The 57462-nt window shown below is 37.7% G+C and overlaps 3 protein-coding genes across 4 annotated transcripts in view; 2 read left to right on the plus strand and 1 right to left on the minus strand.

The window, feature by feature from the left end:
• LOC129263906 (uncharacterized) overlaps nt 1-8564 on the plus strand; it is a 17438-nt gene extending 8874 nt beyond the window's left edge. For both annotated transcript variants that reach the window (XM_054901823.2, XM_064100717.1), the window contains exons 3-8: nt 217-378; nt 1453-1665; nt 2174-2584; nt 4210-4515; nt 4755-5696; nt 6129-8564. In XM_054901823.2, coding sequence (XP_054757798.2) covers nt 217-378; nt 1453-1665; nt 2174-2584; nt 4210-4515; nt 4755-5696; nt 6129-6386 — 2292 coding nt within the window. In that variant the 3' untranslated portion in view covers nt 6387-8564. The remainder of the gene's footprint in view (nt 1-216; nt 379-1452; nt 1666-2173; nt 2585-4209; nt 4516-4754; nt 5697-6128) is intronic.
• Nucleotides 8565-16944: 8380 nt separating this feature from the next.
• LOC129263555 (transcription factor RFX4-like) lies at nt 16945-35425 on the minus strand. The gene is made up of 6 exons (XM_064100629.1): nt 35402-35425; nt 34788-34935; nt 25176-25270; nt 19857-19974; nt 18642-18761; nt 16945-17225 (listed from the first exon to the last, which is right to left on the minus strand). Exons 1-6 carry the CDS (start codon nt 35423-35425, stop codon nt 16945-16947), a joined length of 786 nt encoding a protein of 261 aa, XP_063956699.1.
• A 13602-nt stretch (nt 35426-49027) lies between these two features.
• Nucleotides 49028-52041, plus strand: LOC129263048 (uncharacterized). The gene is made up of 2 exons (XM_054900982.2): nt 49028-49216; nt 50714-52041. Exons 1-2 carry the CDS (start codon nt 49051-49053, stop codon nt 51235-51237), a joined length of 690 nt encoding a protein of 229 aa, XP_054756957.2. The 5' UTR covers nt 49028-49050; the 3' UTR covers nt 51238-52041.
• The last annotated feature ends 5421 nt before the right edge of the window (nt 52042-57462 follow it).

Genomic DNA, 57462 nt, shown 5'->3' on the forward strand with positions numbered 1-57462 from the left:
TAGTCTTGATACAAATGTAAAGCCTACAATAATAAATGTATACCGGTACTAATTAGTGTTTAATTTACTATTAAAATGCCCCAACTTCATGGAAAGACCTATGTACTTGTAGATTTTACTATCTCCACTTCTTGAGGAGCACTCCAGCAAGAGTTCAACATACTACAATGATACATGTACTGTATGTACTTAATCGTTTTTTTCCCCCACTCTTAGACTCAGTGTGTGAACGCTATATATGGCTGCCCAGTGGAGATCCAAAGACGTCATATATGTCGCCATCTGGAGGTGTGTCCAGCCAGTGTGGTTAATTGTACTATGGAATGGAATAGGTGGCCTGTTTACGCAAGCGAAAGACAGCCCCAACAACCGCTACAGGTACGTCCATGCCGCTTGCTAAATTTTATTGTATTCCGGAAGCAATGGTTTTAATAGAATCTGGCCCATATTTGAAGTCACGATTAGTTAAATGCCTGGTCCCACTGGCCGACAGACACAAAACGTATTCATAACAGCTACAGCGGACAAGCAAAATTTTGGGGTGGCTCCATCTGTTTTCATCCACTCCAGACAATGAACAATGAAATCACAGTGGACGGATGCTTGATGGATCTAAAGAGTGCATGAAACACGTATGCAAAGAGTACCCAACGGATACATAAAGTTTTCCAACGGATGGCAATATTCTTTTCCGTTTTGCATCCTCTCTGCATCCATAAGTGCAGTGGGACTGGCCTTTAACCATGGTCTAAAAATCAGTACAAAAATTATAAGAACGCAAACCGGAGTTAAGGACCCAGGCCTTTATCACTACAAGTAGCCCATTGTTTTATATCCTGTTGCCATGCCATCCATCGAATGAAGAGTTTTTTTTTATTTTCTTTTTTAAGTTTGTGATATCATATGTGAGCAGCTTAATGGAACATGGTAAATTAAAATATTTTTCTTAAAAATACATGTACTTTATGTACTTTATTTTTTTTCCTTTTTTTTATTTTTAATAAAATGATATTCTATAAAAATTTACATCACACAATACGTATATATAGAGGAGCTGTTCTTCTGTGATAACTCTGTCCATTCTCTCATACTCTGACGGATTTTATCAAAACTTCAAAATTTTTCTCTTATTATTATTTTTTTATTAAAAATCAACCTGCAGACATTACATGCTCTGCTTTTTATGCAGGTTCCTTCATATTTCACTTTATTTACTGCCATTATCTTTTGTATTTTGTATTTTGTATGTAATAAAATGTTTTTCTGTATTATGTTATTATTTTGTTATCTTGTGAAGTATGAAAATAAATTCAATTCAATTCAACTTATTATTAGGGGGAACTTCCCCATTAGACATATAACCTTTCTGTTATGTCAGTGAAGTCAGGCATGTTGGGTAATGGTGTAGAATACCAATATCTATATGTATTTCCCCATTATACCCCTTTACAGGTAGTACCTGATAACTACAATCAGCTGGACATAGCTCTGGCGCTTCGGGATCAACGCATGTTGACAAAGTCTATGAAGGCATCAAAACGCACCCGTCAGATCCTAACCAACGCCCTCAATCGTCGTCATCCTGCGGTGCCCCTGTCGGCGCAGCACACGAACGACGTTCCAGATTCGGAAGAGGAGCAGAGGGAGCTTGTCAATTTACTTCAGGTTAATACTTCTTTAAATATAAAATGCTGGTTATGATAGCAATTTCAAAATGAGTTACAACAGGATCCAATATAATCACCACACAATTCAGGGGAACAGTTTCGAACGTGGGGGTTGGGGTGGGCTGGACATAGAAGAAATCACAATCAGGTGATTTTGTATGGTTTTAGAAAACCAAAGGCCAGTTCTGCGGTCCTTTCAGTTGTGCCAAATGATTCTTTTAGAAAATTTTCATTTGCTGAGCAATGAGGAAACCAAGCATGGCAAATTCCAAAGTCTCCTGGGATTGAAGCACCTAGTTATGAAATTATTTTTTTTTTTTGGGTCATGCCATGGATTCTTATATTATGTACTCAAAAGAGAATTTATAAAAAAGAAAATATTTGATATTTCAAGATCTCTATGAAAGTCAACAGTCCTGATGCATTGTATTGCATAAAGTACACAAGACTTCCAGAGATGTTTCACATCTTTATGTATTTTTTAAAATTCGTTTTCAAATATTCAGGTTATGCAGGATGAGAAGGAAGCAGCCGATCGGCAGAGAGCTCGGACCCCGCCCGGTCTGCAACGCAGCATATGCAACGAGCTTTACCGAAAAAATCACGAAAGCAACGGCACCGTTGCTGAACCTACCTCCCAGGAGCCTTTGCCTCTCCCCAAAGACCCCTTCATCCATTGCTCCCACTGCGCCCGGCGCAGGGAACGGCTTGACCGCGTCATCGCTTCCAAAGCGGCCATCCATGATCCGTACAATTATGATTTGGATGAAGAAGACGATCCCTCGGTGGGCGATTACGCTATGACACCCCTACCTGAGCACCAGAATGGATTCATCCACGAGGGGGATGGGTGCCCCAATGGACTGGACCATCGTGAAGGGAGGGAGGATGGGGTATTTCATGAGGGACCACCTGAGGTAAATATGACCAGCTCAATGTCTTGTTAATATTCTCATTTCACATCATGAAGTGGTATATATATAAATGTGTATCACATTAAAAAGAATTATTTCCCTACTATAAATGTACAAGGGTATTCTAAAATAAATGATTGGTCAGTTATTGCTCACAAGAAAAAAAAAAGTGTTTTTTTTTCCAAAGGAATGGTCAATTTTATAGTTTGAAAACTGTTCAAAATTCTTGCGAAGTCACAGAGGCACACAGATGTAATAGCACATAATGGCACATAATTTAGATTCCACTGGGCATGATGGGTGACAAATTTGGTCCAGAATGGGAATGTGGGGGCGTCATCTATTGGTTTTTTATTGGTCTTTCAATCTGAAGGACGTGGGTTCGATCCCAAGCCATGGCATAATATTTTTCTTCAGCAAGAAATTTACCCACATTGTGCTGCACTCAAGCCAGGTGAGATTAACGGGTACCTGCAGGAAGTAATTCCTCAAAAAGCTGTGAGCACCGGAATCGGTAGACTAGCTTAGCCGGGGTAATATATCGGCTTGAGCCCCTAACAAGGTGGATACTGTACGTGCCCAATATGAATCCTATATTATTATTATTATTAATGTTGGACCAACTACAATTACAATAAACAAGAACTATAACACCATATAATACCATCTCCTAGTAGACCAAGTGAATATAATCTTGATGGGTATTTTGTGGGGCATGTTGCATAAAGAGTTGCTTTGAGCCCTAAAATGGCCGGGGGGGGGTTGAATCAACCCCCCCCCTCAACATTTTCTGCGATCATTCCGCCGTGCGAAATTTTTTGACCGCGCCACTCGCAGAGTTTATACTTTTAAGTCTCGCGCATCTTTTGAGACCAAATTTACGACGCCCGGGTACGCGATTCTGAAATTACGCAACATTTTGTAAGTGCATGTCAGACCAAAAATTGTTCCGAAACGTGATTTTGTGTACAAAGTCAATGCAAATTGAGTTTTCTCATCTTATTCATAAAGATATGATAATTTTTACTTTAAACTGATGAAAGCAATTGATTTTAGCATAATTATGCTTCAATAAGGTTGTGCAATAAATCTGGTGAAAAAAACAAAGAAAAACAAAAGGTTGAAAAACAAAGAAATACATAAGAAATTCATAAAACAATAAAATACATAAGAAATTGATTTCCAAACCAAAGTTTTTTTCAATTGCCATTGTTAAGAATGCTACAAAGAATATTTTTACCAAAAATTAGCATTCTAGGAGCTTTATTTAGTGAATTAGAGCAAAAAGTATGATTTATGCATAAATTAGTATAATTAATTCATATGAAATAAAATCTCATTATTTTGGAAAATTTTTGCGGCGCTCGCGCGATCGGCGGCCGAGATCTCAGGGGGGGGGGTTGAATCAACCCCCCTGGCCACAGAACAGCCAAAAAAGCCCGGCCTAGTTAGGGTTAAACTCAGGTCGAAGTTATCAAGCGCAAGTTCCGCTTTACTTTGCTTGAGATTGAAGTTGCGTGTGATTTTTAGAGTCTGGTTTGATCGCAACTCTTTCTACAGCAGACCCATTGTGATGCTACTGTATGCCCCACCCCTCATTGCAATTTGATTGTTGAATAATTTTTTAGGCGGACAGACCGTCGTCGCTGAACTCCACATTCTCCAGCGAAGAATCCGAGGTCCAGACGCCAGCTGTCTTCGTCACCCAGTCCACCACCGGTGACGTCTCCGCAGCGCCAACCAGAGGCCATTCAAAGCCAATCATCATCCAGCCGCCAGCGCTGTCATCATCAACGAACAAGATTCACAGGTTGTCTTCATCGTCAAACGGGTCACTAGATAGCAAACAGTCGTTGAGTCTTGATCTCTCATTGGAGTCTATTACTCGATACCAAGCCAAACCAGATTCCATGTACACATTCTTGTGTGCACAGGTATGTTGTTTGATAAGAAATAGAGAGAACTTAACTGCTCCATGTTTACCATACAGTAACTTGTAGTGTTGATGATCAAGACTGGTGAATTACTGGAAAAAACAGTAGATAAGAAGGAACCCAATGAAGTCCACATATATTTATGTTTCATGGAGTGTGATCTATGTACATGTACTCCCCCTTTGCTACCTATCAATCTTAAAGATAATGAAACACTAAATTTTCTCTGGTATTTCTAGGAATTCCGTCGGGATGAGTATCCTTACCACTTCCAGAATGTCCACAGTGATATCCACGGCGGGTTGAACGGTTGGATGGAGCAACGGTGTCCGCTAGCCCCCTATGGCTGCACCTACTCACAACGGCGTCTCTACCCAGGAACTCAAGGAGCTCACATCATCCACAGCGAGAATCTGGAAAGCTTTGGTCTGTGCCTTGAAGAATCCCAGCGTGAGAAACCGGAGGTCTCAGGAAGTTGCGCCGATACCAGCCTATCTGGAAATCCTGATGGCCGGACTGGTGACGGAGACGCCCAGGAAGGTGAGGATCAAGGAGAACACTACAAATATCCTAAGCTTGATGCAGATGCAGCTTCAAAGTCATCAGAATGTACAGATATGGGTTCTGAACATGGTGATGATAAAAGGACAAACTGCGATGCTCATAAAGCTGATAGCAATAATGATAGCCTTCACAAAAACAGTACAAAATCTAAGTGCAATGCCTTCCAAGATGGGATCAATGCCAAACCAAAGGATGTTTCAATGGAAAGTGAGCTCTGTGTTGACCGAGGATCAAGTGTAGAGTATGTCTCTGATGTATCAAGTATGGACCAAAGCGATGATACAGATAGAGGAACTTCCCATGAGGTCAAAGGTGGGCAACGGGATAAGAGCAGTACTGAGGACTCCTCACAAGAAGCATTAGAGGTCGATATGACGTCCGACAGTAAGGTTAATAATACAGAGTCAGTGTCGAAGGACATGGGAACTGACTATCTCAGCCAACTGCCGTTTGAACTGCTGCGTTACTTGTTAAGGTTCTTGGACTGTTTTACAATCAACCACCTTGCAATGGCTTCGAAGCTCTTGAGACAGGTCTGCTGTAGTCTTCTTGAGGAACGTGGGATGGTGGTCCTGCAATGGGAGAAGCATAAAGGACACTGGGACACAACCATGAAGGTAAGCTGATCTGTCACTCTTGACAATACATTGTAGCTTCCCATTTTCAGAAATCAATGTTCAGGTGAGACTTGTATTCTGGCAAGGCCAACAAAAATCTGTCATTCTTATTGGCATAAAGATAGATAATCCAAGAAAACATTGATATTTAAATTATTATGCTTTAGCGGTTATTTCCTTGACTTGAAACGAAGAAAAATCAAGTCAGCTTTAAGATTGAGTTGTAGTGCATTGCGATTGAAGCAAAAGTTCATTGACTTTCCCCAAGACTCCTTGCTTAACCTGATATGCTCTTCTTTATATTTTTTTCCTTGGAAGCATGTGTCAAAGAAACCTGTCCATCAAGACCACCTTGTAAGATTGCTTTTCTTTGCTCCCTCGAGTGCACTTTATGTAGGTTTCACTGTACTTTGTCTTGTCCATTTTGTCCAGGTGTGGCACTTTAGCACGGCCTTCACTCCGGTCAAGTCCTGGGGCTTCCAAGACAACCCTCCCATCGCTGAGCACCTCAAACGATGTCCTTACAATGTCCGCAACACAGCCACTCAACCAGTCAGGGTCATGGGTCATGATGTGCCAAAGATCAAGCTGGAATCTGCCAACGATCCCCAGAGACAGAGGGAAGCCGAGGCTGTCCAGGCCTGGCGACCTCGACACAGGAGGCTTCTGGATCATGATGACGGTTGGTAATACTTGTGATTGGTCTTCTGTGTCTTGGGTCAAGCTTGCATTGTCATTGACCTGGAGAGAGAGTGGGAGGAGTAAGTTGGTCAGGCCTGGCGACCTCCACACAGGAGGCTTCTGGATCATGATGACGATTGATAATACTTGTGATTTGTCTACTATGTCTTAGGTCAAGGTTGCCTTGGCCAATCACCCTGAGAGAGATGCTGTGTCAGTCAGGCAACCTTTGTGCAGAGGACTGTTCATTGTGATGATACTTGTCATTGATCTCCTGTTTCATGGGGCAAACTTGCCTTGGTCGATGACCCTGAGAGAGTGAAATGTACATAGTTGGTCAAGGCACAGCAATCTATTTACAAAAGGCTGATCATGAAGATGATTGATAATACTTTTGATTGGCCTTCTGTTCATGGATTAAGTCTACATTGTCCAATGACCCTGAGAGAGAGAGAAGCCGAGTTGATCGAGGCCCAACAATCTATGTACAAAAGACTGATCATAACGATGATTGGTAATACTTCTGACTGACCTCCTGTCTCATGGGTGTAGCTTACGTTGGTCAATGACCCTAAGAGAGGGAGAGGCGCTATGTTGGTCAAGGAGCAGGGACCTATGTGCAGAAGACTGATCATGTTGACGCTTTCAAAACCTTGTGACTGGTCAATGATCTCTCATTCGATCATCATGATAGGTAACGTTCTCAGTGCTATTCTTGTCAACTCATCTTCTCTCTATATTAGGGTGCCATAGCTGGTTAGGATAATGTTCTTCTTACAACTTCAATTCGGCAACTCTTATCTCAAATTATAATGATATCCTTGTACTACTCCTCATGTAATCTTGTTCAAATTTTCAACAATAATAGTGGTTATTTCAATGATGTAAATGTATCTAGACAACAGAGGTGTTCTAATGGATCATGAAAATTAATCATGATCATTTTATCAAATTGGCAACTCCTTTCTGATATTGAATTGTGTTATTGATAATACTCCTAATATCATGCACACTTTGAAAATTGGCAATGCTAAGAGTGACACTTTAAAAATTGGCAATGCTAAGAGTGACTTGTGTACATGTTTTTCACACATTTGATAAGCAGAGATGCACACACTAACAGATCACTTAAATTAATCATCATCATTTTTTTATTAAACTGGCAACTCCTATGTCAAATTGAATTGTGATCTTTGTAATACAGGTACTCCTAATGTTCATGCCCTGCTTTGATATTGGCAACGCTAGATAGGAATACGTGAGATATAGAGACACAGGTGCAGGACACCAAAATTCTAAATTAAAAAATTGATTCAATGTACGTGTAGTTGATTGTAGCAGTGAAGCGAAAGTGGATGATCTGCCAATTTGAAGAATGAGAAATGATCAAAAAAGGATTTAAATGATGAAATGTCCAAATTTAGTGACATTATTTTACAATTGAATACTGTGGCTGACCTTGTCATAATATCCTGGGTTTTTTTTGTGTTTTTTTGTTATTATGAGCACAGAAAAATTACAGTGCCATGTCAAGTATTAAATCTGTGAATTTACTGTGCATTAATGAATGGATTTTGCATCTGAAATGAAAGATAAATGAAAGTAGTTGCAGTAAACACTGATTTCACGAGAAAGTCTGTAAAACCAGGCTTAATTGTCACTATATCATCGAGGATCTAGATCTGGTACAGTTACATAAACTGAACTTTGTGAAATCTTGAAATTTACGCTGAAAAATGTTCACACTGAAGATCACCAACACAGATAAGCGCACATGGGACAGTGTATTGACGTGTATTAACGCTTGACCCGAATCCCGTGCTTATTTGCTAATTTCTCAGCAATTACACAATTTCTTCTAGAATCCTTTGGCACATATTTTTTATTCATACAAACAGACACTTTGGTGGTCATTTCATTGGATTCTGTACGAACTCGTTTTGATATCGTTACCACAACTGGCATTTATCTTTAACATGTATTTGGGTGATGTTTCCCCTTTGGCAACAAATCTTCCACGTCTAGGGGTTCCTAAAACAAAGCATAGCTCTCATCGTAGAACATTTTTTTAACGATTGATTGCATTGACTGCAATGTCAGACCTGCCAACCAGTATGTTTTTGGCATATTTAGTACGTTTTTGCAACCAAAATACGGCAGTACGTTTTTTCTTTAAGAAATACGTTTAAAAAAAAAAAAAAAAAATTGTAATTTATTGAGAAAATCATCTCTATATGTCTCTATTTCATAAAAATTACACAAATATGGTTATTAGATCAATGTAATTTCAGGTAACTTGGTTTTTTTTTCAATCATTTTGTTAAAACCAGGGTGAGATATGTATGTTTAAATGTTGTTTTTTTTTCATCTGCAAGAGCACTGCACATTTTAGCTTGCATGCAGCTCGTGCGCCGCGATGAGCGAGTGCGCCACGCATTTTATTATGAAATACACTTTTTTGGGGAAAAAAACACTTTTTTTCATCACAGAATACAATTTCTCATTCCCAGAAGTTGGCAGGTCTGCAATGTGTAATTATTCAAGAAAATCAAGCGTACGATGAATTGCTAACCTTTGTGTTACGGGGTCCTGGTCCGCACTAGTAAGCCTGCACTTAATATTTAGGGAGATCAGTCACGCCCAGCACTTGTTTATTTTTTTCCTGTTTTTATTTTCAGAACCATATCATTTTGAGCACCGTAATTTCTTTTCTTTTTAATGAACTTCAGAAATAGACGGATTTACTGGTGTTGTGGAGCGTTGTGGCCCAGTGGATTAGTCTCCGGACTTTGAAACAGAGGGTTGTGGGTTCGAATCCCAGCCATGGCGTAATTCCTTCGGCAAGAAATTTATCCACATTGTGCTGCACTCAACCCAGGTGAGGTGAATGGGTACCTGGCAGGAATTTATTCCTTGAAATGCGTGTGCGCTGTAATCTTAGTAATTACGGCTGCCAAGCTACAGCTGGGGTAATAATATCCAAGTCCTTTGGAAGCGCATAGAGACATTATTCATAATCGTGATATGCGCTATACAAGAACTGTTTATTATTATTATTATTATTATCATGCACTCTTTATTCCAAATCGATCAACGTACTGTAAACTACCATTACTGCAAATAGTTTATTTGTTTAATATCTAATTTAATATGGACTTCCATCTTCCAAATAATAATTTGTAATATTTTGCTGCTCAAATAATTCATTTTAAAGCAATAATGAGCTATATTATGATGGCTTCCGAGTGTTAAATATGTTTCAATTATTTTTTTTTAAAGCTGTGTCATTTTATTAGTTCGCAAGGCAATGCTACGATGGTTATAAAAGAGTAAAGGTTTGGGTTGGTTGTGTGTAATAGTCATCTCTCTCTCTTTCTCCTGCTCTCTCTATCTCTTTCCCCTTCTCCCTCCCACTATATATTTCTCTGTCTGTCTGTCTCTCTCTCTCCTTCTCTCTCCAACTATCTTAGCATCTATCAATCATGTAGGGACAGTGATTTTCCGTTTAACCGGTAAATAAAACGGTTCTTATACTTTTCATGTAAAAATTCATGGAATTCACCTTTGCAAAATGGAATTCGCGTTTTTGCTGTGTACATTTTCAGTGACAAAACGGAATTTCCATTTTTAGATCGAGTTGAAACAGAATTACAGATGTTCAGAAACGGAAAAGACCATTTTTTGAAACGGAAAATCAGTGTCTCTATTTATGTTTTCTTTGTTAGGTATTGGTTCTTTAGCATGTATTTTAATTGTGAACATTATTACCTAGATCTTGCCAGAGATTTGTGTGATTTCTTTGAGTGTCTTAGAATGATGAGAATGTTGTATTTTTTTCAGTGCTTCCTGTGTTATATCAATATACATGTATTTAACGCGTGTTTATAGAGTGTTTATAGAGTGTCTTTGCTATTTACGTGTAGGATCTTATTTTCTTTCATTATAGCTTTGTTTCTTGTCTTATCTTGAGCAAAAGATACACTGCATGTTAGAAGATGGGTGGACGTGTGGCCCATTCATAAAAACATTCTGTCCAAACTAGAAAAACAGTGGTGTTGAAAATACACCTGCAGTGTATACATAGTACCGCAATAAGAATTTTACACCCGATGTCGAATTTGAGGTGTTAAATGTAGTTCTACCCCGGAGTTCAACACCCAACAGTGTTATAACATATTCTGTTTGTTATGTAGACACTACGGTGTACATGTATTTGGTGTAATAACACCAGAGGGTGCATTCCTCTTATAACACAGATAAATGTTGTTTTAAGCACTGTAGTTCTTACAGTGTATGCACTATAAAATATGGGTGTCAAAATTTGACACCAGACTGCAAAAACAAACATGTTGATTTAACACCAGCCAGGTATCTATTTCGGTCCACACCAGAAAAGGGTTGAAACAACACCAGGTGAGTTAAGAATCATACTGATATTGGTTTAACACTAATTGGTGTTGCTTAAATGCCAAATTGGTGTTAGCCTAAAGCCAAACCGGTGTTATTTCAACACCTCTCTGGTTTGGACCGATATAAATACCAGGCTGGTGTTAAATTAACACCAGTGTTTTTGCAGTGGACTTGGTGTCCCTAGAGGGCCACACGCTGAGGTGTTAAAATTGAACAAGCACCAAAAAAAATTTACATCCAGTCTACTTCCTACCCATGGTTAATGAGTGCATCCTTTGTTTGTTATGATAATTAATTATAAATTTGTTGATTTTCTTTGTGCCTATGTATTTTGGCAATAGATATGTCATATGGATTGTTACTGCATGCAGCGTTGCATAGCAATATTCATGTTTGGCTGTGTGGAATTACATCTCAATTTTTCATCCATTCCATCATATACTGGGTAGAGGGAATGCTACTCCCAGATATCCAGACCATTTTGCTAAAAAACATATAACATTATGGAACATGAAATCAGTGAAAATTGAACTTTAGCAAAAGTTCGACAAAAATATCAATATTGTTTATCAGTTTTAATTTTGTGTTGTCACATTGTAAGCAGCACCCTCATATGCAATATCACAGTTAACAGAAGTATACCATGCATTTATCGCATACATTCGTAATTCCGAAACTTCGTTATTCGGAAGGTTCGGTAATTCCGAAGGTTTGTATTTCCGAAAACGAAATAAGGTTCGTTGTTCCGAAGATTTGTTAATCCGAAAACGAAATGAGGTTTGTAATTCCGATGGTTCGTTAATCCGATAACGAAATGAGGTTCGTAATTCCGAAGGTTCGTTAATCCGAAAACGAAATGATTAACGAACCTTATTTCGTTTTCGGACTAACGAACCTTCGGAACAACGAACCTTATTTCGTTTTCGGATTAACGAATCTTCGGAACAACGAACCTTATTTCGTTTTCGGATTTACGAACCTTCGGAACATTGAACCTTATTTCGTTTTCGGATTATCGAACCTTCGAAAAAACGAACCTTCGGAATAACGCCACAAATGTTCGGATTAACGAACCCTTTTACGTTTTCGGATTAACGAACATCGAGGTATAGGCAATTTACGTGTTTCGGAATTACGAAACTTCGGAATAAAGAACCTTCGGAATTACGAACCTTCGGAATTACGAAGTGTAACCGCATTTATAGCTTCCCATAATTTTAGCTCTGAGTTAGACCATGGTCTATGAACGCTAAACCTGAGTTCAGAATACGGGCCCTCGAGGTTAACTTTTATTCATTACAAGTTTCAGAGAATGTTTTCCCCATGTAACACTAACAAAATACATATAATGCATCTTTTATTTAAACAAAAATGATTTAATTGAAAATATGTCAACAAAACTGAGCATGACAATAATTTCTAATCTTGTAATAATTATGGGGAAAATCATTGATTTGGGTAATGGGAAATTGGTGTTCAATGTTTATCAAAATTCAAAGGTATATATAGCCAATCTTATTGCATAGTCCAATCTACATATACCTACATGCAGAACTTACACAATTCAGTGTAACATTATCTGTCATTTTTTTTTCTGATTATTTCTGTAGATTATTATAAAGTAGCTGTGCAATATAAAATGTTTTATACTTGCTAGAAATACTGCACCATTTATTATATACATGTAAGCGAAAGAAAGCAAGAGAAAGAAAATTAATTTGAAATAATTTTTCAGTATTACCCCATATGTTATAAACTATACGCCACAAATCTCTGCAGACTATTGACTTGTAGTAAAATTTTCTGAGAGATTAAGGGTACTGTTATTATTTACAAAACATTTCAAATATCCTAAAATCATCATGTTTATGCACCATTGGGGAGTTTTATTCTTAAATCTATTGTATTGTAAAATCTTTTAGTATTTATTAGATTCATTTAATTTCATAATTTCATAAAATACGAAGCAAGTATATGCAATAAATTATTTATGTACTTACGTTTCATTTCTTCTAAAATAATGTTCTGTTTTAAAAATAACAAACAAAGAAATAAATGACCGATTGTAATTCAAAATTCTCACCACCTTTCAGTCAATAGTATCTCTTTCCATATGAAATCTTACTAAGCAAGACGAATTGCGAGAGCAATCAATGGCTCCTCCGGGAGCAGAACATTCTAACTTGGAACAAGTGTTTATATTGACACAACTGGACCTTTAGATTATACATGTTTTGCTTATTTTGTTCAAATAATTCAAACTCATGTGTGTGTATAATTCAACATTTCAAATGCTTTTCCTTATTCATAAATAAGCAGAAGCAATTATACATACATTGGTAAAAAAATCAGACTTCAAGTCAAAGTGTAGTGCTTCTTGGTTTAAGGAAAACTGAAAATTCATTAATGTTTTGTATTATTTTGTATTCACTTGAATGATAATAAACATGTTCTGTCTTGTATGGAAGACAAACAACATTGTATTCGGACAGGTACTTATGGCAGGCCATTCATGCCATTGTTTGACTCTCAAAATAGGCTGATCTCACATACTTTGTACCTATGGCAGGCCATGCATACCACAGTTTTCCTTTGTAGTTGATCTCATCGGATGCAGTGGAAGTTGTTTCAGCAACAATTGTCGTTTGGCAAATTGTTCAGGGCCCCATCTTACAAAGAGTTGTGATTGATCCGATCAATTGCAACTATGGAAAGCCAGCAACATCAGCATGTAAAATACAAGTTTGTTCAAAGTATTTTCTAGAAATGACGTATATTCATACATTCACTGTTTTATTGACAATTCAGTGTGCTTCTCTTTATCTTCAAAGGACATTATGCTAATATCCTAAAGAAAAATTATGACATTGATGGATTTCCATATTGCTGAGATTAATCAGATCAATCGTTACTCTTTGTACGACAGGGCCTAGGTGTGTGGCTTGTACTGTCAGTGGTGCTGCCAAACATACTGATTTTGTCTTTTTTCTGATAAAGAATCTGACAGAGGTATGTTTTATCTGCTGGTTTCATAGTAACTGTGCCTCTCAGCCAATCAAAATCAAATTTTGCGACTTGTCCGACAAAAGACGCTGTTGAAAGGTTAAACGCTCTCCAGATTACAATTCTGAATCTTGCTATGGAAGGCCATGCATGCCAATATTTGCACTCGCAAATGTTTTACAGAGGGATTTTCAGGTGGTCTGAATTCCAAGTAGCACCTAACTATAGCAAGCTATGCAGTTGTTACTTGTAAGGTATGAGAAAATTATGATTAGAAATTTACAATTCTACCCATTGTTAGAACGTTGTTTTGGAAAATATTTTAATTTGAATGTTTTGGATTTAAAGAAAAGCGTATAATTCCTATTCATATTTATAAATAAATTTGATGTGTATTTCGATTTGAAGATTTGTGGCCACTAGGCATAAATGTTCGCTTATCTTTTTTGTGTCTTGATAAGACCGATCAATGGCGTGGATGGCCTGTCATAGTAAGATGTCATATCGGATGATCTTGGGGATTTTTTAAGACCCCCTAGTTTGTAAAATCTCATTCAGAAATGGGGCTCTAAATTGTTACAAAAAACCTCTGCATTCTAGTTTTCATATGAACTACAACAAGGTATGAAGACAGTACACACATATAATGAAGGAAGCATGTATTCAGTTCTCTATTTAAAACGAAACCAGTTGGGCCTACACGTTGTTGAAATAGCCGCCTTCATATAGTGATATTTGAAATGCTGTTGAATTAATTGATAACATTAGGGTGTATTTTTCATGTCTTATCTCACAGATGTGTATCGATGCAATTGACATACTGTAGTTTGTGTGGCATGTATGTAATATGTGACTAATTTATTTCAGATTTTATTAAATTCTGAAGAAAAAAACACACAGAAAGCCTATCATGTTTGTTCTTTAAAATGAATCTTTAAACTTCATTTAATCACATGCACACTCTGGAAACAGTTTACCCAATATTGGGTAAATAAGGAACATGCATGTTAGGAAAAATAAAACCTAATATTGTGTAAAATTTACCTAATGTTTCGTTGAAAAATTATGCATAAAACATGCATTTTGCCGCAATATGGGACAAAATCTTACCCAACAAACATGCATGTTCCCTTTTTACACAATTTGGGGTAAATTTTTACTCAATATTTTTAGAGTGCACGTTAAAAAACTTTTTTTTTCTCTTGTTTAATTCAGAGCCATGCATGACTATCGCTCGTCGAGTTTTGTAAAGCTTCCAATGAAATATGGACCGGGTATCCTTTTCAGGTCAGATATGGAATATCAGATGTAATCCTATCCACTGGTAGTTAAAGGGATGGTCCGGGCTGAAAATATTTATATCTTAATACATAGAGTAGAATTCACTGAGCAAAATGCCGAAAATTTCATCAAAATCGGATAACAAATGATAAAGTTATTGAAGTTTAAAGTTTAGCAATATTTTGTGAAAACAGTCGTAATGAATATTCATTAGTTGGGCTGATGATGTCACATCCCCACTTTCCGTTTTCTTATGTTATTACACAAAATCATAATTTTTTCATTATTCTATATTTGTGTGAATAATATGTCTCCCTTATAATGAAATAAGTTGCAGCAATAAATATCTAATGCACTAAATCAGTTGTCAATCAAATTTTTTAGTTTTTGGAGGAAAAAAAAAAAATAAACCTTATTTCATATAATAAAATACAAAAGAACAAGTGGAGATGTGACATCATCAGTCCACCTAATGAATATTCATGACGACTGTTCTCACAAAATATTGCTAAACTTTAAAATTCAATAACTTTGTTATTTGTTATCCGATTTTGATGAAATTTTCGGCATTTTGCTCAGTGAATTCTACTCTATTTATTAAGCTATAAATACTTTCAGCCCGGACCATCCCTTTAACATTCGACCCTCTGATTTCATCTTCATTTTTTATGATTTTTAACACACCAGTCTAAGGGAAATGATTGACGTGGGTGAAACCAAAATTCCCGCCAATCGGTAATATGTTATCAGATTTAGTAAGATTGTTTTCGTTCAAAATAGGAAAATACAAGTATTTATACCTATCTAGGCCGAGGGTGCCTTGAAGCCCCCCCCCCCCCCTCCCTCAACGATTCGCGCAATGTTTTCGCCCTGCGAATTTTTTTGATCGCGCCGCTCGCTGACTTTTACTTTCAAGTCTTGCGCAGCTTTTGAGACAATTTTTGACACCCTGGTATGCGGTTCCAAAATTTCGCAACATTTGTAAGTGCATGTCAGACCAAAAATTGTTTAAAAACGTGATTTCGTGTAAAAACTCAATGCAAATTGTGTTTTCAACCAAGAATCATAAATGCATGATTATTTTTAGTTTTGCTGGTCTAAATTGATTTGTTTTATACTGCTTATGGTCTCAAAAGAGTCCCCAACAAATTTCATAGAGAAAACAATTAAATACGAAATATCCAAAAACATAAAAATACATAGGAAATTTCAAAAAACAATATAATACATAAGAAATTGATCTGATAGCGCTATTTTTTCGCCACACCTGCTAAGAACACCACAAAGAGATTCTTTACCAAAAAATTTGGAGCTTTTTTTAGGAATTTAGAGGAAAAAGTATGATTATATATGCATACTAATTATGCATAAAATAGCATAATCACTAAATAGCAGTTTGCGTGAGATAAATTACTATACAATTTTGTAGATTATGTCCAGGACAACCTGCGTGCCAATTTTTGGCGCAATCAATGGCCGAGATCTCAAGGGGGGCTGGGACCCCCCCCCCCCCCCCCCCCCCGCCCCCGCCAGATTAACTCCCAATATACCCCGGCCTAGATAGGGTTAAAGCAAAAATAACATTGTTAAAAAAGTATGTGCATATGTTGGCAAGTAATCCATAGGCCTGTTACTGGGCTAACATGATTACACAAGCGCCCAGTTGAATACTTTCGTAGGTCTAGTTTGTTTTTACAAATTTACCTCATTCAATTGACCTTTATTAAAAACACATTATTATTCTGAAGTGGACAACATTTTTAATGAAAATATTATTGATTATTATATAATAAATCGCAAAGATTTACTTGACCATGTTGGCACACGAAAATATTTTCAATTTTTTTACAGGGGTTTTCAGGAAAAACCATCTCTAAAATGAAGTCTCGAGCAACCTATGAGTGAAATGCGCATGCGTAAGCGAGGTATTTTCGTTCTTCCACGTAGCGTGGCCTAGATGGTGGCCGCCCACGTGATTTTCCACTCTCGACCAATCAGGAACGGTTTTGAATTGAGGAGCGTTGTTGGATAAATGCTCGTATCGGGCGTTCTCATTGGACCGTGCTTCGTATGAATGTTTGGGCGTGTTATGACAAATTAAACCTCTTTCTGTCCTCTCCTGCGATGGTTCTTCAAATCTGTTGAAAGTTTCATCTGTTGTATATAAAAAGCACATGCATAAACAGGATAATGATAAGAACAAAAACAATAATGATAATCATAAATAGTAATAGTAATAAATAATACTAATGATACTATTAACGATCATGATATATATTCTCATTAGCCAAGAGTATACCCTTCAGTTCTTATCATACATGTTAACCGTTTTCCTAGCGGGGCCTGCATAACATCATTGTTATACTCTTCCCCGTTTTAATATGCCAAAGATCATGAACATCATTTACTAACAAATAAGACCGAGTGGAATAATGGATATTTGATGGGATCGGCTCAGCAGCCTAACTGGAAAGTAGACAAGAAAAAATAATGGGCTAAATGGTAATTAAACAAAACGGTTAACAGACTTAATGTTTGTAGACGAACTCCTAAGATGAAATCAAACTGAAATAATATTAACTTATAAAAAAATGTATATTTTTAAGGGTGTTTTTTAATGTTCTACTTTCCATTATGCGCTTTTATTTAATTGGAATTAAAAAGAAGAAGAAGACGAGGAGGAAGAATGATAATTATGTCCTTTGTTTTACTTATGATAAATATCAAACATTGTACCTTCCTCAATTTATATTGTTTGTATAAGTTTTATTTGCAATATCATTGTAATTATTTACCTCCATTTTATTTTGTTCTGTGAAAATGAATTAAACAAAATATGAAATTTGAATTTGAAGAAGAGTGAAGTTGATGATGATGATGTATTGAGTATTTAATCGTGCATAATACATATACATATAGATAAGCATGATTGTGCCAGATGCACTTCTTTTAGGGGAAAACACACATAAACAGAATAAATACAAATTAAAAAAAACATGAAATGAGAGAGTAAGTAAAGAGTGTTTGGCACTGAGTATATAACTGTATGTACGTCACTCATTAATTTCAGAGATTATAGAGATTTTTTCAACTTAAATCCTAAACGAGTTTAGAAAAGTTGGTGGCAGTAGACCATGCGGCAAGCCAGTTCGTAGTTCCTTTCTGCGCATGATCAAAAGATTCTACGCATGATCAGAGGAAGGTCATTTGTACTAAAGTGACATGGTGGTTTAAAATCTAATGAGATAAGCACCAACTTTGATGTCTTGATTATTCATATATTCTTTTGAATTGTGGTTTTCATTTACATCCACAAAAAACATGTGCAACATGCTCTGATATGCATTCAAAGTAGGTATGCAACAAATACCTTCATAAAGTGTTCATTGGTGTGCTATTCTAGTCACCTGGTCTATTCAATTTCTTTATCCTGCTATGTAAGGCAAGCTTACGTAAAATCTTGCTTTGAAATCTGCCTATCATAATGAAAGAAATGAAAGGTCATTTGACCAAAATTGTCCATGAGTAACTACGAACTGGTCTATTACAATTTAACGTAAGGATATCTACCTTGGCAACAGTCTTCACGTAGCGTTGCAAGTGTAGCATTCATCCTGGCTTCAAACTGGATGAGATCAGTCTTGTGGAGAAGATACTGCTCTAACATCAGATGAAGGATATGGAACGAGCCTAAAAACAAACCCAAAAAAAAAATCTCGTTTCATTGTACTCTCTTTGATTCTTGCCCCTCCCCTCACCTCCCCCATCATCATCTCTCTCTCTCTCTCTCTCTCTCTCTCCTTCACACTCTCTCTCTCCCACTCCTTATGTTTCTTTCTCTACCCTATTATCATCTTTCGTTTTCTTTCTAACTTTTCCTTCTCTTGACTCTCATCCCCTCCCCTCTCTTTCAGTGTAAACTAAGTGTTTACATGATCGAGGATGGGAATCTATTTACATATGTAAATTACGTGTGAGGGTGTGGAATAGCTAAATTGTGGGTTTGTAGGGGTGTGTGTGGGTGTTTGTATTTTTGATGTGTGTGGAATATATTTTGAACGTTGGTCCACGCACGGGTATATATTTATCATCTATACACACTTATTACGAAATACTCCATTCCAATTTCATTTATATTTTTTTTCATCTCATAATCAGTGTGTCATTGGTTTCACCACATAATGATATTAATGTTTATTTCTCAATTTAGGGGCGGAACGGCAATAGTTTTTTATTTCTTTTTTTGGGGGGGAGAAATGTTAATATTTTTTGGTTTCAAATGAAAAATCGAAAAACATGTCGTTTTTTTTCGTTGCAACCATGCAATGTCTCCCTTTTGACTTTTTGTTTCGCGGCTTTTCTAAGCTTCATCTATTATTTATCAACCCCCCTTTGTCTAAATAATTATGCATCGTCTGCCAAAGATTCTAGATTGATATAACTATGCCATAAATTTGTCTCACATCAAGTCGTGACTGTGTTGATTAGGATATCCAAAGTTTCCTCAACTTAGATAAATGCATCACTACACAAAATAATACTAATAGTGAAAATGTCTCCTTTGTTATTTTTATCTGACATTAGGCTCCTTTTCAAATATTCCATTATAAATCTTGTCTAAAGAAATAAAACCAGGTATACATAATTATTTTTCATAGACGATTGATAAAAAAAAATGTACTCAATCTTTTCTTCTATATTTAGAATTATTTCAAATAGTTACAACGAAAATAATTAATATTAGAATCATTGTTTTATGGGAAATATCAAAATTGAGAAGCCTACCAAAGCTTGGCGCGCTACCAATGGTCAAGTCCCGGATGACCTTTGACGTGAATGTTGACCAGGTCAGCAAGAACTTCCGGGTCGAGTCGATTATTTTCTCAGGATGATTTTTGGTGGGCTGGACATGGAAAGAAAATGATGAAACTGATTGACAAAACGGCGAATTGTAAGGTTACATGACATTCGCTCCGGCGACAATTGCTGTGATGGAAAATCCAAATTACCGCCCTTTCACACGGTAAAAAAAAAATCGTAATTTGAATGATGATTCCAGTGAAAATAAGGCTAATGACGAATGTTTAGCGAGTGTGAAACCAAAATAGAACATGATTAGAATCACGAACGCTAATCATAGTCACGATTACAATGGAAATATTACAACTGAAAATAGTAGGGGGGCACAGCAATATCAAATGCCCCCTCTACTATTTTGGGTCTTTTATGATGGTAAGAAATACATAATTGAAAATCGAAATAAAGCATGTATTTTAGGACAAGATGACCTTACTTTTGGGATAACTTTTTTTTTTTTCCTTGTCAAATTTATTTTCGTCGAAATGACCTTAATTTTGGGGTGATAACCTTTTTTTTTTTGGCTTGTCAAATTTTCCAGCCCCTTGTCCCCCCTACCTTTTGGGAAAGATTTCTGCCCCTTTTTCTGAACCAAAATCTCTATTACAACCGTAAGTCTAAATACATCGGGATTTTGTCCAATGTATGACCCATTGCATGATCGAGATGTAAGCGTGCAGTCTTTATAAAAATTGTTTAGAAAAACAAATAAATATTGTAGGTGGTGGAACCGTTTCTCGCTTGTGGGCCAATTTACATTTCCTCATCGGATGATTCTTGGTTGGCTGGATATAAAATGAAAGTGTAAACTGGCAAATCGGTGATTTGAAATACATCCGGATTTTTCCACTATATGATTAAGATGTAGGCCTATTGGAATTTTCTCCCTGTTTTTATTTATTTTGATTTATTCATTTTTTTAAATCTAGAAACTGGGTAACTATATGTTAGTTCAAAACATTTCTTTCCACAACCGCCCGGTATTTTCTAATATGAGCTCTATATAGATACACATCACAGACTCTCAGTGTAGTGGCAATATCTGGGAACCGTTCATACAGATTTGCAACTATACAGACGCAGTTCAAAATTGAAATGCAACTACTTGCGCTTGATCACGTGTTGTAATTAAGCCCATGGCATTTCTGAAATAGGCCAGTGACATTTAAAACTGTCGAATCTCCATTTTACAGCATTCACCATCTCAACAAAAACGGTTACAGGGCACACACCCAGTGGCGTACCGTGGGTCACGGCATTGGGGGGGCACCAGCAAAAATTTTGAGTCACTAAGTGAGCGCGCGAAGCGCGCCCAGTTGCCAGGTATACCTAATAGAGACATTTTAAGGACAGTGCCATTAAACGGATATGTCTCTCACTGGTCAAATAATGCGAGCGCGAAGCGCGAGCTTAAAATATTTAAAATTTTTGATATTTAGACCTAAAAAGGGACATTATAATCAATCTTTTGTAATCATGATATGTACCTGTCTCGCTAAATAATGCGAGCGCGGAGCGCGAGCTGAAATTTTTGTAAATATTGACCCCCAAACAGGAAGATTTTAAGGACTATATTTTAGGAATCCATTAAGTGTATACACATCTCACCATAGTCATCTTATGCGAGTGCCAATAAGCGCTTGCTGATTTTGTTAGAATTACATCTTAACCTGCACATAAAGCACTTGTAATCATTATTAACATATTCAAATCTTGCGAGCGCGAAGCGCGAGCTGAAAATTTGGGAAATTCAGACCTGAAGAGGGGCATTTTAAGGCTTGTTTGTAGAAATTCACGAAGACCATACGTAGTTCACTAACCAAATGATGCGAGCGCGAAGCGCGAGCTGAAAATTTTTGATATTCAGATTAGAAAGAGGGACATTTAAGGACTGATTCTAGGAATTCATGGAGAGCAGACATATTTCACCAATCCACTACTGCGAACGTAAGCACGGAAAGGAAATGTTTTATTTCAAGACCTTAAAATGGGGCAATCACTTTAAGTAGTCATGAAAAAGAAGCATAGGGCCTACTATTGTACATAAAACAATAACTCGAAGTGCGAGGAAATATATTTTGCAGTTTGGTGTATATTGACTTGAAAACGGGAGGTTTTAGTATAACAGGATTATATATCTCGGTAAACAGACAATGCGAGCACCAGGAACAATGAAGACATAGGCCCTGAGCGAATTATGTTTCATAAAGTTATGAAAAAAATGTTTCTTATGTAAATAACATAACATAATTATGATGAACAATTATAATGAACAATAATGTCTTCTTTCCCACTTCGTTTCTCTTCCTTACTCCCTCTTTTTCTCCTTTTCCCCGTGTTTTTTTTTTTTTTTGGTCAGCCGATTGGGGGGGGGGCACGTGCCCCCCCATGCCCCCCCCCCCGTAGTTACGCCACTGCACACACCACTAACTGTTTCCCCATAGACTCATGTGTTAAAAATCGCCAAAAATAAGTCTTAGAAATGACATCATCCACACCTTTATCATTTGGGAATGTATCCAATATCCTTCAAACGCTAAAGATATGAAAAGGTGTTTTTCAATATTTTTTCGCGCTACAGGGGCTCAAACCAAGACTACGTGCAAACTTGGTTGCAGTCACAGTGCTCACTGGGTTTCTTGGGCAACTAATTAAGTTCCCATAAAACCAAGCATTGACAAATTACTGCTCTCCCATGGGATTGAACAGATCCAGTATTAATCCCTCTCTATGCCCATATGAAAAAAAAATGTTCAGATATGCACCGTTGATTTTATATGAATATTTTTCCAACCATTACGTCATTTTACGGGTACGGGTCTAGAGGGGATTCCCGAAATTGCCGGATCCTATTATATAGTGGTGTGCGCCCTACATGGAATTTCCTCCTACGATATTTGCTCCCGTCTCGCAGAGGGCATGTGGGTTTAGAGTTAGGATTGCAATAGCGTTTTTGGTTCAGAATAAAGTATGGATTACTTGGGTTTATTTAGTTTTGGATGTTAGCTAGGTGTCACCTTTGGATTAACGTGTCGATATGGCGGAGAAGATAGTCATGGAACCACAAGAATTTCAGGATAAAATACTTTCACTCTTCTCTTCCAGAAGGGATTCGGGACATTATAGACTCTATCTATATGTACACTGGTTGGGCTCTTGCCCCCCCCCCCCATAAATAACTAAACAAATAGATAAATAAATAAAAAATTTAATAAATAAATACAAAATAAAAAAAATACAACCGAGAAAAACAGGGGAAAAGGAGAGAGAGAAGGGTAAAATATTAATTTTTTTCAGAATATTATGTCAAGATCTATCAAAAAATCGATATTTCTTAATAAGAATGTCGAAATTTTCGCTCGCTTCGCTCGCACTTTTATATTATTTTTTTAAAATACATTTTACGTGATACGCCATATCTCATCCCTTCAAAAATTTTGGCTCATTACGCCACTGAACATGTATCCTGCTAAACTTTTCATCCTTTATACTCGTATTTTCCCTGCCCGTTTCTATCCCTTCTCCTTTTCTTTGCATTGTATTTTTCTTTATATCATATCTGCAGGCGTATTAATTGCGCCACAGGCTTTCCTTACAGACACTTACGCCAACTTATACATTACATTCCTTATGACAAACTGATTTTCTTTGAATTTATGCTGACAAAAATAAAGAAATTACTTTTGTAAAATTGAAAAAATAAGTGTTATTATGAAATGAAAGAAGATTAAAATCATAACATGTCCAAGTTAGAATCCTTCACAGCATGTGTTGAGACGATTGTAGGTCTGCATTGTTCGAAAAATCCGGCCACTAATACTCTTACCGCCCTTCCACACGGTAAAAAAAAATCGTTATTTGAATGATGATTCCAGTGAAAAATAAGGCTAATGACGAATATTTAGCACTTGTGAAACCAAACTAGAACATGATTAGAATCACGAACGCTAACCATAGTCACGATTAAAATAGCAATCATCATTACAATGATGATTCAAGATTCACGTGTGAAAAGGCCCATAGACTGGTCAGTAAGTCATAATTACAGATAATTAGAGAGGATCAGGTGCCATGAGTAAAAATGCACTTCTGAATTGTGTTAAAGTTACTTCTGCAGCTGCGTTGACAGCGCTGATTTCACCAACAGTTAAATCATCACAAATTAACTCATTGACTAACTGAAAATTTGTTTCCAGAAGGTTTTGTACAGGAAACCACCATGTTCCAGTATGCAATGGGTTAATGCATGTCATGTTACATTTTTATCGTACATTTTGGCTTTGATGTGAGAACATTGAGGGGTGTGGATGCGTGTATGTATGTGTGTGTGTGTGTGGGGGGGGGGGACCGGGGGTACTAAAAACCGGGGCAGTCTATCCCTATTTCGTTTCTCAAATGGCTACCAATTACAACAGATGGCGCTATTAAAATAGGTTTGAAATAGCCAAATACTATTAAGCGACTTTTTTAAAAGAGGATTTTCCCCCGAATGTTTTATTTTCCCTTATATGCACTTTTATTTCAATTGGAAATACATATAGGATATACTGTTGTTGTTTTTTATGGGATGCATTTGAACCCCATATGTGTAAGATAATTTTTGTTTCAATTATTTTCTTTACAAATCGAATTCGGTCTAAAGGTGCTTCGGCCCTTTTGGAAATACGCTCTCAATTTATATACACCCCATATATTCCCAGTCACATGTGATCTACTATTGAATTGAATTGAATTCATTTATTTTCTATTAAAAATATGCAAAATCAAGAATAAACAAACAAATATTATAAAGTATAAAAATGAGACATTAGACAAGTGACGTATCATACTTCAAAGAATCCAAATAGTTCGTCTGATATATACATATTTGGAAAATTGATTGCCCGGGCGTCGATTAAACGTTGCACAAAATTTGGTGGAGCGGTTGTAAGCGTTTTACGAGCGGACACGGGATTGCTGGAACGGTGTCGGGCGTTCAAGCAGCGATTCATTGCGGTGATGCACTTTGGTTTGGCGTTCAACGCTTGCGTCACTGCTAGACCAACGCTAAAGCAACAACAGCGTTGCACCACTAAGGCATGCCCATATGTTCAATTTGTTTCCCCCATTTTGTGCGCGGTGACGAGCGTTGTCGATATTCGGCCCCCTCTCCCTACCGTTCAAGGAACGCTCCAACAAAGTTCGGGCGGTGTGACCGAGCCTTACTGGTCCAAAACTTAAGATGGCCCTCAAATCCTGAACTTGTACCTTAATGACGAAAGTTTCTACCACTTTATCCATCCAATCAGTGAAGTGTCCTAGAATGACGTCATCATCCAGCATCTTTTCGAACTCGTCGCATTCTGTATAAAACAAGTATTTATCAGTTTCGTACAACACGCTCTGAATTTATATCATTATTTATAACTATGCAACATTTCTTTGTCTGGCATTTCTGTGGATACAAACGTTTTTTTCAAATAATATCATCTTCTCCTCCCACACCCACGCACTTCCACGCCCACACCTAACCTCACATACACGCACACCCGTAGGCATACAGACACACACACCCTCACACCTATCCTCACATACACGCACACCCGTAGGCATACACACACACACACACCCTCACTCCTATCCTCACATACACGCACACCCGTAGGCATACAAACACACACACCCTCACACCTATCCTCACATACACGCACACCCGTAGGCATACAGACACACACACCCTCACACCTATCCTCGCATACACGCACACCCGTAGGCATACAGACACACACACCCTCACACCTATCCTCACATACACGCACACCCGTAGGCATATAGACACACACACCCTCACACCTATCCTCACATACACGCACACCCGTAGGCATACAGACACACACACCCTCACTCCTATCCTCACATACACGCACACCCGTAGGCATACAGACACACACACCCTCACACCTATCCTCACATACACGCACACACGTAGGCATACACACACACACACCCTCACTCCTATCCTCACATACACGCACACACGTAGGCATACAGACACACACACCCTCACACCTATCCTCACATACACGCACACACGTAGGCATACACACACACACACCCTCACTCCTATCCTCGCATACACGCACACCCGTAGGCATACAGACACACACACCCTCACACCTATCCTCACATACACGCACACCCGTAGGCATATAGACACACACACCCTCACACCTATCCTCGCATACACGCACACCCGTAGGCATACAAACACACACACACCCTCACACCTATCCTCACATACACGCACACCCGTAGGCATACAGACACACACACCCTCACACCTATCCTCGCATACACGCACACCCGTAGGCATACAGACACACACACACCCTCACACCTATCCTCACATACACGCACACCCGTAGGCATACAAACACACACACACCCTCACACCTATCCTCACATACACGCACACCCGTAGGCATACAAACACACACACACCCTCACACCTATCCTCACATACACGCACACCCGTAGGCATACAGACACACACACCCTCACACCTATCCTCACATACACGCACACCCGTAGGCATACAGACACACACACCCTCACACCTATCCTCACATACACGCACACACGTAGGCATACACACACACACACCCTCACTCCTATCCTCACATACACGCACACACGTAGGCATACAGACACACACACCCTCACACCTATCCTCACATACACGCACACACGTAGGCATACACACACACACACCCTCACTCCTATCCTCGCATACACGCACACCCGTAGGCATACAGACACACACACCCTCACACCTATCCTCACATACACGCACACCCGTAGGCATAGAGACACACACACCCTCACACCTATCCTCGCATACACGCACACCCGTAGGCATACAGACACACACACCCTCACACCTATCCTCACATACACGCACACACGTAGGCATACAGACACACACACCCTCACTCCTATCCTCACATACACGCACACACGTAGGCATACACACACACACACCCTCACTCCTATCCTCACATACACGCACACCCGTAGGCATACACACACACACACCCTCACACCTATCCTCACATACACGCACACCCGTAGGCATACAGACACACACACACCCTCACACCTAACCTCACATACACGCACACCCGTAGGCATACAGACACACACACACCCTCACACCTATCCTCACATACACGCACACCCGTAGGCATACAAACACACACACACCCTCACACCTAACCTCACATACACGCACACCCGTAGGCATACAAACACACACACACCCTCACACCTATCCTCACATACACGCACACCCGTAGGCATACAAACACACACACACCCTCACACCTATCCTCACATACACGCACACCCGTAGGCATACAAACACACACACACCCTCACACCTATCCTCACATACACGCACACCCGTAGGCATACAAACACACACACACCCTCACACCTATCCTCACATACACGCACACCCGTAGGCATACAAACACACACACACCCTCACACCTATCCTCACATACACGCACACCCGTAGGCATACAAAAACACACACACCCTCACACCTATCCTCACATACACGCACACCCGTAGGCATACAAACACACACACACCCTCACACCTATCCTCACATACACGCACACCCGTAGGCATACAAACACACACACACCCTCACACCTATCCTCACATACACGCACACCCGTAGGCATACAAACACACACACACCCTCACACCTATCCTCACATACACGCACACCCGTAGGCATACAAACACACACACACCCTCACACCTATCCTCACATACACGCACACCCGTAGGCATACAAACACACACACACCCTCACACCTATCCTCACATACACGCACACCCGTAGGCATACAAACACACACACACCCTCACACCTATCCTCACATACACGCACACCCGTAGGCATACAAACACACACACACCCTCACACCTATCCTCACATACACGCACACCCGTAGGCATACAAACACACACACACCCTCACACCTATCCTCACATACACGCACACCCGTAGGCATACAAACACACACACACCCTCACACCTATCCTCACATACACGCACACCCGTAGGCATACAAACACACACACACCCTCACACCTATCCTCACATACACGCACACCCGTAGGCATACAAACACACACACACCCTCACACCTATCCTCACATACACGCACACCCGTAGGCATACAAACACACACACACCCTCACACCTATCCTCACATACACGCACACCCGTAGGCATACAAACACACACACACCCTCACACCTATCCTCACATACACGCACACCCGTAGGCATACAAACACACACACACCCTCACACCTATCCTCACATACACGCACACCCGTAGGCATACAAACACACACACACCCTCACACCTATCCTCACATACACGCACACCCGTAGGCATACAAACACACACACACCCTCACACCTATCCTCACATACACGCACACCCGTAGGCATATAGACACACACACACCCTCACACCTATCCTCACATACACGCACACCCGTAGGCATACAGACACACACACACCCTCACACCTATCCTCACATACACGCACACCCGTAGGCATACAAACACACACACACCCTCACACCTATCCTCACATACACGCACACCCGTAGGCATACAGACACACACACCCTCACACCTATCCTCACATACACGCACACCCGTAGGCATACAGACACACACACCCTCACACCTATCCTCACATACACGCACACCCGTAGGCATACAAACACACACACACCCTCACACCTATCCTCACATACACGCACACCCGTAGGCATACAAACACACACACACCCTCACACCTATCCTCACATACACGCACACCCGTAGGCATACAAACACACACACACCCTCACACCTATCCTCACATACACGCACACCCGTAGGCATACAAACACACACACACCCTCACACCTAACCTCACATACACGCACACCCGTAGGCATACAAACACACACACACCCTCACACCTATCCTCACATACACGCACACCCGTAGGCATACAGACACACACACACCCTCACACCTATCCTCACATACACGCACACCCGTAGGCATACAAACACACACACACCCTCACACCTATCCTCACATACACGCACACCCGTAGGCATACAGACACACACACCCTCACACCTATCCTCACATACACGCACACCCGTAGGCATACAGACACACACACCCTCACACCTATCCTCACATACACGCACACCCGTAGGCATACAAACACACACACACCCTCACACCTATCCTCACATACACGCACACCCGTAGGCATACAGACACACACACACCCTCACACCTATCCTCACATACACGCACACCCGTAGGCATACAGACACACACACACCCTCACACCTATCCTCACATACACGCACACCCGTAGGCATACAAACACACACACACCCTCACACCTATCCTCACATACACGCACACCCGTAGGCATACAGACACACACACCCTCACACCTATCCTCACATACACGCACACCCGTAGGCATACAGACACACACACCCTCACACCTATCCTCACATACACGCACACCCGTAGGCATACAAACACACACACACCCTCACACCTATCCTCACATACACGCACACCCGTAGGCATACAAACACACACACACCCTCACACCTATCCTCACATACACGCACACCCGTAGGCATACAAACACACACACACCCTCACACCTATCCTCACATACACGCACACCCGTAGGCATACAAACACACACACACCCTCACACCTATCCTCACATACACGCACACCCGTAGGCATACAAACACACACACACCCTCACACCTATCCTCACATACACGCACACCCGTAGGCATACAAACACACACACACCCTCACACCTATCCTCACATACACGCACACCCGTAGGCATACAAACACACACACACCCTCACACCTATCCTCACATACACGCACACCCGTAGGCATACAAAAACACACACCCTCACTCCTATCCTCGCATACACGCACTTTTTTTTTTTTTTTTCAATATGTTTTTATTAAGGATTTCATTCAAATGAATTACATAAACTGCAGATAAATACAAAAAAAATACAAATCTTCATTTCATATCAACAAGGATATGCAAAAAAAGTACATATATATTTACCAAGAACTGAAGCAAATAAGGACGGAATGAAACTCCTTAAAACTATACTTTTATATCTGAAAAAAAAATAATAACTCAACTGAGTCCCCAACCCTCTATGTATTTCAATAATAATTAATGTTAAATGGCTATACAAATGATTTGCAGGAAAACAGAAATCAACCTAAATGTATTATCATTGCATCCCATTTTGAATCAAGCTTCAACATAACTTTACATGATTATACACACACCCACCTTAACACCCTTACACACATGCACATACCACGCATACGTAAACAAACATAATATATACAAATCTGCATAATGAACGTTTAACATTTTGGCGCAATAGGATACAGAAAGAAAAAAACCCTGCAAATCATATTGATACAAGAGAAGGGGAAATTGAAAAGAACTAGTAAAAAGAAAAAAAAAACATCAACATTCACACAAGGATTCACACTCGCACCACACTAGACACATCCCACCTGTTCACATTCAAATCCCTTTTCACCTTCAGTTCATCCCATTTCTGCAAATGTAAACTTAACTTGCCTGACTTCGTTGCCAGGCCTCTTTCTTCTTCTATACAACCCGTTATATATTTGTGTATTTTAATAAATGACGGTACCCGGCCTTCAGCTCTGGAATTAAAAATTGCATATTTAATAAAAAGAATAACAGAATTGACACATTTAATTCTACAAGAATTTCCAGGTAACCCTAAGAATATTTCCCTCCAATTCAAAGTTCTTAATTCAGCTAAACAAAAATGATCAATACAAAATTGCCAAAGAGGTTTAACTTTTATGCAATCCATGAGTATATGAAAGTACGATTCAGTTTTTGTACAACCAAACGAACAATAATTATCTCCCACGAAACCAAATCTCATCAAATGTTCTTTTGTATATATTGCTCCATGTAAAAGCATAAACTGAAATTCCCTTTGTTTTCTTATAAGAGTTGTACTCCTGATATATTCAAATAATTTACAAATTTCTACATCAGTAAAATCAAAATCACTGTGACCATCCTTAAGTGTTAACTTGTATAGCTCTTGTAGCTTAGTAATAAACAAGTTATAAATTGTTTTTGATTTAATTACTTCAAAAGCTGTTTCCTGTTTTCCAATATTCATACTTATCCCAAAGTCTACCAAATCAATTTTTTTAAACTTTATTAAACTATTAAAATTTTTCCAGCTTGCTGGTATAACGTGCACAATATCTATTATTTGGAGAAGTTGATTTGCGGTAATACCGAGATTTCGAAAAAAAGTCACAGGCTTCAAGTGGCCATTATCAAAGATTTGATCAACGCTAAATATTCCTTTATTAAAAAGATCATTGTCAAAAATTGTTTTACCTTTTATACAAATATGTTGATTATTGAATATAATAGGGTTAACCTCCTCTTCAGAATAACGAAATCTTCTTAAGTCTTGCCAAGCCTTCATCATTTCTGAATAAAATGGGGGCATTTTTATATTTAATTTTGAAGTGTCAAAGTCACATAGAAACAGAAATCTCCCCCCAACTGATCGAAAATAAAAATCAAAATACAACTTCCATCCTGCATCTCGTTCTCCGTAAAGTAATCGTTTAAGCCACATTAAACGTTGAGACTTTACAAACAACTTAAAATTCATCATTTTTAAACCCCCTTGTGAGTAATCCTGGTACATTATAATTCTCTTTATCCGATCTTTTCCGGACCATAAAAATTCAAGTGTGATCTTTTCAACCTCAGCATACAACCACTGAGGAACCACTATTAGTGACGAAACAAAGTTTAGCCTTGACAATGCATATGTTTTTAACAAGTGAATTTTCCCCATAAGTGTGAGATCCCTTTGTTTCCACCATCCCAACAGTCTTTTTATTTTACTAAGTATTTCTTTGTAATTCATGTCTTCTTTTATTATAACATTAAGAGAAAAGTAAACACCTAAAATTTTAATATGCTGCACAAAATTCCCAAACAACTGTGTCTGAGGTCTGTCATTATCCCGACCCATCCACAAAATATTAGTTTTTCCTTTGTTTATTTTTAGACCACTAATTTTCTCGAATTCTTCAAAAAGGTATTGAAGACGATCTAAAGAGTGTGTATTTTTAACAAACAATGATATATCATCAGAATACAAAATTTGCTTTATTTCACGGTTCTGAAATTGAATTCCTTCAACCTGTCTGTCTTTCCTTATTGCCAGAGCAAGTATTTCAATACAGAGCAGAAACAAATATGGGGAGAGGGGATCCCCCTGTCTTACCCCTCGCTTTATATCAAAATAACCGGAAGAAAACCCCCCATTCATAACACTACTAGTAATATCCGAGTATAAAACACGGACCCACGAACAGAATGAGTGCCCAAATCCAAATAGTTTAAGGATCTTAAAAAGAAAATCATGTGAAACAGAATCAAAGGCCTTTTCAAAATCAACAGTGATTAAATATCCAATATTTTTTTAAATTAGATTGATATAACATATCATCTATTAATCTTACACCATCCCCAATGTTTCTATCTTTTACATAGCCAACTTGATCATTGTGAATTATCTCATTTAGTATACCTTTTAATCTTTTTGCTAAAACCTTTGACAATATTTTGTAATCCACATTTAAAAGTGTAATTGGTCTAAAATTTTGGATATATAATGGATCTTTATCTTTTTTTTCCAATAACGTTATCACACCTTGCTTTTGTGAGGTTGTCAGTTTTCCCCTTTCATATGTTTCATTTAAAACATCTACCAAAAGTCCCCCTAATAAATTCCAAAAAGTATAATAAAACTCTACCGTAAAACCATCGTTACCAGGGGATTTATTATATTTCATTTCTTTTAAAACATTTAAACATTCATGAATACTTATTCTACCTTCACATATATTACAACTTTCTTTACTTAATTGAGGAATATCCTTAAGGAACAAAGAATTTTCATTAACAATAGCTTCACTCAATGAGTATAAGTTTTCATAATACGTTCCAATCTTCTTCAATATTTCCTTTCTATCCTTAATGATGTGATCATCGTCATCATATAATTCTTTTATCACACTTTTCCGTTTATTAGACTTCAATAACTGTTCAAAATATTGTGTTTTTTGTTCTCCTTCCTCAAACCAAACTGCCCTTAGGCATACGCACACCCGTAGGCATACATACACACACACCCTCACTCCTATCCTCGCATACACGCACACCCGTACATGTATAGGCATACACACACACACACACACACTCACTCACTTTCCCACACCTATAATCGCATACACGCACACCCGTATAGGCATACACACACCCTCTCATCCCCCCACACCCCTACTAATCAGTCTAGAATAAAATGTAGGCAGCTATAATCCGTGTTAAGTGTTGATGTCGAATTTGATTTTAAATTAAGGGGTGGCAGGGGTCGTCATTCTATTATACATATTTTAAAATGTGAACTTAAAGGTCAAGTCCACCCCATGAAAATGCTGACTTGAATAAATAGAGAAAAATTCAACTAGCATAGTGCTGAAAATTTCATCAAAATCGGATGCAAAATAAGAAAGTTATGACATATTAAAGTTTCGCTTATTCTTCACAAAACAGTGATATGCACAACTAGGTGAGGCAGTCGATGAGGTCCATCACTCACTATTTTTTTTGTTTTTTATTGTTTGAATTATACAATATTTCATTTTTTATAGATTTGACATTAAGGACAAACTTGACTGAACTATATAGTATTAAACAATGCTAATTCCACATGTTCAGGGATGAATTAATTGTTGTATCACTTGACAATGAGGAGAAACTTAGAATATTTCATATTTTATATAATAAAACACAAAATAAATAGTGAGTGGATGACGTCATAGTCTTCTCATTTGCATACCAGCCAGGATGTGCATATAATTGTTCTCTGAAATTAAGCGGAAGTTTAAAATGTCATAACTTTCTTATTTTACATCCGATTTTGATGAAATGTACAGTGTAATGCTTGTTGGATTTTTCTCTTTTTATTCAAATCAACTTTTTGTTGGAGTGGACTTGTCCTTTAAATGTAATTTATACATGATGATAAAATAACAATGTAGGCCTATGTGTTATCAAATAGTATGCTTGGTCTTTCTTAAAACACTACACTGACACACACACACTTATTCATTCAAACACCATACAACACACGTACCCTTACACCTACACATCCTCACCCTCACACACACTACCCTGGTTGTACACACACTCACAAACGCGCGTGCACAGAATTTAGAGAATTTATAGTTCTGAAAACCCATTCTGATCATTCTGATTGCTCGACGGTAAGAAAGTTTGAACGCTCTACTGGGAACACACATTTCTTTCCTAAAAGCCATATAAAACAGATGAGATTTTAATCGTATTCCTATTCTAGCAATTTAGAAAATTAGAAACCTTATTCAACCAGAATACAATGCTGATCAACATCACAGTCAATTTTTAGAAAACACACAAGAAACATATCCACAATTCAGATCCAATGCTACCTTCTTAAAAAAAAATCCTGAAATCATTTGACTAATTTATTCATTACTTAGTAAGGACCAGTTACGGTAGTCAACGTAGCACAGTTCTAAAAGAAAGTGCCTTTTCTCCCATTAACTCCTGTTATTTTCAAGGAATAAGTAAAACATGGATTTACGTACCATTCAGGATTAAATTGTACAAGCATCTTGTTTCCTTTGCACACAGCACTGAAACAGTTTGCCTGCTAATGCTGTCTAGATCTAGCAATGACCAATCATCGCTCATCTGGAGTATGACGTCACTTGACTGTATCACCGTTTTCGCTGCCTGCAAACCATATAATGATAATAATGATATAAAAATATATATTATTAAGAATATATACTAAAAATACAATGATGATAGATATGCAGAATTGATGATAATAATGATTTGTAATTGTTTGTAAATTTGATCTTTTAGTGAAATATTTTAACACATAAACATGCAAAATAATTATAACTATAGTTAAAACAATAAGGTTCTGATAATAATCAAAATGACAGTAATAATAGTAAGAACAATAATAATAATATTAATATTAATAATGATAATAATAATAATAATGATAATAATAACAATCCAATAGTTGTGAAGGAAACATTTCTCAAAGAGAATTAGAAGAAAACAGAAAACAAACCCATTGACTGTTGTTAGGCTAATAACACAAATGCTTCCCATGATTCTGAACAAATGTAAAAGCATTTTTGCATCAAAAAGAAGCAACCAAAAAACATAAATATGTACCAAATACCTGAGCTAGATGATTCAAAGTCATTTGCTTTTCCAAAAGGAAACTGAATCGAGCAGCTTCTGCATTAAACAAAAATAGTAATAAAACAAGATATAGCTACATATCAATTTACCATTATTTTGTACCATAACTCTTTCGTCGATAATAAAATTAGAGAGAAGGCGGAAGAAAAGGGGAGGGAATAGGCTGAGTGGTGGTAACCGGGAAGGAGGAACGTGAACATAATACAAATATTCTTCGTTTTATTGGTTGTATGTGGGTTTATTGAGCACCTAAAAAAACACTTAATCTCTCTAAGTAAGTCTATTGATCCAATGCTTGATCTGAAACAAAGAAAGAAATGGATATTGAAAAGTCGTAACACCTCTGACGAACAACAACGGAAAGAGAAAGAGCGAGAGGGGGAGAGGGGCGGGAGAGGAGGGGGGGGGGGCAAGAACACCTATAGTATCCGGTAATTCTCAAAGATAAAATATTGAAAGGGGTCATGAATTGTATTATACTGATTAACAGATCTGTTACCCATATTTTGCTTTTATATTTTACGAAAAAACATATTTTGCCCCCCCCCCCTGTCCTTCAAAAAACGCGCGCCCAGACCCCCATCTCCAATTTTTGCTAATCCTTCTCACATCATGGCCTTTATCTCCCATGCCCTCATCCAGGGGCGGATCTAGGATTTTCCAAAAGGGGGGGCAAATTTTTCCGAGGAAAAATTTGACAAGCAAAAAACAAAACACACACACACAAAAGAGGTCTTCACTTTCCAAGCGGGGGGGGGGGGGGCACGGACCGACTGTGCCCCCCCTGGATCCGCCACTGCCCTCATCATACTCCGAACACCACATTCCTGATGCTATAGCAACCAACACAATCCTACTTCAAAACCGACCGAAAGTTTATCATTGGTTTTAACTTAAAGGGATACTCCGGGCTGAATATATTTAAATCTGAATAGATAGAGTAAAATTCGCAAAGCAAAATGCTGAAAATTTCATCAAAATTTAAATGACAAATAACGAAGTTATTGAATTTTAAGGCTTAGCGATATATTGTGAAAACAGTCATTTACCCGTCGTAATGAATATTCTTTAGGTGGGCTGATGATGTAACATCCCCTTCTTTTCATTTCCTTATGTTATTACATGAATTCATAATTGTTTCATTTTTTTCAAACACATGTGCATGGTATGTCTCGCTTGTAATGAAATAAGTGTCAGCAATGAATACCTAATGCATTAAATCAGTTGTCATTCAATTTTTTTAATTCTTGAGTAGAAAAGAATTGAATAAATCTTATTTCATATAATAAAATACAAAAGAACAAGTGGGGATATGACATCATCAGTTTGCTCAATGAATCTTCACGAAGACATGCCTAGAACTGTTTCACCGGAATAATGCAAATCTTTGAAATGCCATAACTTTGTTATTCTTTGTCCGATTTTGATCCAAATTTCAGTGTTTTGTTTGTCTGATTTTTCTTTATCTGATCAAATCATATTCTTTTCAGCCTGGCGTACCCCTTTAATTGGTATGGACATGGGCGGAAATCCCAGGGGGGACAGGGGGGACGTGTCCCCCGTACCAAAAATAGTAGGGGGGGCACAATATCAAATGTCCCCCTACTATTTTTGGTCTTTTATGATGGAGAAATATGCATCATTCACATTCGAAATAATACATTTATTTTGGACTAAATGACCTTACATTTTGGGTAAAAACCTTCTTTTTTGGGGCGGGGCTTGTCAAATTTTCCAGAGAGACTAAACTAAGATGAGGGGAAGACTTGGAAAATAAAAAGAATCTTTCATGTCACTATATGAAATTTTCGCTCGCGCTCGCATTGCCTGTCAGGTGATTTTTCAATATGGAGCTTAAATATCAAGTTTGGAAGTCATTATACATTACACATTTCAACTCAGAAATCGACCTTTGTAAAAGTGACAGCTTCATGGTCTGAATATTGACATTTTCTGCTCGCACTGAGCGCTCGCAAATTTCGAATTAAGTACCTATTATTTTTGTGTATTCCATTTAGTTTGAAAAAAAAATCAAGTCTGGTTGTCAAAACGTATCAGATAGCGCTGGCTACTCGCTCGCATTTTAATTGGCGATTTATGTATGTCTCAATATTGGTTTTCATGACTGTTTATCAAAGATTTTGGCTGGCGATTTGCGCTCGCATTAATGGTTAAAAAATATTTTGACTGATGCATTCTATTAATAATTACAAAATTGCTTGAAATGTCCAGTTTTCAGGCCATAATATCATCAGATTTCTCGCCCTCATTAGGCATTAATAAATAAGATATTAATAATTTAACGATTAAATTGTCCCTTTTGTTTCATCTCGCGCTTAGCAAGAGGAATAAGAAGATTTTCATATGACATGTCCCAATTAAGGATGTCCCGGTCCTATGTCAAAACTAGAATGACAATGAAAAATATCAGCTCTTTATTAAGTGCGATCCATATCCACCTCACAATTTTCCTACAAAGTGCTTAAAATATATAGCTGAAATTGACTCTTTTTCAGATTTTTCATGATAAAAGAGGTATAGAATGCCTAGATTCTAGGTCTAAATCTGAAACACGCGCATGTTTATTCAGATATTCAACTTGTTCTCTATTCAAATCATTATCCAGTTTCAGATCACAATATCAAAAATTTTCTGCTCGCGCTTTGTGCTCACATTATTAATGTAGAAAGATCCCCTATTACTCATCCTTTTCATGATTTACAAAACATGAATAGAGTGTCCCGTTTTTAGGTCTAAATCTCGAATTTTTCTGCTCGCGCTTCGCTTGCATCAATCGGTTAGTTATATAGCTACCCTGTTCACGATTACGAAAATTGATTAAAATTTTCGATTCTTTTTGTAGAAATGTCAACAATTTTCAGTTCGCGATTCGCGCTAGCATTATTGATTGTTGAAATATGAAACGTCCTCATGGCTAAGTGCAAGCAGTCCTTAACAAGTACCTTTTCGATCAGTTCAAATAAAAAAAAAACATTTCATGGCAGCACTTTGCACTCGCATTAATGTAAGGACCGGGTATAAGGAAGGCCCCCAATTACTCATCCTTTTCATGATTTGCAAAACATGAATAGAGTGTCTCGTTCTTAGGTCTAAATCTCAAAATTTTCCGCTCGCGCTTCGCGTTCGCATCAATTGTTTAGTTATATACCTATTATATGTTTCAGTTACAAAAAGTGCTTAGAATTTCCATTCTTTAGGCAAAAATTTCAAAAAAATGTAAGCTCGCGCTTCGCGCTCTCATTATTTGATTGTTGAAATATGTAACGTATTCATGGCTAACCTGTTCCATCACTTTCCATCTGCTCGCACTTCGCGTTTGAAGTAATTATTTAGTTGCATATACATATTTTTCAGGATAACAAACATTGCCCAGAATGTTCAAATTTTAGGAAAAAATACATAAAATCCCCCCCCCAAAAAAAAAAAATTGCTCGTGCTTCTCGCTCGCATTACATAGATAATGATTATGATATTATATGTTTATGTTGAATTATAAGAATAAAGCTGAAAAGTGGCCATGAGGACTACTCCTTCAATGAAACAAACAAAAATCATCTTCGAGCGTCCGATGGGGGATTAACATATGGCTGGAAAAAAAATCGCACCCCCCCCCCCATTGGCGAAGGCTGGATCCGCCCATGTTAATTGTCCCCCCTACCTTTCGGGACAGATTTCCGCCCATGGGTATGGAGTCTGTTGCGTTCGTGTGACAGTGACATCTGCTCTGTGCGACTCTTCTTTAGCTATCAGAGCCCGATTTCAGGCGTTCCAAGTAAGATGGGCGTGAAAGGTCAGTCGTCTTTATTGTCTTATTATGTTACTAATCCAGCAAAAGACAACATGCATCGACTCTTAATATTGGCCGCCGTTATTTTGTTACTGTTCATATTTGCTTCAGCTAAAGCTGGTGAGTACAATGTGCCAATATAGTCCAGGATAGAAGAGGCATAACCTTGTTTTCCATATTTACAATATTTTGTGATGGTTTCTTGTCAATTCGAGGGTGCTGATTACGAATCTGAATGATGCCACTCGTGTAACCTTGAGCATTTCCCGCAAATCGGCAAAATCCAATATGGCCGCCAAAATATGCATATTACCCATGAAAATCATAAAATTGCCAGCAAATTGGCTATAAAATGTATGTAATTGTGTTGCAGGAGTGTAATACTATCTGAAAAAATAATTTTTTGGACAAAATATTTATTTCTCGATATTAAAAATGGCCACCACAGACCTCTGTATACTCTATTATGTACAATATGAATAGGGAAAATTAATTTTTCACAAAAATTATCACTAAATCGCAAGTAATTGTGATCTATGGACGACGTAATATATGAAAATCATCAGTGCTAACACGATATATCATTTATTATGTTATGTATTTTTATTGTATTTAATATTCAAAATAGCTGCCACTGGCCCAAATAGTATTATTTTCTATGGCAAAGGGGCCAACAAAAATCGCAAGAGTGAGCACTAAAATGCATATTATTACGAGAAACGAGTGGAATACTGACTAAAAACGCAATTGCTAACGAAATATATTATTTAATATGCCATGTATGTGATAAATGCTGTATTTTGATATTCAAAATGGCCGCCAAAGGTCCTAACAGTATTATGTACAATGATAAAAAGAGGACCAAAGAAATCAGAAGAGTGAGCACTGAAATGCATTTATTTGTGATGAATAAATGTCCCAAATTACAATGTACATAGTACTTTTTAGGACCTATGGCAGCTATTTTGAATTCCAAAGTACAGCATTTATTACCTCCATGACCAATATGTAATGTATTTATTTAGAAATCATATTTAAGACAATATTTTTACTCATACATCACAATTACATGCATTTTATGATTCTCACTCTTGTGAAAAGTAAATACCTTATACGCATGTTACATAATTTAGTTAGGGCTTGTATCAGCTATTGAATGTCAAAATACAGTATTTATCACTTACATGGCAGAAGAAATGCTATATTTATAAAAAAAAAATCATGTTTTCAAATAATGTTTTATCATACAACAGGATTTTATGGATTTCATAGTCAAGTCAATCCAAATTCTTACAAAATTACATCTCCCCATTTCCATTGTAAATAATACTGTTAGGGCCTATTTTAGGGGCCATTTTGAATTTCAAAATACAGCATTTATCTCATGCATGACAAAAAAATGATGTTTCACTAGAAAACATGTTTTCAGACATTATTTTACTCGGTGATCACAATTACATGCATTTTATAGTTCTTACTCTTGTGAAAATTAATTTCTCCAATCGCATTGTACATAATGTATAATACGCCTATGGCGGCAATTTTGAATGTCAAAATAAAGCATTTATCACATAAATTGCATTTATATTTCGTTAAAAATTATGTTTTTAGCCAGTATTCCTCTCGCCTATCTTATTACTACTAATATGCATTTTAGTACTCACTCTTGTGATTTTCTTTTGTCCCCATTAACATTGTACATAATACTGTCAGGGCATTTGGTGGCTTTTTAAATATTAAAATGCTTCATTTATTACATACATGACATAACAAATTATACATTTCGTTAGCAATCATGTTTTCATCCATTATTTCACTAAAAATCACAATTACTTGCATTTAGTGCTCACTTTTGTGAAATGTATTTTTCCCCTTCATATTGTACATAATATAGAATACAGGGGTCTATGGCGGCCATTTTGAATATCGAGAAAATAATTTTTTTGTCAAAAATTGTTTTTCAGAGAGTATTTCACTCCTGCAACACAAACACATACATTTTATAACCAATGTGCGGGCAATTTTATGATTTTCATGGGTAATTTGCATAGTTTGGAGGCCATATTTGATTTTGCCAATTTGCGGAAAATGCTCAAGGTTACACGAGTGGCATAATTCAGATTCGTATTCAGCACCCTCGAATTGACAAGAAACTATAAAAAATATTGTATATATGAAAAAACAAGGTTTGGTAAATTTTCTATGGGGCCTATCCTTGACTAATATTTTTGCAAACTTAAAGGTCAAATTCACCTCAGAAAAATGTTGATTTGGGTCCATAAAGAAAAATCAGACAATCAAAATGCTGTCACATGCAAAGGAGAGAATCGATGATGTCCCTCACTCACTATTTCTTTAGTTTTTTATTGTTTGAATTATGCAATATTTCTCTTTATACAGATTTGACAATAAAGACCAACTTGACTGAACCATAACATGTTAATGGCAATTCTACAAGTTCAGGGAGAAATAAAACTTTGTTTCAGAGAATGAGGAGAAAATTAAAATATTTCATATTTCATATAATAAAATACAAAAGAAATAGTGAATGGGTGATGTCATCAGTTCCCCCATTTGCATACTAACCAACAGTGCATGTATCTGTTCTGTGAAATTAAGCGAGATTTAACAATGTCCTAACTGTCTTATTTTACATCCGATTTTGATGAAATTTTCACTGTTATGTTTGTTGAATTTTTCTCTTTTTATTCAAATCAACTTTTTTTGCTAGGGTGGACTTGTCCTTTAACTAGCAATCCATGTCCTCAGTGTCTTTCTCTGTCTGTCCTTCTCTGTCGTCAATTTAATTCATGTTTTTTTTTAAATTCATTTTCGATAAATGAAACCGAAGATCCGCCATTGACCCCCCCCCCCCATCTTTAAGACTCATTCATATCCGTTTGGTAACTCTGTTACACTTTAAAAGCACTGAGTTAAATTCTACCCAAAACTGGGTAGAAAGGGAACATGCATGTTTGCTGTGTATTTTCCCCCCCCCATATTTTTCAACGCAACATTGAGTTTTGCTTTTTACAAAATCAACATGCATGTCCCTATTTTACCCAATATTGGGTAAACTTTTTTTTATTGTATTGACACTGAATTTTTTGCTGATTTACTTGTATAGTGTAAAAAAACAAATCATGAGCAATCCATTTGCAAAAAAAAAAAAACATTTGCAAAAAAAACCCCGTTTATTCGGACATCATTTTCTCTACCAAAATTCGGGGACAAAATCTTATTAAAAGACATTCCATTATCTAAGGAAAAACCAACCTTTGGTTGTTATGTTTGAATTTGTTTTCGCTTGATAAAGACAATAAGATGTTTGACGATATTTATAGCATACACCTTTACCATGTTTTTGATGTATGAAAAACATGCGCGTTACCATGAATACTGCATGCATGTATGCAATAAATTCTGTTACTACCTTTTCATAGTTCATGCAACCCTGAAACTGTAAATTATTATCATCAACTTATTTCAAATGCACATTACTCTAGTTTGGGGCGAGTAAAAATGGATTGGAATAGAAAAGGTCACGTAAAGGCCAAAATAATGGTGTGGGTAGTAAAACTATTCTTTTTTGACGTGATTATTCATTTTACCCATGTAGGCAGTTCAGATGACAGTGACGGGTGTCCTCCAGTCGTTCGGTTTGGGAAGGAACTGAAGCAAACGCCTACTTATCGCAGAGATACCAAACGCTCTTATGGAAAGCCTGGCACTGAGTCTAGCCATGAAGTGAAAAAGAAGTCTTGTGAGATATCTGGTGAATTCTCTTCTTAAGCCCCGCTTTATTGTTTCAATATATCTCAAATTGGTCGAAAATCGGAAGAAACTATCTCCTCGATTGTCTTAATGGGCCCATTTATGACTAGACACTCAAAGCCAACAATAAGTCCCCCAAAATGAACTTTTAGATTTCATCGGGTTTGAAGAAAAGCACTTCCTAAGCTTTAGAATGATGTATAACTTGCCAAAATTGATCGAAAAATAACCTACACAAGAATTCGATTCAACTTATCGAGAGCTTCAGAAGGGAGAAAACAACAATTGAAGTTGGGACATCACTAATTTAAAAGCATGATAAGTGCACCCTGCACAATCTCTATGACACTTCAAATTAGTCCGCAAAAAAACTTGTGTAAAAAAATGTATCCTGTTTTCTATTCAACTTAACAACTTGAAATTTGGACAGTGTAGAGAAGACGAATTATTTTTTTTAATAGACATTCTCACCACCAAAGACCTATTTTGGCTATATACAGTGAACCTTTCCTGATAAATTATTGTTGGTTTGGAGGTGAGGAGTCACATTAAAAAATGATAAGTATTGGATTCATTGAATGCCCTTATTGGAAACAACATAGTTCGACAGAGTGTCAACAAATCGTCAGAACGTGAAAATCTTCCATGTTGATAGAGTAACTGTCTTAAATTGGGACTTGTTTCTAGCATCAAGACTTCATACTGTGTCATACTAAACGATTTCCATACGGGCGTTGTGTGTAATACCTAGTATTCAACACCTCCTAAGCTCTAGTCCATCCGAACAAAAACTTGCTGAAAATGGAAAAAAATCAAACAAGCACAACATTTTTTTTTTCATTGAAACAATATTCATGAAATGAGAGCAAATCTAAATCGCTTCGAAATAATTATGTATTGCTTATTTCATAAATCGATGATACAATAATGGTACATACAAATAAGGGAGTCGATGATGTCAAATACTCAACAATTCTTATTAGTCTGAGTAATTCATAATTCCCCTTTTCCTCTAAAAATATCCAGAGGAAAGTGAAAATGAGCAGTGGATATGATTTATACGACTGTAACCCTAATCACATCTGAAAAATGGCGGGACTATATGTAGAATTACACGACTCTCCATTCATGCAAGCATCATTTATATAACAACCCGTGAAACAAGGAGTCGGTGATTTTTCACTGACCAATCCACTTTGAGCCAATCAGATGCAAGGATTTCAGTAGCTGATAACAAGCAATGAGTGAGAAATCACTGATTATTATTATTAACGAAATGCTCCCCAGATAAGCAATGGGATCCCTGCACTGGTACTGCGGCCAAGGAGAAATGTGGATTGCATGGGGTCTGCACGAATGGGACCCTTAGCGGTTATGATTGCCAGTGCGAATGTGATCACCAAGGTCCACACTGTTCTTCAATAAGTAAGTGATGAATAATACGTAGCAAGTTACTCCATGTCTCACAGCGTGTTCAAAGTGTGTTTACAGTGTGTTCATAATGTGTTCAAAGTGTGCTCATAGTGTGTTCAAAGTGTGCTCATAGCATGTTCACAGTGTGTTCACAGTATGTCTACAGTGTGTTCATAATGAGTTCAAAGTGTGTTCATAGTATGCTCACAGTGTGTTCACGTGTTCACAGCGTGTTCATAGTGTGCTCATAGCATGTTCATAGTGTGTTCAAAGTGTGTTCACAGTGTGCTCACAGCATGGTCATAGTGTGTTCACATTGTGTTCATAGTGTGCTCATAGCATGTTCGTAGTGTGTTCACACTGTTATCAAAGTGTGCTTATAACATGTTCACAGTGTGTTTACAGTGTGTCACAGTGTGTTCACGGGGTGTTCACAGACAATCACAGTGTGTCTGTAATGTGTCCACACTGTGTTCACAGTATATTCAAAGTGTGTTCAGTGTTATCAAAGTGTGCTTATAGCATGTTCACAGTGTGTTTACAGTGTGTCACAGTGTGTTCACAGACAATCACAGTGTGTCTGTAATGTGTCCACAATGTGTTCACAGTGTATTCACAGTGTGTTCACAGTGTGCTCATATCATGTTCATAGTGTGTTCACATTGTGTTCATAGTGTGCTCATAGCATGTTCGTAGTGCGTTCATAGTGTGTTCACATTGTTATGAAAGTGTGCTCATAGCATGTTCACAGTGTGTTCACAGTGTGTTCAAGCGGTGTTCACAGTGCTTCATGTTGTGTTCACAGTGTGTTTGTGTAGTGTCCACACTGTGTTTACAGTGTGGCCACAGTGATTTCACTGTTTGTGAATATGCACTTCATTGCCTTCTGTCACAAACCCTTGTTCTGTTTTCTTTCTCTCAAACTTTCCCTATTCTTTTTTACTTCTTTTCCTCTCTCTCACACATTTATGACCAAGGTGGAATTCCCTTTCAAGCTAATTTTATTATAGAGATTTCTGAGTTTGACGTAAAGTAACTAATTTTATTTATCAATAAAATAAATCTTCAAAATGATTTGAACAGTTTTATTGTAACCAGTATACGTGCTTGAATTGCGGAAATCAAAGATTTTTTCCTCTCCGACATATTTCATGAGATTCAGTTAATTAGCAATTAGCAGATTTTTTTTCGAATAATCACAATTTACCCACGTTGCTGACATTTGAATATTCTTTATGATATTTCCAGTAATATAAAACTGGAACTAACTAGATTTATGTGATCACCAATTAACCTTATTAACTATCAGCTTAACACGATTGAAAGGCATTAACTTGAATCATTACACGACTTATTCGACCCGTATAATTACAATTCATTAAACCCATATATACATAAAACTGTCATTTACCCCTCCCCCCAATATTTGATACTTCCATTCCTTTACATTATGATCATGCTATAATGAAATCAAGTGTGTCGGGTTTTTTCAGACAGCGCTAATTATACAGTAAGAGGGGTAAAGCAAACTTATTTCCTCCAGTCGCCCGTGACCTGATTTTAAATAAAATATATTTTCAAAATATGAAATAAACGAGGCATGCTCCATGCGCTTAGTTGCGGGTAAGGGCAAATTTTGTATATATTATGTCATGACAAGATAAACATTTAATTTTTATCCTGGATATTTTTTTTCCTTTCTCATCCATCCATGTGTTTCTACCAGTTTATCGTTCTTAATACATCCGATCTTTTCGCATTTACTACGGGGAAACTCTCTACAACGCACCAATCCTTCTAAAAATGCAAGTCAAATCACAATGTCGAGCTAAGTGGCTTTTGTCGAAAGCTGTTGGACCGGGACGGCATCGGAATCTCTGGACAACGACGCAATTGCAATTGCTCGTCCGGTACGTGCAAATCTTCGGATGATCTGCCGTCCCGGTCCACCAATTTTCGACAAAAGCCTCTCAGCTCTCCATTGTGATTTGACCTGCATTTTCAGAGGAATCGATGCGTTGTGTAGAGAGTTTTCCCGAAGTAAATGCGAAAATTACCTATTTTTGTTTTCTAGTACTGGATCTACCAAGGCTCGGATCTCCGCTGGGGATGACTGATGGCCGGATAAGTGCGGCTCAAATACGGCTGATGTCTCATATAAGATGCATCGCTGTTTCTACCCCTGGCATTGTGTGTGAAGATATCATGCGACACCATGCCATTATGAAATTTTTCATTTCCAGTTTCAGGCCAAGCAACATCTTCGCAGAGGTTGATTTGAAATGCCCGCATAGAATCACCGGGATCGATTCCTTATTGGCCAGTGGGGAACTGTCGCATTTCCGTTTGTCCTTAAGCGACGTCACTGGGGAACAATTCTATGACGCTATGGACGCATGTACCAATAAAACTAAGGTATAAAATCAGGGGCAGATTGAGGATTTTGCAAAGGGGGGATTTTTTTGTACAGGAAAAATTGACAAGCAAAAAAGGAAAAATTGATAAATAAAACAAGAGTTATAAAACCAGAGGCGGATCTAGGATTTTCCAAGGGGGGGGGGGGTATGCTTTTTGTACAAGAAAAATTTGACAAGCAAAAAAAAAAAAAGAATGAAACAAAGTTATGGATCCGGGATTTTCCAAGGAGGGGGGGGGAAGGCTTTTTGTAGAGGAAAAAAATTGACAAGCAAAAAAAAAAAAAAAAAAAAAAAGGTTTTCATTTGCATTGCAAATTGAGGTCCAAAAATCATTGTAACCTATGTTCGATAATTTTTTTTTTAAATGTGCATTTTATTTTTATTGTAATCCTTTATGTTTGGATGCGAAATAAATAAAAATAAACTTGAAACTTTTGTTCCACGAAAAAAATTGACAACCCCCCTAAAAAAGGGACCGCACTTGCATATTCATGACATATTCCTAAAACAAGTGTTTGTTGTACATCTCAAGGGGGGAGGGGCACGGGCCCGAAGAATGACATAACTATGTTAATTATACTTTTTAATCTACAGACATTTTCAATGAAATGCCTTGTAAAAAAAAATAAGACTTGGCCGAATTTTTTTTCATGACACCGATGGAAGAGCAAACTATTTTTTTAAATATAATCTATTTCCTGAATTATATTCATTAGGTATTTGTTGCAGGTACATATGGCCTATTAGCACCGGCTATTGCGAGGATCATCAGGATTTTGATACCAGATCCGAATATCACTCAATTTATCTCTATGGGAGTCGAATTCTATGGAACGATTGAAGGTATATAAAGAAATTTAAATCTAGCAATGAATAGAGTCGATGCAAAATGAGCATAATGATCGATAAAAATAAACAGCACGGTGACTTTCGATCCAGAAATGATGTTTTCAGGGGTTCCATGACATTTGCTCTGGCGACAATTGCTCCCCTGTTAATTCCAGCCACTAATGTATCTGAGACGAAATAAAGCCCGGAGCAATTGTCGCCGGTGCATATGTCGTGTCACAATTTTCATGTGGTAAAAAGAAAAGGAGAACATAAAAGAAGGAAAATGAGTAAAGAAGAAAAGAGATCATCAAAAGGGAGCTTTGGGTTGTAAAACTCTATATTTGATTTTGGTATGGATCATAAAGAAAAATACTAAATTAAAAAGTAATTCTTAGACTAAACAAAATATGATCTAATACCAACAAACAAATTTCAACATTTACAGGAGAAGGATTGTCATTATATCAAGCAGATTGCTAGAAAAAAAAGACAATCCCAATAGCACATTTACTACAAGCACTAATTATGGCCGATGAAGTGTTTAAGGAATATACCGGGTAACTATCACCAGTCCTCGCCTGGGTGGAATGCACCACTCCTCCCTGACCTTTTTAAAGGGTGGAGGCTGGTTTGAGCATAGGGTGGTGCACATCCAGGGGAGGTGTACTAAAGTGGTATGAGGGGGGGGGGGCTGCACGTCTTGGGCAGGTGGAACTAAAGTGGTATGAGGGGCAAGGGTGCACGTCTTGGGCAGGTGGAACTAAAGTGGTATGAGGGGCAAGGGTGCACATCTAGGAGAGGTGGAACTACAGTTAGGAAAATCAGCCGCTGAAAGCAAAAGAAGGGTACATATTTCGTTTTGCTTGCCAGTGTCTGAACTCATCAGCCTCAGCGGGAGGGTGCACGCGCATCCAGTGCACCCCCAGCCGACGCCCTTGTTTTCGTTGCCGATCTTCATTAATACCCACCTAGATCCTATTTAATAAAGGCTTGTTATAAGTATAATGGCAATCAAATTGAATGATTTCAGTAGCTTAAAACTGTTATTGCAATTTTGTTATTGTAACAAGCTTTATACACTGTAAAAAAGTTCATCCAATATTGGGTAAAATGGGAACACGCATGTTTGCTGGGTAAAATGATACCAAATACGTTGTAAATTTTACGCAATGTTGCGCTGAAATTTACCCTTAAAACATGCATTTTGTCCAATATTGGGGGAAAAATTACCTGACATGGATGCATGTTTTAGTTCCCTTTCTACCCAATATTGGGTAAATTTTTACTCAATCATTTTTTAGAGTGTGAAAGGGCTCCTGATTTGTATTATTTATATGTTAACATTGCATACCAGTCGCAGGGCCAGTGGAAATTTCAACTCCAATGAAGGAGATCAATGGTCCCGCTATCATGCTTTACCCGCCAATACCGCCCGGTGACATCGTAATAAACTTCACCCTCCAAACTAATGGTGTCGCTAGCTTCATCGCCTGTGACCATCCAAAAGGAAGACTAGTGTCTATCGCATCAGGTCGCTGCCGTGTTCTGGGTAAGCTATATCATCAGCAAAATCAGTATTTAGAGTATCCTTCCCGAAGTATATCCCTACTGTAAAGACCGCAGGTTACTCAACATAATTGCAAATTAAATCTTTGATCAACAAGTGCGTTTTCACAGAAGACTTACACAAATAAAGAGTTTAGTTGCAAAAGGGGTTAGGTCCACTTTGGACCATTCCGAGAAAAAACATGTTTTTTATTCTCACTTATTGCAATATTCTTATGAGAAACTAAATTGTCATGATGTACTACCCTATCATGTGAACATATAATTGGGTATAAAAGAAATCTACCTGTCTTCTAATTTGTTCCTATATATTAAAAAAAATATATATCATAGTGGACCTAACCCCTTTTGCAAGTTAACTGAAATGAATCCAATCTCTTTTGATTAAAAAGGTGATTTTTCTTTGCCACCTTTATTCACGTTTTCATTTGAATTTCAAATTGTCTTTGGTATCATCAGAGTGACTAAAAATTTAGAGGTGTAGAGACAGAAAACAATAAAATTCATGAAAAATGGACCTAACCCCTTTTGACAAAGGAGTTCTTCAAAAGAGTTTAGTTGCAAAAGGAGTTAGGTCCACTCTAAGAAAATCATTTTTTTCAATTCTTCCATATTGCAATATTCTTATGCGAAATTGAATTTTCATGAGAACATAGAATTGGGTATTAGAGAAATTTACCTGTCTTCATATTTTTTAAGATATTCTTTTCCAAAAAAAAGTCTGTGTGGACCTAACCCCTTTTGCAACTAAACTGAAATGGACCTAAACCCTTTTGAAAAAAGCGAATTTTAATTGCCATTTTAGTACACTTTTTAATAGGAATTTCAACTTTTCTTCGGTATCATCTTAAAGAGCTACTAAAAATCTATACATTAAGACATAAAAATCAAATTTGAAAAAAAATGGACCTAACCCCTTTTGCAAGTGAGCTATTATTACAGATCGAGTAAGGCCTTCTGTACGCACGTCATTGGTAGATGCCTTATGTAGCACCAGGGTGCCTTTGCGTAAAGAATTAGAACTTTTTGATTTTGCAACCATGGCAACTACCATGGTAACATCGCTCAACAGCCAATCAAAATCAAGGTTTCGACGGTAGTTTTCATAATGACACAAATACAATAGTTCTAACTCTTTTATGATTTATGGGCCCCAATGGTCACTGTTGGAATGCGTCGTACCTACTGTCAAAGGGCCCATTTCGCAAAGTTATAAACTATAATTGCAGCTTTGCTATTATTGTAACTATCTTGAAAACCTGAATTTCTATTGGCAGTTGGGTCATGTTACCGACCTAATGGCATATTTACAGTAGAACAGATACAATCATGGCAACGTTACCATTATGTAAACTTTGACAAAGGGTCGGGGACATCAGCAGCCAATCAAAATGACGGTTCTATGATCGATACCATAAAGGCAATTCTACCACAGTTGTAGGATAAAACGATCCTGTTTCCCCTTTATTTTTACTTTCAGTCATTGATACGAACTGCAAAAACATGGTAAGAGTACGTTTCAAAGGAACAGCTACTGGAACTGATGAAAGGATAAGACCAGTTGAAAGCAAATACGTGCTAGTGTGGGAGCAGGATATCATCAGGAAGGAGCGACCGCTGAGGGCGCTGATCACCCTGACAGAGCTACACAATGACACAGAGATGATCACATTTCAACCACATGGCCAGGTTGCTCGTTCACTGAACTTCTCGTGGCGCGGGGCTTCTGGCGGCGGAAGATTGGTGTCTGTTGGAGTATCAAATACTGTTGACGGACGATTCAATGATTGTGATTTAGCTGGTGGTGACGACGATGGAGATGACACTGATGGCAAAGATGGTGGCGGTTGTCGTGATGATGGTGGCAGTGTTGGCGGCGATGATGGTGATGGTGATTGTGGTATTGGCAATGATGATACTGTTGCCAGTGATAGTAAAGATGGAAATTCACTTTCCACACATTGGACCTTTTTCTCACCACACTTCTGTGTCCCATTCCATTAACAAACGAATGCAGTGATTACACTGCCACGTGGTTGCAGAATCATGCTTTCTTAGCAATCAGGTAGACAAATCGCCATCACTTGTTATGAATTGTAGTTGTAACTTCAGCCATGTTTTACTTCAATTCAATTCAATTCAATTATATTTCAATCATAAAATCATAAGATATATACAAAGTAACATGCAACAATCGAGATTTAATCTAATGAATGAAATTGGAGACTAATATGAAAGTTAAAAAAACTTGTAAGTCATAGTCCCCCAAAACATGTCTATGATAATATTATTCAAATTCAAAATAACAAAATCTTGTTTGCTATGTACATTAATAACTGAACTTTTTGTCATGCTTTGATGGTAAAGCAATCATTCACAGACAATTTTTCTAGTATTTCAATTTAGTGTCAAATATGGTGCTAGATTTAACACTTGATACAAGTACACTACAAATTTGTCTACACATACACACCACGGTTTAAGTTAAACCGAAGTTCTGAATACAAGCCTTTTGATTCACAATTTGAAAAATTGATAAGGAATACTTGTCTGTCCTCACATTTCGTTTAGAAATGGAAAATATTTCAAAGCATTTTTCGATACTTCGTACTTTTCAAATTTCTACTTATTTATTTTGAACAAATGGTACGAGTCTACTGTATTTGGTTTGTACTTATATTTGTTACCCATTTACAAAAGTAAGCTCAATGTTCTTGTTGTCCTTTTTTCATCGTTGTTTTGTATTTCTGTAGGCTATTTGTGATGTGTATGTGGAAAATGATACAGAAATAAAATAATCCAATTCATCAAAAAAGAACAATTATCTGATTATATCATGACCTCTTCCCTTCCACAAAAAGATCGAGTGTTTACGCATACATACAAATCACTAGGATTATATAATAATTTTAACTTGAAATATGCTAATGAAAGTGTCGTTAATTTCCATTAATATTGTCAATGAAATGTAATATTGGTTTCGTATTTATTAATGATTTGTTCTTTATTCTGTAACACCATTTTAACAAGTTTCTCATAATGTTGCTCTATGGCTTTTTTTTTTTGGGGGGGGGGTATCTGTTAATGATTACTTACAATTAAGCTTTAAAAAATTAGCTAACTAAAAATAAATATATCATATTTACATGCATACCCTGGTTTTTCTACACGTTTGGCACCCCGGCCGCGTCAGACCAAAAGACGTTAAAAGATGGGAGCTGCTGCTACCCTGTTTGGCGTTCAACGATTAAAGGGATAGAGCCTCGTCGATCTGGCGCTGCACAGCGGCTGCCGGGCCCACGATCGATTGGGCAAAGCAAATTTTCGGAGTATTTCATTTCGTGTCTATTTCGAACAATAAAATATGGATTTTCATCATTTTTTTTTCATGTATAGTGAAATCAGGAAGCTTTGAAAACCTGATAGATCTACAGACATTTCCATTGTTTCTGGACAGTCCATTTATATTTTTCTAAATTAAATTATGAATTTTGAAAATATCTTTGAAAATATGCTAGGAATGTTTTGAAAATGTAGTGCATTGCAATGTTGATATTATGTGATAATATTAATAGTTGTATTCGTCATTTCATTATAATAATGATGATAATAATGATAATGATAATAATAATAATAATCATTATCATCATCATAATAACAATAGTAATAATAATAATAAAGATTGCATAATCGAAAGCTCTCTCTATGCGCTTTACAATGTAAGACATAAATATTTACATATTATAAAGCAAAGTAATTGCAAGAAATCAACTAGCTGTAAAAATAAAACCAAGCATAATTAAATCAAAGTTAACACAAGATATTTGGCAAATAGCATGTAAATGTATATTAATTATTGTAAGATTGGAATTTCATTCGATTTGCCTTCCATACAAACGGCCACACATATTAAACAATTCAATCGTCACAGCATCTAATAGTTCAAGTACGTTTGTGTGTATTTTTCTCTACCTGTTCATGATGATCACGTATATGTATATAATAATAATAATAATATACAAAATTTATAAATTGCTTTACACGGAAGTTTCAAAGCACTGAGAAATAATAAGAAAAAATATACGTTCAAGATATCTCAGTAAAAGAACAACAAACAAAATGAAAGTGAAAACACTAATTAATTATACAAACAAATATAGAGATAATCGGCGAATATACAACTTAAATATAACGGGTCGAAAGTCATGTGTGTAAATTCAAATAATCCTAATGATTAAGAACACAATCCGACATAAAAAATCTAAACACAGTATTATGATTAAAATTAAGAATGCAAACTAACTGAGGGGTATAATTTCATACAAAACACAATGAAAGCGAAAGATAGGATAGTGAAACTCATTAAAAGAGGTGGGTTTTAAGGAGGGACTTTAACAGTTAGTTCTAACCGCATACATTCGTAATTCCGAAGCTTCGTTATTCCGAAGGTTCGGATATTCCGAAGGTTCGTTATTCCGAAGGTTCGTATTTCCGAAGGTTCGCAATTCCGAAGGTTCGTTGATCCAAAAACGAAATGAGGTTCGAAATTCCGAAGGTTCGTTAGTCCGAAAACGAAATTATTAACGAACCTTATTTTATTTTCGGACTAACGAACCTTCGGAATAACGCCACGAATGTTCGGATTAGCGAACCCTTTAACGTTTCGGATTAACGAACATCGAGGTATAGGCAATTTACGTGTTTCGGAATTACGAACCTTCGGAATAAAGAACCTTCGGAATTACGAACCTTCGGAATTACGAAGTGTAACCAGTTCTAACGATGGTGCCTCACGAACATTAATGGGGAGATTTTCTTTCCAGAGGTTAGGGGCAATAACTGAGGAGAATCTGTCACCGTAGTTTGTTTTGGCCAATTGGCCACTCGCTAGAAACGATATGAATATGGGTTATCAAGAAATTCAATATCAGCGAACTGTAACCCAACATAAGTTATGCATTGACATCACCGCGCCGCCATCTTAGAGGCTTATTTACTCCATTACCTTGCATGCGTAGGTAATCTGCAGCTGGCGCATCTCTGACATCTCCGTTCCCATGTATCCCTATATCCTCTGAGGGAGGGTGCTATGAGATTGTGACGTCACATGCATACTGTCTAAATATTCATCTGGTCTTTATATGTTGAATATATCTATTAATCTTCTTCAGCTTTTAAACTAAGAGAAAATATTGATTTACCTTCTAATTTGACTATCTGGAGACAAGTCGGACAACTATGTAGCGCCATCTCCAGCCAAGTGTGTAATTCTTTCGAAAACCGACGGACCACACGACCGAGGCTATCCGGCAGGGGTTGCAGTAGACCGGGTATTAGAACAGTCGATACAGCCTGCGAACAAGATAGAGAACCAATATGATATGTGTGTATGTATTCAAGTCGGATATCCGGAAACACATTCTCTACAAAAACGCCGGTGTTGATTTAACATCAGCCCGGTATCTATTATAAAGAGTTGAAACAACACCACTTAAGAATCAAACCGATGTTGGTTTAACAATGATTGGTGTTGTTTAAATGCCTATCTGGTGTTAGCCTCGAGGCGAATTGGTGCTGGGTACACCTCTTTGGTGTTTTCCGAAATAAATACCGAGCTGGTGTTTAATAATTGCAGGGCCCGCTGGGAGAACAGTTTTCGGAACTGAAGTGGCTACTCTCGGTAAATATGCCGATATTATTATTATTATTATTATAAATTAACACCGGCCTTTATTTCTGCAGTGTAAGAACGAGTGGTAAAATCCGACGTTGACAAGTCATTTTCCTATCGTAAAAATTCATTTCATTTCGGTAACCCCCCCTTCCTCCCCACCATCACCTAAAATATCTGCAAATATGGCCATATCCACCAAAATTGTAATATTGTATAATTCAAACAATAAAATACAACAGAAAAAGACACTGTGTGGCAACATCGGCTTTTCTAATTTTCATTTACCCGCTTGAAATCAGTGAAAATAAAAGTTTACCATATTACATCCGATTTCGATGAGATTTCAAATGTTTCGCTCGTTTGATTTTTCTCTATTTATCCAAATCCCACGTTTTGATGGTTGAAGTTGGGTAAGGTTCCTATTTTATAGGCCTATACACAGAAATAAAGACCTAGAGGACATGTTTGTTGGCTTATGTTTTCTTGAAATGGTGTTGTATTTACCTTATAAAGAAGAGAATCACAAATACCAATTAACCGGGCTACTCGGTCCGATTGGAGAATCGGTTTGACGTGCGCCGGCATTCCGTGCCAGAAGTGTAGCAAATAGTGTTGAACGTCATCAAAGTTTGCCCGGATAACCGTATCTAATATCCGTTGGCAGTGAGTGCGATACATGACTAAGAACGTTGTTACCTGAATGAAAACAACACACGAGACGGTTGTAACGAGTATGGAGCGCAGTTTGCCAAATAGTAATGAAAACTTTGTTTATCGAAGATATGCACTGGTTTTCGATAATTGGTCGACAGTGCTTCTTTTTTCGCGGAAGTCGTTTTGCGATACACCATGTGTAAAGTCCTGTACCGACCGCACAGAAACTTTGTTAGCGCTAACTGAGGCCCTGTTACAACCGGTAATGTGGCAGCGATGCTTAATGTTATAATAATGCACTACTTACATACTGAAATATTTTTGTTGACTTCACAATACGAAAGATATGACTGGGCTTACTGTTAGCGTTCTGTTAGGCTAACAACGTTTCTGTGGACCCGGCACTGGAAGGACTTGGCGATTAACAACGTGAACAATGTTACGGAGATCATGTGGGCAAATGGCGCACCATATAGATATATGTGTGTGTGCGTGGGTGTGTCAGGGTTGTGTTTGTGAGGGTGTGATGTATGTTGGTGTGTTGGGGTTGTGTTTGTTTGTGAGGGTGTGATATATGTGGGTGTGTCGGGGTTGTGAGCGTTTGTGAGGGTGTGGTATATGTGGGTGTGTCGGGAAAGTGTTTGTTTGTGAGGGTGTGATGTATGTGGGTGTGTCGGGGTTGTGTTTGTTTGTGAGGGTGTGATGTATGTGGGTGTGTCGGGTTTGTGTTTGTTTGTGAGGGTGTGATATAAGTGGGTGTGTCAGGGTTGTGTTTGTTTGTGAGGGTGTGATATATGTGGGTGTGTCAGGGTTGTGTTTGTTTGTGAGGATGTGATGTATGTGGGTGTGTCGGGGTTGTGTTTTTTTGTGAGGGTGTGATGTATGTGGGTGTGTTGGGGTTGTGTTTGTTTGTGAGGGTGTGATGTATGTTGGTGTGTTGGGGTTGTGTTTGTTTGTGAGGGTGTGATATATGTGGGTGTGTCGGGGTTGTGAGCGTTTGTGAGGGTGTGGTATATGTGGGTGTGTCGGGAAAGTGTTTGTTTGTGAGGGTGTGATGTATGTGGGTGCGTCGGGGTTGTGTTTGTTTGTGAGGGTGTGATATATGTGGGTGTGTCGGGGTTGTGTTTGTTTGTGAGGGTGTGATGTATGTGGGTGTGTCGGGGTTGTGTTTGTTTGTGAGGGTGTGATGTATGTGGGTGTGTCAGGGTTGTGTTTGTTTGTGAGGGTGTGATATATGTGGGTGTGTCAGGGTTGTGTTTGTTTGTGAGGATGTGATGTATGTGGGTGTGTCGGGGTTGTGTTTTTTTGTGAGGGTGTGATGTATGTGGGTGTGTCGGGGTTGTGTTTGTTTGTGAGGGTGTGATATATGTGGGTGTGTCAGGGTTGTGTTTGTTTGTGAGGATGTGATATATGTGGGTGTGTCAGGGTTGTGTTTGTTTGTGAGGGTGTGATATATGTGGGTGTGTCGGGGTTGTGTTTGTTTGTGAGGGTGTGATATATGTGGGTGTGTCGGGGTTGTGTTTGTTTGTGATGGTGTGATGTATGTGGGTGTGTTGGGGTTGTGTTTGTTTGTGATGGTGTGATGTATGTGGGTGTGTCGGGGTTGTGTTTTTTTGTGAGGGTGTGATGTATGTGGGTGTGTCGGGGTTGTGTTTGTTTGTGAGGGTGTGATATATGTGGGTGTGTCAGGGTTGTGTTTGTTTGTGAGGATGTGATATATGTGGGTGTGTCAGGGTTGTGTTTGTTTGTGAGGGTGTGATATATGTGGGTGTGTCGGGGTTGTGTTTGTTTGTGAGGGTGTGATATATGTGGGTGTGTCGGGGTTGTGTTTGTTTGTGATGGTGTGATGTATGTGGGTGTGTTGGGGTTGTGTTTGTTTGTGAGGGTGTGATGTATGTGGG

Source organism: Lytechinus pictus, chromosome 6 (assembly GCF_037042905.1).
Source record: "Lytechinus pictus isolate F3 Inbred chromosome 6, Lp3.0, whole genome shotgun sequence".
NCBI classification, from domain to species: domain Eukaryota; kingdom Metazoa; phylum Echinodermata; class Echinoidea; order Temnopleuroida; family Toxopneustidae; genus Lytechinus; species Lytechinus pictus.

Bases quoted from the DNA above. Each gene is read 5' to 3' on its own strand.
- LOC129263555 (XM_064100629.1), bottom strand. From the start codon at position 35,425: ATGACTTTGAATCATCTAGCTCAG. The intron at 25,271-34,787 runs GTACGTAAATCC...TGTTTTATACAG, and splicing joins GTACAATTTAATCCTGAATG to AATGCGACGAGTTCGAAAAG. The intron at 19,975-25,175 runs GTACAAGTTCAG...TTCCATGTCCAG, and splicing joins TAGAAACTTTCGTCATTAAG to CCCACCAAAAATCATCCTGA.
- LOC129263048 (XM_054900982.2), top strand. From the start codon at position 49,051: ATGAAGGAGATCAATGGTCCCGCTATCATGCTTTACCCGCCAATACCG. The intron at 49,217-50,713 runs GTAAGCTATATC...TTTTACTTTCAG, and splicing joins AGGTCGCTGCCGTGTTCTGG to TCATTGATACGAACTGCAAA.